General features: G+C 39.0%; 1 protein-coding gene across 1 annotated transcript; it reads right to left on the reverse strand.

Moving 5' to 3' along the window:
- Window positions 1-483: 483 nt before the first annotated feature.
- On the reverse strand, window positions 484-54,517 carry Mis18bp1 (MIS18 binding protein 1). Its single transcript, XM_032909114.1, has 16 exons — window positions 54,334-54,517; window positions 35,968-36,590; window positions 32,656-33,122; window positions 29,674-29,747; window positions 27,427-27,557; window positions 26,724-26,811; window positions 25,602-25,750; window positions 22,831-22,934; window positions 18,123-18,219; window positions 15,249-16,047; window positions 10,213-10,385; window positions 7,784-7,944; window positions 5,658-5,806; window positions 3,522-3,667; window positions 2,423-2,437; window positions 484-1,376 (listed from the first exon to the last, which is right to left on the reverse strand). Exons 2-16 carry the CDS (start codon window positions 36,494-36,496, stop codon window positions 1,294-1,296), a joined length of 3,165 nt encoding a protein of 1,054 aa, XP_032765005.1. The 5' UTR covers window positions 36,497-36,590; window positions 54,334-54,517; the 3' UTR covers window positions 484-1,293.
- Window positions 54,518-72,089: the final 17,572 nt, after the last annotated feature.

Raw genomic sequence — 72,089 nt, forward strand, 5'->3', positions numbered from 1 at the left:
GCCAGCAGAGTACTCACTCTCCTGGAGCTGGAATTACAGGTAATTGTGTTATTACCAAACATAAGTGCTGGGCACCAAATTCATGTCCTTTATAAGAGCAGCAAGTACTCTTAAGTGCTGGGCCATCTCTCCACTCCCTTAATTTTGTTTTTGAGACGGGAACTTAAATTGCCCAGGTTAGCCACAAACTTGGAAGTTCCCCCTGCCTCAATTTCCTGAGTAACTGGTATTAATTACATGACTGGAACACCAAGCCTAGTAACAGGCTTAACTTAAAAGCCTGCTCTACATAGTGTAGCCCAGCTACACAGTAGGACCCTGACTTGGGTAGAAAGACAGAAACAGAGAAATAGGAATGGACGAGTTATGTTTTACTATATGTTCCAGTGTGTTTTTAGGAAACAAGTTAGAAAGCGGTAGCAAAATTATTTTCAAAAAACCCAAAACAACAACAACAACAAAAAAAAATCCAAAAACAAATACTTCACAAGTTTACATTTTTATTTGAGCAGTCTAACTGGATGCAAAGTGAAGATGAATACATACTATAGCCAGAGGACAAATAACAGGCCAAACTTTAAAACAATGGCAGAATGAAAGTTACCTTTTAAAGCTGTCAAAAAGGGAAAACCTGTTTATTCTGGCATTATAATTCCTTATAATGGTGGATCTATCAACTATATATAACAGGGCTACAGAATATAACAGAACCTGTCCTCTGGTTCCTTTAATTTATAAAATAATAAAGAACAATGAATTAGAGATAGAGACACAAACAGACCAATGTATAGTAAATTTAAGAGAAACTATCAGAAGAAAAAGCATGTAAAACATAAAAACATGTAAAACAGTTTGAATTACATAACTTAGACAGAGAAGGAACTCGGGCTTGTGCATGATGCTAAAAGTTTCCATTCTAGTATCTGCCAGTCCACACTCTTAAATCCAGACCCTTACCTCACTTCATTTAAGGGCTTTTAAATTTTTATTTAAAAATGTATTTGAGACATGATTACTAAAATAAACAGTCTTGGATGTTCAAGAGATTGAGCTTTATATACATTAACATTACAAACATACAATTTACAAATGCATACACAGGCAAAATAATCGTATTCATTAGCTGTAAGCATTCTGAGGAATGCGCTTAGGGCGTTTACCTTGCATACAAACATAGGACATCTTTGGGAGACAAATCTGCATTCCCTTACTACAAAGAGAATAGTGAGTCATCAAATGAAAGTATAAGTATATTCTGCTTGATGGGAAAATTCCTGCAAATCGTTTTTACTATCAGTCAGAACTGGAAAAGTAATAATCTTTCTCTTCTTCATCTGATTCTCTATCATCAATGAAATACTTTTTGCTCGGTATCTCTGAAAGAAAATTTAATGAAAAGGATTAATACTCAGAATTGAAAAAACAACTCTAAGATCATCAAATAGAGATCATGTCAAATGGAACTGTTGTGGTTTGCCTTGGGGTTTTCTCTGAATTTGTTAAATAAAGGCAAGAGTTTCAGAGGTTAGGTTGACAGTTGACAGTTGGAGACAGTTGAGTTAGTGGAACCTGAGGGGGGGGGGTGAGGATTGACAGTTGAGGGAGGAGGGGTTAGAGAAGGAAGATCGTCAAATCTGTTTAAAGAAAATTTAATGAAAAGGAAACTTAATTGCTAATTTTCCTTTCCTTTTTTTGTCATTTTAGATATAGTAATACATAGAAATTAGAGAAACAGACTCTAAAACAAAATTTACAGCATCAATAGAAATGTTTGTAGATCATTTTACACAAAAATGCGAGGTTTTCAATGTCATTTAAATGGAACTAACATGGGCATTGTGCTCTCCACAAAATAAAGAAATCCCTTTTATACATTATTTTTAGTTAAACAGTACCAGCTTTTTATGGTTCTCCAAGTTTTAGATGGGTTTTGTTGGAGATTAGAGAGGGCCAACGGTATCTATGTTTTCAACCTATGTAAAAAATGCATGTTCCAAAGAATAACCTGTTGTATCTCATCTGTCATTTTACTAGAGACCTCACAGGGCCCCTTAGGAAATCAGCATCAATGGAGTTTCTCCTATAAATTGCCTTCATCTAAACATGGAAAGGGACAAATTACATCAATTTCAGTCAGGGTGATCACTAAAATCTGAAAACAAATTCTCGAAGGCTTATCCAGAGCAGAATCCATTGTGTTGATTTCCTTGGAAGCCATGTTTTGTGCTTCCACTTTCAGGTATATTAATCATTTTGGATTTCAAGACTAGTGCAACATGGTTTAATTGAGAAAGAATAAATATGAGTAGTTTTAGGGTGGCATAGGATCTATAACAGGATATAGTTGTTTTTAGTATAGATGACATGGTTCAAAATTATGGACATCTTAGTTTGGTTTTAAAATTGCAGAATGGTTATTTACCTCTGTGTGGATGAACTGGAAAAAAGGGGGAAATCAAGATGTAATAACATACAGAACAGGAGTTGGTGGACTGGGTGATCATTTATTGTTGGTTTTATAAATTGCTACTTAGTTCAGTCTGGACAAAAAGTCCTTGGGGTTTTCTGAATTTGTTAAATCCAAATTTGGGCTAGATTAAGAAAGAGGGGATTAGATTCAGTCACTTGCTTAGTGTTGGAGAGTTGAGGCCTGAGGAGGGGGGGGGTGGAGGGATAGGGAGGAGGGGTTAGAGAAGGAAGCCAGGAGGAAGAAGAGAGGGAGTTACTGGGGAACTGAAATTAGAGGTACCAGGGGGAGAAGAAGCTGAGACTTCCCTTTAGGACAGTGTAATGTGGATCTGCCAAATCACTTTTTAATGCTAAATGGCTGTTTTTTTTTAGAAAGAGTCTCACCAAGTGCTGAAAAGAATTGGATATCTGGGGCAATCAACCCTTTTGTAGCATTGCTAAAAGTGCTAAAAAGTGTTTGTTTCTGAGATAGTATTGGGAATTGGACTCAGGGCATACCGGACAAATGTTCTATTACTGAGTCATGCTCCCACCACTCCAGGGTCTATTCATTATTAAGGCTACCTTCAATTAGTTTTCTGTGTTTGGATTTTAAATACTAAATCTGAAACTGTTTTAAAGCTATTAAAGATTAGACAAAATCCTTATTCTTTAAAAGTCAATAATTCTTTAAATCAATAGTCTGGAATCAGTTGTTGACTAGGTATACAATATTTTTATATATTGCTTAAAACATCCCTTTTGGACTGGCATTTTCTAATCAGTTTTCTTTTTTTTTTTTTTTCGGAGCTGGGGCCAAACCCAGGGCCTTGCGCTTCCTAGGCAAGCGCTCTACCACTGAGCTAAATCCCCAACCCTCTAATCAGTTTTCAAATGAGAATTTTCACCCATTCTCATCTTGGGTCAGTTCATTCTGTCTAGGAGCTGTCATTGATAGTCCTACAGTTCTTATGTACTTATATAACTAATAGCTTCATATTAGAATTAAATTAGGTTATAAGTTCCTGAAGGACGGTTATACAACTTATGATCACCACAGTTTATCAAGCGTTATGGCTGTTCTACGTATAGTGTAGGATAAATAATAAACACACTTACTGTTTTTTTCCTAATGTTGCCCCAGACAAGGTTACCATTACTCTTGCCATATTTTTTAGCATTTTTTTGCATGTGGTAAATATATTTGTCACAATCATTCCTGTGTGAATATAAAAACCAAGATGTCAAATCAACATTATCATTATTCTACCCATATGTTAAACAGCAATTAATGAAAGTCTAAAATTTTCTTAACTTTACTCAAATGACTATCCTAGGAAATTATGTTTTGCTAATTGGTCACTATCCTATTGTGGTTGTTTGAAGAAGAATGGCCCCCATATTCTTATAGGTTTGTAAGCTTAGTCATCAGGGGTGGTATTACACGAGATGGGTTAGGAGGTGTGGCCTTGAGGTTTCAAAAGGCCAAACCAAGCCCAAGGTCTTTCTCTTGCTGTTGCCTGCTGATCTAGATGTAGAACTCTCGCTCCTTCTCCAGCACCATGTCTGCCTGCATGCCACCACGCTCCTGCCATGATAATGAACTAATAATCATCCGAAACAGTAAGCGAGCCCTGATTAAATGCTTTCTTTTAGAAGAGTTGTTGTAGTCATAGTGTCTTTTCACAGCATAAGAACAATAACTAAGATACCATCTAGGTTTATCCCTAAAACTGTTCACTTCCTATCTTTACTACTTTTGTTGTTCATTTCCATTAATCAAAACCAAATATCACAGTTGATCTCTTTTAGATTATACCTGGTTTAAAAATTATCAATTTACATTTTCCAATTATACCAAGTTCCAATCTAACATAGCTAGTATTTTCTTTCTATATAATTGTGTCTCTTGTTTGATTATATATTAAGATAAATAACTTAATCACAAACATTGTTGTACAAATGAATAAACCCACCAGCTACTAATATTTTGCTTAGTGAATGACAGGTCTACCCAGATCAGCAGCCTATAGGTTTACTTTCCAAGGGATTGTTCTGTATAACAGAAGTCAAGTTTTTCACTTTATAATAGTTCTCAAATTGTCATTAAAAAGTAACCCTGTACACATGCACATCCCTTTTCAGTTTTGGAGACAGTATCTTACTATGTAGTCCCGGCTGTCTCCAAACTCAATGATCTGTTTGTCTCGATTCCAAAGTGTTGGAATTAAAGGCATGCTTATCAAATTAACTTCTAGTTTCTTTGAACATTGATACAAAAGTAGGATTCCTGGGTCAAAGTTCATGGTTATAATAACAGATGCCAACAAATTGCAGCTGCACAGGTAATACTGATTTATAGTTTTTAACATGTTGCAAAAAAGGTTACTATTTCATTAATTTGCAGTAATGCTAAATATGCTAAAGGGAACATTTTTTTGAATTAAGTTATTTTATATTCCTTTTAAAAAGTTTTTATAGAATTAATTTTAATTCTGTGTGCATGTGGGAGTTGGGGTGGGGGATATGCACATGAGTGCACTGCTCATGGAGTCCAGAAGAGGAAGTCATATCTGTTGGAGCTACAATGAATTCAGAATTGCCTGACTTAGGTGCTAGGATCCTAACTCAAGTTCCTTGTAAGAGCACTAAGTACTCTTTACCACCTAGCCATTTCTCCAGACCCAGCAGAACAGTTTTTTCTCTGATTGTCTTAATACTATAGACAGTTACTGGTGGCAGATAAAACATAATTATTAAAACCCTTTCATTGGTGATTTATGGGTTTTGCATTTCAGTTAGAAAGACTTAACCAGGGGTTGAGGATTTAGCTCAGTGGTAGAGCACTTGCCTAGCAAGCGCAAAGCCCTGGGTTTGGTCCCCAGCTCCAGAAAAAAAAAAAAGACTTAACCAACAGCAATAATATATGTATAGTAATATGTATAGTATATACAAAACAGTATAGTATATATAAAATCATATATAATTTTAGTTGAAATTTTTAATATATATTTTTGAAAAATTTCAACTAAAACCCCACTTCCAATATTATACATTGAGATAACCCATAACTTGCTGAAACTAACCATGCTTAAAATTTATTCTTCATTTTTTAAAATAACTTTCCCTTGATGCTTCATCATTTCACAAATGTTTAAATGTTCTTGAATATTAAATTAACTTGAATATAAAATTAGCACCACATTTACCTGTTTATAGAAGCTAGCATACTAGGACTGACATGCTGACATTTCGGAGTAGTGCTTGTCAATGTCGAAGTAATGGATGCTGGAGATACTGGATTCCTGTCCATAGCTAGCAGGAAATCATCATCTTGACTGTATTGAAAACTTGGCAACTAGAAAACAAATATTTTCACCAAGTTCTCAAATTTTTCTCATCACAAAATAATTTTGTGGGTTAGGTTGTTTTCCTCTATAATTTTTTTCAAGTTTTATAATTAAAACTAATAGAACACAGAACAGTCACCACAAAAACAATTTTCTCTTGTACAAAATAAAGATAATTACACCTATTTCTAAAGGCTGTGGAGAAGAGAGGTAGTCAAGTGTTTTCTAAGCATGTAGAAAGCTTTTAGTCTTTATGATCCATATAGTCCTGATTAGTCAAGTCTCTTACTGCAGTATGAAGGCTGTAATACATAATATGAAAGCCAACAAGTATGGTTATGTCATACTAAAACTTGGTTTATAAAAACAGGTGAAAGGGCCACCAAGACAGCACAGCTGGTAAAGGTCCTTGTGTGAAGCTGGGTGATCTGAGTTTAATCCCTGCAGCCAGGTAAAGGCTAAACTCACTGAGAAGTGGTGGAGATAGAACCTAGGGTCTGCACATGTAATCCCTAAGATACATCCTTGTGTGTCAACTTGACACAGCTGGGGTTATCACAAAGAAAGGAGCCTCCCTTGAGGAAATGCCTCCATGAGACCCAACTGCAAGGCATTTTCTCAGTTAGTAATCAAGGTGGGAGGGCCCCTTGTGGGTGTGCCCTGGCTGGTGGTCTTGGGTTCTATAAGAAAGCAAGCTGAACAAGGCAGGGGAAGCAAGCCCTCCATGTAAGCAGCATCCCTCCATGGCGTCTGCATCAGCTCCTAACCTCCAAGTTCCTACCCTGGGTGGGTTCCTGTCCTGACTTCCTTTGGTGATGAACAGCAATGTGGAACCCTTTCCTTCCCAACCTGCTTCTCAGTCATGATGTTTTGTGCAGGAATAGAAACCCTGACTAAGACACATCCCTAACTTTACATGTTGGTTTTAGATCTGCAATTTTGCTTAATTTCTTCAGTTTGGGGGACTCTTTCTACTACATATAAAGTCTGCACCCATCACATCTAGTATTATGTCAGTTCTTTAGGAGAATTATGTAGACTAATTGTATTTGTTGCAGGATATGTAGTCCTGTGAACCCTGATATTGTATTGTTTACTGGAAAAACCTGTGTCTAGTGGTACGGCTCAGCCCTAGCACACATCTTTAATCCAGTCTTTCTGCTTACCGTAAACAGGATTAAATAATGTCAACCATAGGTCAAGAGGCAAACAACCAATTGACAGGGAGTGAACATAGGGAAAAAACAGAGTGTAACAGGAAGTCAGGAGGACAGAGAGATACACAGGAAGGAGAAGGAAAGGACATTCAATTTGAGGGGTTTTTGAAAAGGCAAGGAGAAGGAGAGCTGACTTTTCCTTTTGGGACATAGGTAGAGGAAGAAAGTCAGCCAGGTGCTTTCTCTGTCTCTTTGAGCTACGGAGTATTTAACATTTGAGATTTTGTTAAAAACGACATTTATCACACAAAAACATTCACTTGTTATATAGGAAACTTTTAAGCTGTCACAGCTGACCCACCCGTCTCCTGTAGAGCACTGTCTAGGTGCTGCAGCAACAGTAAAACTGTGGTCTAGTTGGTTTCCTGAGAATAAGCCCTTGTCTGGTATAGTGACGTCTGTGAGCACAGGGATGGAAATACAGAGGCCTCTGTCCCCTAGAGCTGTATGCATTCATTCCAACTTTGGTCTTGTAAAAGCCTAGGCTTTCAAAATGCACCTGCCTACCAGTCGCTTTGCGTATTTTTTGTGAAAGAAAGGTAAGGTCATGTATTTCCTTGGCCCACTTCTTCATTTTTTAGGTTATAACAGTAATTCTCTTTGAAACACTCAAGAGCTGACTAGAAACTGATAAGAATGTCATTATTATCAGCAGATCTTCATATATTTTGTTTATGTCTGTGTAGACTACAGATCCTGGCCTTTATTATTAGTGATATACACTAACAATATATAAAAGTGCAGATTTCATGCACTCAGCAGTCTTACCTGGATTCTTTGTTTCTGCAAGGGTGTTGCAGTGAAAAAGTCATCATGGTTGTCTTTCGGCAACTGTTCCAGATAATCCCTCATTTGGCGTTTCCTTTTAAGAGTCCCCACTCTGGCAGTTATCTTAACAGTTTTCTTGTCATCAGCATCATCTTCCTCACCTAAGAATCAATAAAACATTTTGATAATGATTTGGTCGTTTATATTACCTGCTTTATAAAACTTTTATAAAAGGCTCTCTTAAGTTTCCTACAGAACAAATAATTTTTTAAATAAATTTTAAAGATTTGAGATGCGTGTGTGTGTGTGTTGCCTACATGGACTTAAGTGTACCACATGCCGACTTAGCGCTGCTGAAGGTCAGAAGAAAGCACTGGGTCTTCCGGAACTGGCATTGTGGACGGTGTGAGCCACCATCTGAGTTGTTGGGAAACAAACCTGGATCCTCTGCAAAAGTAACAAGCACTCTTAACCACTCAAACATCTCCAGTCCCACTCTCACTTTTTCAAAACATATTTCGTCCTAAGGACAACCTAATTCTGTATTTCCTTATACAGACCAAGGGTGGGCCAGCGAGATGGCTCAGCAGACAGAGCACCCTTCTCCAAGCCCGCCAGGCTGAGTTCAATAGCGGAGACCTGCATGGTGGGAGACAACCAACTCCCAAAAGATGTCCTCTGACTTCCATTTTTATGACTTGGTACACACACACCAACAAGCACACAAGATACACACACACGAGTAAATGCTAATAAAATTTTAAATTTAAAAAAAAAAAAAAGACGAAAAGGTAAGAGACAACCTCCTATCTAAAACTTTTATTTTATTGAGACCAAAACCTCTAATAGAGCTCGGACAAAAATGTGGTGACTTTGAACATGGTACCTTGACACAGGCCTGTTGTCCCTTGAGCTCAGTCTGGACAAGAAAGAGACCTTTACCCGTCAAACAAGTAAGTAAATGCCAGAAGATACTCTCAGCCTGGTAGCATACACATTACAAATAATTCTTCCTACATTGGAATGGATGCTGTATTAGCTCATGTGATACTCATAGAGCACATATGTGGTCTACATGATTAGTGTGTTCTAGGATAGCAAAAGAACATAGGAAGGACAACCTACATAGACCTACAACCAAACATTAAGTGAAGCTTGAGGAATCCTGTGGAAGAGGAGGAGGAAGGATTGAAAGGGACAGAGGGGTCAAGTATGCCAAAGGAAAACATACAGGATCAACTAACCTGGACCCATAGGGGTTCATAGAAACCAAACTACCAACCAGAGAGTATGCACAGGAAGGACGTAGGCCCTCTAACATACTGTTGTGCAGATTGGTCTCCTGAAGCAGCAACACGAGCTGTCTCTAACTACACTGTCTGCCTTTGGATCCATTTTCCCTAACTGGGTTGCCGTGTGTAGCCTCAATAAAAGATGTGTCTTACTGCAACTTGATATACCAAGGCTGCTTGATATCCATGGGAGGCCTCCTCTTTTCTGAGAAGAAGGGGAAGAGAGGTGGAAAGGGTAGAAGGGAAGGTGAGAAGGAAGGACTAGAAGGAGAGGAGGGGGAAGAAGCTGTGACTGGGATATAAAGTAAATAAATAACTTAATGAAAAAGAAAAGAACCTCTCCCTCCCCCAATAAAACTTGTTAACGGAACTGGAGAACATAGCCAAGTCATATAGTACTGGTCTAACAAGGCCCTAAGTTCAATTAAAAAAAGAAAGAAAAACCAATAAAGTTACTCTGTGAGATCCACTTGATTATTAATTATTATTATACCAGGGGCATTGGGTATTCTCTATGCTTACTATAAAACGTCCTTGACAAAGAACACCTTTTACCAGCAGTCATGGACAGCAGTAAATCTCAGATTACAAAACAGAAAACTGGTAGATTCCATAGAGGATGACAGGGACTGAAAGCATATGCTCAAGTTAAATTATCCCCCAGACATTCAAGTATTTATCCAATATCAAGCTTCCCAGAACAAAAAAGACAAAAAAACCAAAAAAACTTTCTAAACTATTATTGATGGAATTAGCTACATTACATAAGGCTTAAAATATTATCTTTTATGTTCCTGATTTTAAAATTTGAAAAAAAAAGATACAAATTCATGAATAAATATAACATGTAATTGGTAAACAGTTATGAGTAATAATTAAGCCAGTGGTTGTCAACCTGTGGGTCACAGTCCCTTGGGAGTCAAACAATCATTTCACAAGAGTCACATATCAGCTATCCTGAATAGCAGATTTTACATTACAATTCAAAACACTATCAAAATTACAGTTACGAAGTACCAAGAATAATTATATAGTTGGAGGTCACAACACATGAGGAACTTCATTAAAGGGTCACAGCATTAGGAAGGTTGAGAACTACTTCAGTAAGTACTCTGAGAATACAATAACAAAATTTACCATTTTGGACCTTGAAGTTGGCTTGCTTTTTCTTAGAGACATATTTTCGAGATCCTCTGCCTTGGGGTTCTTCTGTGTATTTCTTCTGGCATTCATCAGCAGTTCGAGAACCTACTGCCATAGCCACATCTGACCAAAAGCCAGGTTTGTGCTTTGGAAGGGATGCAAAAGCACTACAGCAGACCAAAACCAGGGAAGAACAAGAAATTCAAATCAGTGAAAATAATCTGAGAACATACTGAATCAGTGAACAAGAAATTCAAATCAATGAAAATAATCTGAGAACATACTGAATCAGTGATATTTACTAAGCTGGAGGATTTTTTTTTAAAGCCAAAATCATTCTAGGTAACTGTTCAGAAAAGATACCAATCTCTCTATTCCATAATTTTATTATTACAATATAATAAACTATGAAGATATAACAGTATATGTCTAGTAAAATGCCTTTAAACTATTTCTATTAGATATGAAAAATCTTCTAATCTTTCAACATTTTTTCCCAAGTCCAACTAGTCAATGATTTCATCTCTGAGGGAATTCTGGCATATACTAATTTCTATGTATTGTCTATCAAGTCTTACTAGTACTAAATCTACAAGAAGATAAACTCCTAATTCTTTCATAGTTTTACGATTAGGTTTGAATAGGCATGATCAATGCATGACACGTGTATTAAACAGAAATAGCATAGGAAAATCCTTAAATATATACAAATGTTTTAAGACTACTTATAAAAATGAAGCTGGGCATGGTGACATATACCTGTGATACCCGTACTAGAAAAAGTTGAGGAAAGAAATTAAAAAGTTAAAATTTAAGGATAGTAATACTGGGTCTAAAAAACTAATAAAGTATAAATACAAGGTGGTTCCAATTCAACCTATAAATGAAACTCCAAAAGTTCTGTTGCAAATCACTGTTTTAAAGCCTACCATACTATTTCCACCTCCCTGTACTCCCATGAAGACTTGTTATGTTGTGGTTAAGGTGACAATTAAGCCAGATAACTAATTCAGCAATTACCCTAAAATGGCACAGGGTGAATACTCCTTATCTCATATACTTAAGATACAAGTGTTTCAGGATCCAGTCAGAACATGAAATTAATTCATGTTTCATATATCTCTGCATACATACAGACCAAAGGTAATTACGGAGGTTTGTTTCTTTGATAGCTTGGAAACATGCTACTACTATTAAGTCATACCAACCTCTAGAAGATGATTTCATATAGTCTTTTTAGTGATCCATTGTCACAGGAGGTGAAGTATGGATTTTCCACTGGTGTTATTTGTTAGGACAAAGAGTTTTAGATTTTGGAGCTTCTGAGTTTTCAGATTAGGGATAATTAACTAATATGACAATGTTACATCAACTGTATCAGGTTCCCCAATACTGTATAAAACTATTGGCAAATCTATGACTGTCTAAAAGAACTATTTTTCATTAAAAATTCTTTTTTTAAAAGACTTATTTATTTACTATATATATGTACACTGTAGCTGTCTTCAGACACACCAGAAGAGGGCATCAGATCTCAATTACAGATGGTTGTGAGCCACCATGTGGGTGCTGGGAATTAAACTCAGGACCTCTGGAAGAGCAGTCAGTGCTCTTAACCGCTGAGCCATCTCTCCAGCCCTCATTAAAAATTCTTAATGCATTTAATAAAAGTCAGTAATTATCACTATCTTCCAAGTTATTCCAGGTAAATAATGAGGCAAATTTAACATATAATCACAGCCATTAAAATCTTTGCTCTAACTTACGGTGATATTCTGACTGGCATTAGTCCCTTCACTCATGTGCTCTCTCCTCAACCTTCAGGATTTGGTTCATTCCAGCCTCCCAATATGCCCTCTCCCTTTCTAGATGAATACTTACATTGAATCTTTGGCTCACTTTTGATCTTTCACCTCTTAGTTCCCATATCATCTAGAGTAGGTCACAATGTGCTTAGAGTCTCACAAATACATATAAACTTGTTATAGTGATTACTATATATGCTAAACAACTGCTTTCTAGGGTATCAACACAATAAAAAATACAAAGCTATTGAAGATTTCAATTCACTAAGTAAGACTGCATTAATGTAGTTTGTAGAATGTAGTAATTTGCATTTTCAGATGCTCATCAACTGATTATTACATCACTGGCAAGAACTAGAATAGGTTTTTATTCACAGAAAACTAGAAATCACATCTAATGGACTCAGAACAGGTGATAAGAAATAGCTGCGGTGAAGTGATAGGTAAAAATGGTCTTCATCTGGGTTTTAGGTATGTCTAACCCTAAGATGCGCTGTGATAATCCTTGTGGGATCATAACTGGACTAGATTACCAAGGAAGAAGAAAAGGAAGAACTGGGAATTAGAATGGACAAACTTCTGTTTGTCTTGAAGGCCCATTTCCTGATTGCTTTTAGCCTGAAGTCTAGCTTAGGTGAGGCTATAAAAGGGAGAAAGAAAAAGGATATTCACCCTAGGTTTGGTGATATGTAACATTCTAGAAGTTTTCAACTGAAGAAGGAAGGAGGTAGGGAGGAGAAAGAAGGAAGGAAGGGGCTTTGTATGCTGGTATAGGTAATCCAAGCACTTGGGAAACTCAGATCAATAGTTTGAGAAGAGTAGGCCAGCTTTGTCTTGTTCTAGGATACCCAAGTCTACACAAAGAAACCCTGTCTCAAGAAAGCAAGTAAGTAAGTAAGTAAACAAACAAACAAACAAACAAACAAACAAATTTTTGGGAAAAAAATAAATATAATGTTAAAAAGTTGCATTATAAGGAAATGCTGAGAGATACAGCTAGAAAAGGTAAAATTGCTAGCACAGCCCGCTTTTGACCTAAAGCAGAAGAATATAAAATATGAAGTGATATTAAATGGAATGAAAATTTCTGATAGTTCAGATTCTCAGTTACATATTCTTTCTCTCTCCAGACAGAGTTTCTCTGTGTAACAGCCCTGGCTGTCCTGGGTCTCACTTTGTAAAGCAGGCTGGCCTCACACTCAGAGATCCACCTGCCTCTGTTTCCCGACTGCCAGGAGTGAAGGTATGCACTGCTACTGCCTGGGTCTGTGATATCTCAAGCCCGACCTGAACATATCTGAGCTAGATTACCCAGATGGAAAGTACAAATGACAAGCACAAAGATGGGTCTACAATTCAGGCATTAAATAGGTGAGGTCTGAGAGAGAGAGGAATAGCAAGAAAATAGGCTGCACATAGATGGACCTATGGAATGGCTATTTAGCAATTAATAAGATTTTTTTTAACCAATAATGGCAGAGTTTAAATATATTTGATGGAAAGGACTTTATCTTCAGAAATAAAATATTACCACCTAGATCTCCCCACTCGTCTGTAGCAGAGGTACGACTGGAATGGAGGATAGCTCCAAAGCGGTTGCCTGTATGTGGATGTGCTCTACTAGCTGTGCTGCCTTGTCTGGCCTCGGTGGGAAAGAAAGCACCTTATGCATAGGGGGTGAGGGTAGGGGAGACCCATGGTATCCTCACTGGCTCAGAGGAAAAGGGGAGGCGGGGAAGGATTGTGGGAGGTGGTGAACTGGAGGGGAGGGTAGTGAGAGGGATGTACAGTGAATAAGTAAAAAAGAAAAAAGAAAGAAAAGAAAAATTAATTTAAAAAATTACCAAGGGCATCAAAAATAATTATCAATAAAAATATTCTTTCAATTTTTAATGGTCAGATCTTTAAGTAACATTTATATAGTTATATTCACCACAAAATGTAAATACAAATCTAAATATAGCAATTCAGGGCCACAGATAAAACTGAGGACCACTGTACAAAGAAAGTCAGAATTGTGGAGGATAAAAGATCACTAAGGAACACACCTACACTGGCTGGTTTTCTGTGTCAACTTGACACAAGCTGGAGTTATCAGAGAAAGGAGCCTCAGTTGAGGAAATGCCTCCATGAGACCCAGCTGTAAGGCATTTTCTCAACTAGTGATCAAGCGGGGAAGACCCAGCCCATTGTGGGTGGTGCTGTCTTGACTTCCTTTGGTGCTGAACAGCAATGTGGAAGTGTAAGCTGAATAAACCCTTTCTCCCCAACTTGCTTCTTGGTCATGATGTATTGTGCAGGAATAGAAACTCTGACTAAGACAATACCATAGCAAGAAAACAGACAAAAAAAAGAATTTCAGGAAGTAAAAAAGAATTATTTGCCTGAGAAATAATCAAAAAGGGATCATGTAGGGAATTGAAAATATCAGTGAAGGTTGTGCAGTATCATAGAAATGTCTCAGAGAGAACATTCAAAAGGACTCAAAATGTATTCCAAAGCACTTTTAAGGACATATAGTAAATAGAATGCTAAATGTCACATGTTCTTCTCTCAGCCTCTTCTTCATCAGTTACATCTTCCTTTCTTTTGACTATATCACTTCCATCAGCTACCACACCACTCTACCCTAGCATCAACCCTCTGGCAAAACAACCAAATTATTTTCACTGTTTCCATACTCCTTGTATTACACATGGATTTCTAGTCCTCATTTTTGCCAATTTTCTTGACTTGTCTACATATGTTGTCATAGCTCTTTACTTTTCCTATTTAGGCTTCATAAGTCAATTATGATCTGGTTTTCATACTAACACACTATGGAAACTTTTATTAAGTATCTATAGTCAAATTCAATTCTTTTTTTAATAAAATCCTTTTATGTGAATGAGTGTTTTGCCTGCACCTATACCTGTGCAGAGGTGTGAAAGGCATAAAATCCACTGGAATTGGACTTATAGGTTGTAAATCACTATGTGAGTGCTGAGAATCAATCTCCAGTCCTGTGGAAGAGCTTCCAGTGAATGAATGCTCTTAACTGCTGAGCCATCTCTCCAGCCAAACTCAACTCCAGTTCTTAAAGAATGTGATTTATCACCAGTTACAAGCACAGTAATTATTCACATCTTCTGAAAAGCTCGCTAACATCACTAGTATATCTTTAAGTCAGCCCTTTCTGCTATGTTGTAACTATTCTGCACACATCCCAGAGACAAAACTACTTACCGATGAAGTTTCTGTAACTCTTGTTCATTCCATTCTCCATCATCAGTTGAACCAGGCTGATGGTCTAACAGTTGCCCGTTAGTTGTATCAGATGCCTTAACTTCAATTAGGAAGTCCTTGGTAATATCAGATTTGTAATGTGATTCTTTAGCAGAAGATCTACGTTTCTTTGGTGTGATATAAGAACCACTCTCACCTGAAGATTCTGAAATCAGGATGTCTTTTGTGATGTAGTTTGTGTTTTTTCTCTGCTGATCCAGCCTTTGTTTTTTATTTCTTGCTCTGGTTTTACCTTTAACTTCTATTTCATTCTCTTTACTTGACAAATGTGATGAGGACTGACTATACAGTGATACATCTATTTGATTTTCAGTTTTCTGCAGTTTCGAGGGCAACTTGTTCTTTTTCTTAAAGTCATTGGTGAACATTTGTTTACTTTTGGGACAAGGTATTGGAATGCTATGTTTGACAGTGATTATGTCACATTTGCTGCAGTCCTCTTTGGAATTGCCTTTATAATCCACACTGTGTTCAAAGGTCTCTGAGGACCTGCTGGTAGACATTCCATGTACGTCTGACTCACTTTCTTCTTGATGGTTTGCTTTGAGAAAACCCCTTACTCCTTCAATAGAGAGACTGTGTTCCATACATCTTTGCTCTATCAACTTTGTGGTTCTAAGTGGTGTCATTAAAACATAAGCTTCCTTCTGACCAAGAGGCGGGTGTCTTTCTTTGTTGGAGGTAGGCTGTTCCAGTGACTTCAATGGATCAATGGGTACATTTAAAACTTCAGTTCTCTCTTTATTTCATTGGAAATCAGAAAAATCTCATAAGTACAGGAGAAAATGCTCTACGAAATAAGACTTTTTTTTCCCTGACAAGTTACACAAAGCACTGGTCTATTAAGATCACTGTCACTTCAAATGTAAGCATGTACTTATGTATACAATTCTGCCAATGACTTTCCAGTTGGCTGGCATGCATGTAACTTTTCTACCTGGCCTTCAATATAGTTTCAGTCTTTTACTGACCACAAATTAGAACTATACTCTATGGATATTAGACCTTGTATTTCTCAAGGTCTGAATTTTCATTGTTTCCTCTCCCTTAAAATGTTCCTTAATCTGTAAGACCCTCAATTGCTTGCTCTGAATTTATTCTTTAGCCCACTGTATCTCTAAACTCCCCCTTTCTCTCATTAAATTCCCACAATTCTTTTTGAAATGCCATTTTGGTGTCCTATATTTTAGTTGTACTACACCAGGTTTATCTTTTGGTTAGACTGAGAAAATCATTAATGTCAGACCTTAATTTTTATAAACATTTTTTCTGATGTTAGTGCAGACACTCAAGAATTAGTAGATACTAAACAAATGTTTTAAAAATCAAATCTCAAAACGTAAAATAGCTAAAGAGATAAGGAATCCACTAAGCAGCCATGTAAGATACAAAACAAGTTTTGCTAGTTAAGGATGTAATTAGGAAAATGTGAAATTCTATCTGTACACTCTACTTGCATCCTCAATATGGCCAAAGCAGCACATCTTTGCAAATCTCTCCCAATTTCCAAGAATGGTGGGAATTAACTAAAGCTACAGAACTTGGTATCTATTCTATCATGGATAGGTGAAAAAAGCAAATGAGATCAGCAGTCCAATCCAAAAATGGAGAAACCAGAAGCAAAGCGACCCGAAATTCTAACTGTATGAACTCCTATTTATGTTTACTGTAGTGGTTTGAACCAGAATGGGCACCATAGGCTCACACGTTTGAACCCTTGGTCCCCAGTTAATGGAACTGTTTGGGAAGCATTAGAAGATTGACGGTACTGTAGGAAGTATGTCACTAAGGAGCTTTAACCCATGCCGTTAAAGATATAATGGTAGATATACCAGTTAGCTCTCTGTCTCATGCTTTCTGATCATACGTGAATTATCAGCTATTGCTCCAGCACCATCCCTACCTACTGTCATGTTAGCCACAAGTTATAAGAAAGCCCCAAGGTACAAGCTTCTTTCTAAGTTGCCTTTAATCATGGTGTTGTACACATATCATGCCATAAGAGATAAACCAAAAATTGAAAGGTTAACAGTTAATAATGATGGAAAATTTCAAAATTATACTCTACCGATAATTAATTTGATTAGTACAACTATCCTAATGAAAAGAAACCAAAAATAAGTCTCCACAATATTTTTCATGGAAGTCATAAATTTACAAATTATTTTCTTGTAATTCCTTACATAAATCAAATCAAGCACTTAGTTAAACATTTTTTTAAAAAATTTGAACATTCTCATTTTGAACAAAATATTTCTAGTGACAATGTTTCTTGTCATTCACTTTATTTAATAATCTTTAATAGTCATCCAGCTTCCTTTAGGTACTTCAACTTGTTTGAATATGGTAGCACAGAAGTACTGTATTTCTCCCACTTTTATGAATTTTGATGATTGTTCTTATTTTTACCTTTCAGTTTTAGTAAAAAAATACCACTAGGTCCAGGGATTTATCATAACACGAAATTTTAAACTTGTTAGTATATTGACAAAAAGCACTTTAACTTCTGGTACACAAGATACTTATCGAGCCTTAATTATGGCATTAATTTCATAAAAGGAAACATTCATATGACCACATAAAACTTTATGAAACAAAGTTACCTAGGGATCACATTAAAGTCAAACCTGTAAATAATATCACACTTACAGTAACAGGTTATTTCATTAAATAATCATTCTATGTATAAATAACTACTTTAAATCATTAACATATTTTTCCATTGTACATCCAGAAACTTACAAAGTTTATTATATTAAAAAATATTTTAAGTAGTTATTATCGTAGTCATTACTTAACCATTAAAGATATTACCTTGCTTCTCACTTTGAATTTTCTTTTCATTGATCTCTTCGCAATTTTCAAAGGTTTCTGAAGGAAAATTTCTGCAACTTTTCTTTCCAGTTAATTTCTTCAAAACAAACAATATACTTTTAACAACTACAATCTAGACTCTATCTTGGGCCATTACACAGCATTGATCAAGTATAAAAAAATTCTTCGTACTTACTACTCTATGAATTTCATTACTGAAGCATTCAGGAAAATCCTGTTGGAACTAACTGTAACTTTAGAAGTACTACATAGGGCTGCATGATTCTACAAGTCTTTTATTATTTGCAGTTTTACTTTTTAAACAGTATTCAGTTTTTAAACTATGTGTAACTTATGTATCTGAGTATACGCCATGTATCTAAGAATGTACAATGGAGGCCAGAAGAGGGTGTCAGGTCCTCTGGGTATTGCAGACAGGTACAACCATTCTGGAAATCAGTCTGGGGGTTCCTCAGAAAATTGGACATTGAACTACCTGAGGACCCAGCTATACCTCTCTTGGGCATATACCCAAAAGATGCCCCAACATATACCAAAGACACGTGCTCCACTATGTTCATAGCAGCCTTATTTATAATAGCCAGAAGCTGGAAAGAACCCAGATGCCCTTCAACAGAGGAATGGATACAGAAAATATGGTACATCTACACAATGGAATATTACTCAGCTATCAAAAACAATGACTTTATGAAATTCATAGGCAAATGGATTGAACTAGAAAATACCATTCTGAGTGAGATAACCCAATCACAGAAAAACACACAAGGTATGCACTCACTGATAAGTGGATATTAGCCCAAAAGCTGAGACATGAGTATCTCTATTAACTGCAAAGTCCTCAGGACTTAGCATATCATCCTTTTGAATGGCATAGATGAAAATTTGTATTTATAAGTTAACTTATATACTACTTATAAGAAAGTTAACTTTTAAGTTAACTTCTCAGTAACTTATAAGACGGATGTCTTTCACCTGCTTGAGCAAAGAATTTTTCCTAACTAATCTCTGTACCTTGTACATTCTATACATATGTTAATGCAGAACTGTTTATTACTTGTGGGAGCTTATATATTCACAGAGAAAACCAGAAAAGCTGTCCTGAGAAGGTTCACCTTAGAAGATACTAAACCACTGAGGCATATTATTCCAGCATCCTGCCTGATCCTACCTCAGACTGCTTCACTGCTGTTTCCTCCTAAGACTTGCTTCCAAGACAACGTCAAAACAGCTAACTCAATTTGTCCAGCTTTACAGACTCAGGCAGTCAGGACTTCACTTAAGTCTGAACTTTCAGGCTTTCTAAGTCTCCCCATACAGAGACTGGACAACAAATGTTAAAGCTAACTTTCTTAAGACTAACAATTTTCCCAAGAATTTCCCTCCCCAAGAATACTTTGCCCCAAATCAGCAGGAAGCAATCTTAAGAAAGCAATGTCTCATTCACTTAAGGCAGGGTGGTTAAGTTTTGTTCATTTTATTGGGTGATGAATGCTTGTCATTATAAAGGGTTGGTTACAAGTTATTAAATGGTCTTGATCAGGAAGAAAGAGGTATAGGAGGTTAAACTCAGGGATTTCTCTTCTTTTCTGTTCTCTATCCTTATTTTTCTTATATAGGGGGAAAAGGGTTGAAAAGATAATGAGAAATATAAGACTATTATAGGAATAAAAGTTAAAGGGGATAGATTATTAAATCTACTCTTAAATGAAAAATAAAAATTATAGCAAATAATCTTACATTGGTATAAATCTTTTTATATTGATACACATTAAGGTTATAATTTGTTAAATTGTTATATATCGTTGAAACTTGATGCAAAAATTAAATTTATTTTCATACAACAAACTATGTATACATGTTTTCAACTCTTATTTGAGGTATTTGTACCTAGATAATTCTTAATAACGTAAAGTTCTAGTCCTTTTTAAAGTTGCTATTATAAACTGTTTAGAATAATTAAATGTAAGTTAATAGTCAATCAAACTCTTGGTCACATTACACACTAGTCTAGTTTAATCACAAAAAATGTTTCCAAGTTGAAAAAATAACAAATAGCTAGAAACAAAGTTTGTCTATTAAGATATGAATAGATAGATGGTCTTTAAAAAAAAAAAAAAAAACGACAAAACTCAAGAGACTTACAAACTATGCAATGTAAGGATTTATTATTTTAATTTTTTTTTTTAACTATGAGGCATGTCCCCTCCTAACAGCACCCTAAATCTACTTCAAAAAATGTGATGAGCATCAAAAAAAAAAAAAAAAAAAACTTCCTTATGGAGTTCATTTCAAATGGGGCAAGCTGTCACTGGGCAAACTCCCCTTGCTTAAAATAGGCAAAATGCTGCCTCAAATGGACAAACATGGATGCAGGGAAGTCAACTGCCAGGCTTTGAAGTGTATGGTAGGCTGGCTCTTCATAATTCCTACTCCACAGAAGTCTTCTGTCAGATATTCTGGGCCGAAAGGCTAAAGATGGATGTTTCAGCATTTTAGAGACAATTCTGGAGGATTGTCCAGGCAACCAACTCCTCTGTCATGTCTATAATTTTGGAAACTGCTTGCTCTGCACTTCCTACATACTCAGATATTTATTCCTTCTCATGTCTCTGATAGGGTTGAAGACTAGATACACTCTCGCAATTAAACTTAAATTGATTAGGATTTTAAAAGATGCTTTATATTGGTAATGCAAGTTACGATTAAAGAAAAAGGATTTAAGTTCAGAACTCTAAAGTCACCAAGATAAGATACTTTATCCAAAGTTGCCAAATACAGATGGACTGAACTTTATAAATTTAACTCTTACCTAATTGTTTTCATAATAGTTTCATATTTGTTCTTATGGTACATCATTTATTATTATAAAAGACAGAACCTTTTTAGGTAGACAAAAAGGGGGAGATGTTGGAGGTTTATCTGTTGCTATGTATTCAAATGCTTAATTCTGAACACCAAGATCTAGTTGTCCCTGACAAGCATATTCTCACGTACACCAAATAAAGTTATGTAAACTTTATTATCTGACTGGTTAAATAAAAATGGCTGACTGATTAAATAAATGGGGAAAATAGAGGTAGACAGAGTTTAGATTATCAAGCTGGAGGTCGCTGGTAGGGACCATGAGGAAAGAAGAGGAGAAAGACAGGACAACAGTTCTCTACTAGATGTGGTGAACCAGAAGAACATGATTGGGTAATATGTTCACTGAGGACACACTGATAAAGCAGAAATAACCCAGGTGAAACTCAAACAGCAAGTATTTGGAGAGCTCATCTGGGAATTAACCAGTCAAGCATATAGAAAAATAGGTTAGGAGTAATTTGCCCAGTAATTGTCCTAAAGCTGTTTAAATAAATCCTTAGGACTTTGCCTTGATTACTGGTGGGTTGGGAGGCACAGGCTGGCTGGATCATATTAAGAACTTTAGAGTTAATTCATAACTTTTAATGCAACACATTAGAATCACCCAGAAATAGTTTTGAAGGCATGAAGGGGTCATGGAAATCAGGTAAGTTATGGCACTAGGAGAGGTCAGGAAAGGTCATTGCAGAAATCGTAGCCTCAGTTGCAATTGATGGCTCAGCACTGAAGGAGTCATGCAAAGAAGTGAAAAGAGCCTATGAGAGACTAATGAAGCCTAGTTGCCACAGAAGAATCAGCATACTGGTAATGCTGGTACCATAGAATGACTACCAAGCACAGTAGTAGCAGTGGAAAAGAGTTAACCAGAGCTTGGAGTATTATGGAGAGCAGAGCTGGATAAGTGACCCAAGCCCTTGGAGAAGCCCAGAAGTTCATGTGTGATCCCAGACACTGGAACAAGAAGCTATAAAGCTGAAGTTGTCTTGGAGACCCAAGATGTTAGAGATGCCAGAGTCATGGAATACTTGCTGAGGAAAGTTGATAACAGGACGGGGAACTAGCCCAAGAGAAAGAACTGTATTGCAATCAACAAAGCTGAATGGAATTGGATAACAGACATGGAGATCAGAGATTAAGAGTTTGCCCAGCTGATTTGTGGTCTGGCTATGTCCTAGTGTTTCCTCACTATGAGGTTTTGGAATGGTAATATATATCCTGTGATGTTGGAGTAGGTGATATGCCTGATTTTTGATTTTATAGTGGGTTACAGGTAAGGGGTTGCATGAATCTCAGAAGAGACTTAAAGACTTTGAACTTTTAAACATTATTGAGACTATTAAATTTGGATTAAATGTATTTTGCATTATGCTATGGTCAGGTATGATACCCCCCCCCAAACATAGACTCATGCATTTGAACAAGCCTATGGAGGCCAGAAAGTGGGATGTGGTGGTTTGGATATGCTTGGCCCATGGGAAATGGCACTATTAGAAGGTGTGTCCTTCTTGGAGGAAATGTGTCACTATGGGCATGACCCTTGAACACTCTATTCTCAAGTTCTACCCAGTGTGAAAGAGAGTTTTCTCCTGGCTGCCTGCACAAGAGAGTATCCTTCTGACTACCTTCAGAACTAGATGTAGAACTCTTGGCTTCTCCAGCACCAAGTCTGCCTAAACAAAGCCATGCTTTCTACCATGATAATGGACTGAACCTCTGAAACTGTAAGCCAGACACAATTAAATGTTTTCATTTATGAGTTGTCATGGTCATGGTGTTTCTTCACAATAATGAAACCCTAACTAAGACAAATAGTATAACTTACTTGGTTATGTAGGAGCCTTAACTCACGCTTATTTTGACAACTGTTATAACTGATGTTTATTTCTGCAGCTCCTGGCAACCCACTGTTCTCATTTTTCTTCATTTCTGTGGATTCAAAGATGGAACATTAAATAATTATATAAAAGATTAGCTGTTTTTCAACAGAGTATGGTGGTCCATGCCTGTATTTTCAACATCCTAGAGACTAAAGAAGATGGAGTGTTGACAATATAAAAACACTATTTCATGAAGAGAAGGGGGGAGGATAGAAAGAAAGAAAATAAAGGAATAAAAAGAGTTTGAAAGGAGGATCAAGGAGGGAGAGAAAAGTGGAGGGACAAAAGATACACAGCTTTTCCACATTAAAAAGCTAACTATTCATTGCAATTTGATTATAATAAAATATTTTTTGTACCACAGACCATTCTTCCAAAGTACGGTTTAGTTCAAATCACTTTTATTATCCTAAAATAAAAAAGAACAATCGTATTGTTATACCTACATTGAACCTCTTGTTATATCTAAAACCAGAATGGTACAGTATAAATATTTTATGAATTCACATATCCTATACAACCTAACTGCATATCAACTAAATAGAAAGCTAGTGATTATTTCTCTTATTTCATTATGTGTATGAAATTATGTTTCAGTTAATTTATATACTTCATGTATAACTAAATCCACACTATTTCCAGCAAAATCCTGTTTGACATTATTTCGTGGAGAATATTCACTTTTTCTTTCATAGCACTGCTGTGGCGCATGGTACCCTCACTCACACCCATCATACACACACAAACACTAGTTTAAAAATTAGTTTAAAAGATTCATAGAAAGTATAAGGACTTTGAGTTGTTATTATTGCTTTTTGAGATTGGGCTTTACTCTATAAACCAGACTTACTTTAAAGTAGAAAATTTAATTCCTGCTTCACCCTCCTAAATTCTAGGATTACAGGTATGTGCCAGAATATCTGGCCTTAAAGGTATTTTATTACTCTTTTAGGAACTGTAAGACACAACATAAATGGCCCTAACCCTAGAGATTACTGTATAGTATAGGAAGCTAATATTCTAATAATCCTTCATAATATGCTTATTATAGCAGAGATAGTTTTTAAGCTCCAATACTATGATATAAATACTATGATAGTGATTTCATCACTAAATATGAAAGATTACATGTTAGACAATTAAAATACAACTGTGCCATCTTAAAGGATCATGAATTGGCATTTTATAAGATTATGTATATAACCTTACTGTTTAATGTTAGATAGTTAAAGGTTGGTTTTTTTTTTAACTTTTAATTATACATATGTATGTCTCTGTGTGGATTTGTGCACACGTAATGCCTGCAGAGACCAGAGAAGGGTGCTGGGTTCCCTGGAGCTAGAGACACAGGCATCTTTGAGCTGCTTAATAAGGGTACTGGGAGCTGAACAAAAGTAGGCTCTCAGCAAGAGCAGTCCATGCTCTTAGCCACTGAGCCATCTTTCTAGCAGTGGTTCTTGTTATTTCCTCATAGAAAGTATAATAATATACTGATGACAACAAAAATAATCACAATGTAATTAATACCTAAAACTTCATAAAATAATATCTTAAAGTATCATAAAATAAAAGATATAGTGCATCGTCTTAGAAAAAGGATGCAATTATAGTATGTTCCCTTAAACAGTACTTTCTAAAAGGAGATGCCAAACCTTGATCACCCCTAAATTTCTAGCATGAAGCAAGGTTCATAGAAGACACTTTAAATGGTTTGGTTTTTCATATTGCATAGATAGCATATTAAATAGTTTATCAAACTATAATCTTTTAAATTTGTATTCCCTCCTACTTGCCACATGTTTTTTATAACATTTCCAATAATCACAGTTACAAATCAGATCACTTCTCTAAAAAAGCGACCCAGCATTATTTTTCATTTAGGAGTAGAAAAGGCAGTAGGATGGAAGTAATAGCAAGTAATAATAATCCCAGGATTCTAGAAGATTCAAAATGTTCTAGAAATGATAATAAACAGTCAGCCAAACTAAGAAAAATTGATGACTTTTGTAAAAAGGAAAGATTGAGAAAGAACTAAAGCTCTGGTAAGTGAAATTTCTGCAATCATTTACACTTTTAAATTATTGCTATCTTTGAGTTAAAAAAGATACATAAATTTCCAGAAGAAAAGGAGTTTAAATGACATAACACCATTAGAGAAATGTAGTATATTAACATAGTGCCACTGCTTTAGCAAAAATAATGTGTAATTCTCAGAAATTTAAAAAATTTGTACACCTCTTAGCTACAAAGTTAAGGTAAAATTCCAAGAAATGTACACAAAGGATTTCAGTAACTTTTCATCTTCATACATTATTTGTGAAGGTGGGATCGTGTGAGATGTGGATTATAATGGTAAAAAAGCTGACATAACAGTTCTACCAACCTTTATAGCACTTGTCACTCAAGGATATATGCAAGTCCCTCCATAAAAGCAAATATAGATACTTGTCTCTACTACAAGATTGCTGGTAGTCTAAATATAGTCTCTCATTAATCTACATATTGGGAGTTTGGGATTGTGATTAAAGATTTATTTCATGAAATAAAAAGAACAATGAAGCAGCAGTCTGCAATGCAGTCACCTTAGAATGAAAAAAAAGGAATTTTAAGGTCCTAATCAGTCAAAGAGCACCACACCACACATCACACACTACAAACCGTATTAAGTTTATGTAAGACTCTACCACTTCAGCAACAAAGAAAAATTCAAACATACCTAAGCTATCATCATTAAGGTCATAAGTGACGCTGGCCTTTCGGAGGATATCTGTTTGTTTATCTTCTGCATCATTTTTTATTGATTTTTGTTTCTCTTGGAATCTTGCAGTTTTCTGTCTGGTCTTATTCTTGTTCTTTTCTTCGGCCCTAAAACAACAATTGTGTTACTGTTTTCTCAAATATTAGTTCTCAAAAAGAAAAGAGGGAGGGGGAGAGAGAGAGAGAAAGAGAGAGAGAGCGAGAGAGAGAGAGAGAAGAAAAGCTCAACTCACAAACAGGATAATCAAAGAGTTTAAGGCCAGACTGGGCTACATAGTGAGGTTAACCTGTTGCATGAGACCCTTCTCAAAACAAACAAATACTTTAAAATAACAAACAAAAATATGTAATCTGACTTAAGAAAACTATATGACAAAGAGTTTCCAGAAATAAAGTACTTACCTAGCAAATGTGAGGCAAGGATTAAACAGCACTATTGGGAAACTATTTTTTTAAGTAAGGTTTACTGAACACACCCATGTTCATTCAAGTTACACTATCTATAGTTGCTTTTCTGTTGAAAAGATGGAGTTAAACAGTCGAGAAAAGAAGCAACATGTCTAGAAAATACCTTCTGGTACTTTCCGGGAAGAAACAATCACTGATTCCTAGGATAAGTTACCTGTACTCAGATCAAGTTTAAAGCTCTATATCTTCTACTAGCTCCTGAAGAACAAGAATTAATAAGTTTTTCTCTCGGTGTCTGCTAAATATCTGGTAGGTACTCAAAAACTACTGAAAATTAATGGAGAAACTACACCATCCAAAGGGTAGGCGATTAATGAATTCTCCTTAGAAATGTATCTCCAATTTTACTTTCTTTTTAAATTTACTCAACATGACAGAAATTCTAATAAATTTTATTTTATTTCTAAAACTACTAAGATCACAAAAATCTTCAAAACTATCACACAAACACAAAAACCCAGCAAGCTAAAAACCACTTTGGTTACATAACCAAAAACATCGGTTACATAAACATATACATTTGAAAAGGTACATTATATTTTGTATCTAAAATTTTAGGGACCCATAACTTTTACCTTGATAAAGCTGATTTTAAAAAATTGAGACAGTTTACCTTAATTGTTCTAGAAAATCATCAATGTATTCCTTCCACTTTTTCGGGAATCCAAACATAAATTTTCTTATGAGATAACAGGGATATCCTATTTAACAATGAGCAAAATAAATACAAAATTATTTTAATTTAAAAAATAAGAAAATTAAATCATCTAAAAGCCTAGATTTTTAAAGAGGTCTCTCTAATTCATTGTCGGTCAAGAAATGTGTACTTATGGTGTGCTATTTGCTAAGTACTGCTGGAGTACTGAGGACCCATCAGTTAGGAAAATAAAAATCCATCATTACACACTGGATCTCTAGTGTATAAGATAAAAAGCAAACCCAAGAAGTAAAATTCTTTGCTACACTGGTATCACAGAAAAAGTAGTTAAACATATTAATGGGAGGAAAAAGAGAGGACAGCAATTTCAAAAGTGGGTAGTTAGGGAAATTCTACAGGTCATGAGAACCTGAGGGATTGAGTCATGTGATAAAATGGAATCGGAATATTAAAAATAGAGACAGCAGGCTTGTTTGTGAAGAGACAAGCAAAGCTGAACTGCAATGAGGAGTCAGTACTAGGAGTATACTGAGAGGAGTGATAAACGCCATGATGCTGTGGGACATTACAAGGTGTAGGGTCAATTTATGGTCCTGGGATTTAGTTAGGAAAGAGGAGAAGCTATGGAAAGATTTAACTAATAATGATACCCATTTACCTGCTTCTTTCATGGAAGCCTGGTCTAGCATTCCTTTTAATATATATGTGTTGCCTGATAATGTCCTAAGTTCATTGTATTTAATCCGCTCTATGATTACATTACTATGCCAATAAACATCAGTCATATCTCTAGAGGAAAAAAGAATATAAGTTTAGTAAGGTCAAAATATTTATACTGTACCAGGAACTGTATATACATATAAAAGCATACAAACTTATAATGAATTACTGACTTTGAGCCAGGTATGTGTAATCTTAACACCTTGTATATAAAAGCAGGAAGACTGCTTGAGGTTTGAGACCAGCTTGTTCTACATACTAAGTTCCATGCCGACTACAGCTTCATAGGGAGAGGCAGTCTTGATTTTGACTTCACTCCCAACAAGGAAGCACTCTTTTTGTACTCTTAGTTACCACAACAATAACATTATTAATCTAATTACAAAGTACCTGAGGACTATCCAGTACAGAATTCAACTGCTTGGTTAATATGATCCTCATAGTCTACGTCAAGAAACTCTACCATGGTCAATCAATCTATATACCTCATATAAGATAGAGCATTAGCAAATGCCAACAAACATTTGCTGCTGGCAATATCTGATGTTTCGGCCTAATAGTTCCTAAGCCTTCAAAAATTTTTGGTAGCCCTTTTCTTCACATTTTTGTTGGCTTTTTGTATAAATGTTATTTTAATTTATTCAGATGGTGTCTGGCTGGATTTTTTCCCCATATTTACTTTGTGTGCGTCTATCATGAAATCATATGAAACAGATTCTGGGAACCAGTTCTCTACTACCAACATATGGGACGGGGATCAAACTAAGGTTGTACAACCTTGCAGCAGGTTCCGCCCTCTGAGCCATCTTGCTGGCTCTTGGGTCTTACTATGTTACCCAAGATAGCCTTGGACTTTTACACCCTCCCACTACCTGAGATTATAGATTACATGTGCACCCAACTTCCTCCCTCCTGCTTCATGTTCAAAAATGTCAAGTAGATCTATCTAAGTTTAAAAGTTTTTGCATCTATTTTTAAATATAAATACACAGGCAAATGTTTTTACCTTCTATTTTGTATAGAGGGTCTAATTAAGGAAAAACAAAGTAGCAAATCACTAACCCAGAAATCTATTCTTCATACATCATTAAATGAAACCAGTAGGTAAGTGCTGAGCATTTTTCATATAACAGGTAAACATACTCATGCTATAAAGAAGTTCTCTCAATTAACTCAAATGGGGTTAAACTGATACTATACCTTAATACTTAGCTTTGATTTTTTTTTTTTTTTTGCTTTATTGTGGTTTGGGGGGGTATGGGGTTTTTTTGTTGTTGTTGTTTGTTTTTTGGGTTGTTTTTGGTTTTGGTGTTATTGAGATATGGTCTTTCTACGTAGCCCAGGTTATCCTGGAACTATGTAGATCAAGCTGACTTCAAACGCACAGAGATTCACCCACCTCTGCCACTAGGGTAGTAGGCCACCACAGCCCACAGCTTCATTTAATATTTAAATCATACTCTAAAAGGCATGGTCCTTTAATATTGCAAATATTAATTCACTTAATTCTTTACCTATAGCAAAGCTGAGCACTAAGCATGAATTGAAAGTCATCTTCAAGTATAGTACCCAAGGCTAGCCTGGGCTACATGATACACTCTCAAAACAAGAAATGCCTTTCCATAATATTAATCATATTATTATTATCATTGTACTAATTTAAGAAGTCGATCTTCATAGGGTAGAAGTAATTTGTTCAAGTAACACTGGTAGTAAGCAGTACCAGTGGGATCCCTGTAAAGGTAATCTATGCTGCACCTTAAGACATGAAAGGGGTATGGCAGTAAGACAGAGTAGACCAGTAGACTTTATACATTCAACCTTGAAGCTGTTATAATTGACACTGTGTCCGCATAAGTTGTTTACTATGGAGAAGCTGGTTCTCAGAAGTAGAACGGAGTACCAGAGTTAAAGTCTATTGTCTGACAATGCTTTCCCTTCTAAGAACCCAAAGTGTCAATTAACAAGTAACTGCCTTAGGGCTTTAAATAATTCTGATCCTCTCATGGATCAGTAATTTACAGCAAGTAACTTGAGCAAGGGACTGACACCCGCCATGTTTTGCTTTTGCCTTCAGCTTATAACCTCATGAGAACATGTTTTGTAGGAAGACACTATTGTCACTCATCACTTACATACAGCCAACTTAACCATTATTAAAAGAACATTTAAATGTTATACTTACACCAACTTTCCTTCTACACATATAGCAGTATTATTATTGATGACTTTAATCATCCATTCCTGTAGCTTGACTACCTAATCAAGCATAAAAAAAGAACATATTTCTTATACTACTTGCACACAGCATTACAATTGGCATTTAGCATTAGAAAACGTGAATTACAAGAAAAGTCCTAAGTAATCCTAGTGATTTCTAAGTAGCCATCTAAATAAGAATCAGCCCATTTGAAGCACCAATTGTTAAAAGTACAGTATTGAAAGAAAGGGAAAAACACAGAAACTTAACTGAGGTTGTAATACAGAAGAATCACATTTTAAATACTCAGACAAAACAGCTTAGCCAAAAGAAGGAGGTGAATCCTAACATATACATCCAACCACCAAATTGTATAGAAAACACGGCAACTTAGAGGGATGAAAATGCTAAATTCTATTATATACCTTGACTCCAAAAACATTAAGAGTATATTTTTGTTAAGCTCAGTTTGAATGACAATTTCTGTTTCTATAAAGGACACAGCTAGCAATAAAGATTCAATTCTATTCCCATGTAACCAGCTGAATAGCTCAGAAAATGACTTTAGTGTAAGTAAAATGCCATTAAAATGTAAAATTCTCTATGAACACTGTAGTAAAAACATTTATAGTTCATAACAATTTAAGATGAAAATTTAAGATGTTTCTAAGTAGAACTAAAGTCAAAATTAATATAATAATGGGTGACCCTTTACTTTAAATAAAAGTACACATTTTTATAGAAAGACAAATTCCCCAGAATCTTTAAACTGAACCAAGATGCTAAAATGGGAGGACCGTCTTCGGTATTGCATTTCTTTTCTTTTCTTTTTTTTTTTTTTTTCTTTTTTTCGGAGGTGGGGACCGAACCCAGGGCCTTGCGCTTCCTAGGCAAGCGCTCTACCACTGAGCTAAATCCCCAACCCCCAGTATTGCATTTCTTAATTATCCTTTTAAAATATAGATATATGGAGATATAGCTCAATGGTATAGCACAAATCCCTGAAAAAATGATTAGAAGAGTAGGATTAATACTACTTCTTCACATTTGGACTTACAGGTAGGTAATAGGAAATATGAGAAAGTGTTCCATGTACCTTAGATTCACCAATTCAGGTTATCTTTACAACTCTAGCAGGCAAGTACCATCTCCACTTTACAGAAAAAATACATTGAAAAATATATCTAAGTAACTTTCCTATAATATATGACTAGCGGCATAAATGGGTTACAAATCAAACTCAGTCTCTAGAATCTTATGCTCTACTGCTTATTTAAAATATACATTTTAAAACATTTGAGCTACAGGCACACTTTTATAGACACTGGGGATTCAACAAGAAATAAAATGGCTGCCTTTATGGTTAAGCATTGCCTGTGTGTGAGACCATACTGGAGGGAAGTAGAAGTAAGAGGGAAGGAGGTGATCCCCAAACAAACAAACACATAGTTACAATGAATAAATAAAGGCATACAAAGGTGGTTTAAGACAGTAAGTTAAGAAAGGTCTTAGAGCAGTGAGCTGAATAAAATAAAGAACAAGCCACCAGATTTATAAGATTTTTCTAATCAAAGAACAAATTTAAAATCCCTAAATTGGTAGCATAAAAAGCACAATAACTTGAAAGGGGTAAGCAAGAAGGAATAAAAAGTAAGTTTAGAGATTCATAAACCAGAGGCTTAATGTTTTCTTCTGTAACCGGAACTTCCTAGAGCAACAGTGGAGAGTTAGCCTATAATGGTTATAACCAAACAATGGAGATCTGCACAGGATGGAAATGGTAATGAAGGATACACAAATAGGATAACCAAAGGCTATCTTAGTGATGTAAGAATATTGATGAGGAGGGATCATGATTAGTAAAGGGGTAATGATAGTAACACAAGATGCTTCTACACTGAGAATCTGGTACACGTACACGTGCTAGCAAATAATGAGGTATGACAGGGTTAAAGAGTAGAGGTAAAAGCAGGAGAGAGGTCACTAAAGAAAAAGGAACCAAGGAGGTTGTTTGTAGATGGCCCATTTCAGTTAGAGCAGGGTAAAAATATTCATAGGACATAGATGACAGGATATTGATAATAGATCTCAAGTTGAAGAGGGAACAATATAATGAAGAACTGAGGATGAATGAGAGACTAGGTCAGAGGTGTGGAATATACAGAATATGGATTTGAGCCCTGGAAGTCTTATAGTTCTTATGGTAACTGGTATAAACAGGCCTGGTACAGACAAAGAAGTTCTAGGAAATCTTAGAATACTTTTATTCAAACTTAATACATTTAAGTCAATATCTAAATTTTTTATTATTATGTCAAACATTGAATATTTGTAAACGATACAATTTGTATCAAATAACTGGGATTATAAAACTGCAACCACTTCATCATTTCTAGAACTAAGATAGATAGAATTACATACTATCTCAATTGGATACCCACTACTACCTACTTAAAACTTAATGGACAATAATTAGAAATTTACATTGTTGTTTTTCTTTGTTCAGTGCTGGAAGATCAAGCCTGTTTCATACATGTTTGTATTTCTTCTTGAACTGACAGTACATTTCCCTCAAAAATGTATCTTAATGTAGCATAGTTAGATGCTTTAAAGTATTTTACTGCTCATCTTATATAACTTTCATCAAGAAAAATCTCAACTCTGTAGCTGTTATAATTCCTTTCTATTTCAAATGTTAATCATTCTTCAAAAGTCAGAATACAAGAAGGGGCAATATCAGTGTTCATCCCTTCCAAGCATAAGTGAAGTTTACAGCCATCAATAGAGCAAAGTAAGCATTAACAATGGAGTCTCCTTCCTTTCAGGCCTGTCTTTTCACTAGGCTTATAGTGACTACTGTCAATAATAAAACAACAAGTAAAGCCTACGGAGAGTCTACACTTCTGAGAAACAGAGAGAAGAGGCAATTAAAACAGGAATAAATACTTGCCGTAAATGTCTCCCTACCTGATATTTTTTTACTTCACCTACAATAGTTTCAAGCTTTGTAAGCTTTCTTTGAGGCTGGCCAGATATTGTTGAACTGAGTCTTGCATTTGCACATATAATTTCAGATGTATTCCTTATGGGATCTTGAAGAACAGTCCTTCTAGATGTCGTTTTTTCATTTTGTTCTGTAATATCTTCTTTTGCTGTATTTTCTGTTGTCATATCATTATTAGAAGTAGTCAACTGGCTATGATTCTTAATAGGAACACAAATAGTACTAATGGTGCTGACATCAGTACTTTCAAACTTATCATAAGTAGAATCAATGCCTTCCAAAACAAATGTGTTCTTTTTGGACACAATGGTTTTAACAGGACTCTCTTTTGAATGAAGAACTTGTCTGCCAAACTGGGCTCTAGTTAATGCCTTCCTTGAAATGCATGAAGCTAAAACATATTTCTGTTCTTGGTTCAGAACTGGAGGATCTGTCAAAAGTAAACAACAACAACACCACCACACACACACACACACACACACACATACACACACCATTATTGAAAGGTTCTATGGAAATAAAAAGGTTTAAACTGCTTATATTAAAAAGAAACCACATTAAGAATAATCCACCCTCACTAAGCCACTACCCAAAGACTATACATGGACTGACCCTGGGCTCCAACTGCATAGGTAGCAATGAATAGCCTAGTAAGAGCAACAGTAGAAGGGGAAGCCCTTAGTCCTGCCAAGGCTGGACCCTCAGTGAACAGGATTCTTGGGGAGAGGGCAGTAATGGGGAGGGGAACACCCATATAGTAGGGGAGGTGGAGGAGCTAGGGGGATGTTGGCCTGGAAACCGGGAAAGGGAATGACATTTTGAAATGTAAATACTGAAATACCCAATTTAATAAAGATGGGAAAATGTAAAAAAAAAAAAAAAAAAAAAAAAAAAACCAAAAAAACAAGAATAGTCCACCGTCAAGTTCAATTTAAGTATCTCTAGTTTTTTGTTTCTTTTTAAGACAATCTTTCTATATACATAGCTTTGGTTTATACTGGCACTCACTATGTAGACCATCAAACCTACCTCTGCCTCCTGACTGATGAGATTAAAGGCATGCATCACCAAACCTACTTTTATAGCTCAAGGTGCAGAATTAGTTCTTATTGCCCACTGAAAACTATCTAGAACATTTAAGAATACTTTGAAGTAACTGGCAAAATGACAACTGCAAACATATAAAAACAACAACACACAAGAATCCACCATAACTTAAATTGTACCTTTCTGCTTTCTTTTCCCGCTGATGTTGAATCTTTCATTTGCTGGTGTGGTGGTTTAAATATGAATGATTCCCCTCCATCTTCCTCCCATAAGCTCATATATTTGAATGCTTAGTCACCAGGGAGTGCCTCTATTTGAAATGATTAGAAGGCCTTGTTGGAGGAAGTATATCCCTGGGGGTGGGCTTTAAGGTTTCAAAAGCCTATGCCAAGTCCAGTCTCTGTCTTATCTCTCTCTTGTCTCTGTCTCTGTCTCAGTCTCTCCCTCTCTCTCTCTCTCTCTCTCTGCCTGTGGATCAGGATGTAGATCTTAGCTACTGCTTCAGAGCCTGCCTGAGTGCCACCATGCACCCCACCATGGTGATAATGGACTAAGCCTCTGAAACTATAAGCAAGCTCCCAATTACACACTTTCTTTTATAAGAGTTGCCATGATCATGGTGTCATTTCACAGCAAAAGAACAGTTACTGAGACACTGGAAATGCTTGATGATTCTAGAGGAGTTTGTAGGTTGGCACTTTTGAAACAGGGAGGTCTTCAGACCAGTGTAGTATGCTTTCATAATAAGTAACAGTGACATAAAAATTTCCCTTTAGCTGGTCTTTTAATCACATGAGATAAGGCAGACAGATCTCTGAGCTGGAGGCCAGCTTGAAGTTCCAGGACAGCTAGGGCTACATGGAGAAACCCTGTCAGAAGGGTGGGGTTGGGGTGGGCTGAGGGGACAAGGTTAACTGGAGAGATGGCTCAGTGGTTGAGGGCACTGACTGCTTTTCCAGAGGACCCAGGTTCAAATCCCAGCACTCACATGGCAGCTTACAACTGTCTTTCAACTCCAAGGTCTGACACCTCATATAGATATGCATATAGCAAAACACCAATGCACATAAAATGGAAATAAATTAATTTTAAAAATATTTCCCTTTTCTATCTCCTCTTGCCTTCACTTTACATTCTATACTTACATTATGCTGAGGGGAAAAAAACAATGATTTCCAAATTATAATTTGCCTTTTCAAGACAAAAATATACTATTACGCATCTGTAAGCAGTCTTGGGCTGTGATCCTCCTAGTACAAGCAGTATCAAAGATTAGAATATAGTCTTCAAAAGCCATGGGAGCTGTCTGCCTTACTCAGATTTTGGATTAACAACACATTCTACCCTACTGTGTACCAGAGAGTGCCAAGGTCCTAAGTGGCTGACCACAGGTCCCCTCACGTGGTTGGTTCTAGGGGCATGAACAAACAATTAAGGAGTTTGAACCTACCCTTTAAAAAAAAAAAATTGAGACCTAATTGCAAATTAAACAAAAATTTATATCCCTTTGACCCTTTTTCATTAGGGCCTCATTATGTAGTCTAGCTTGGTCTCTAGAATATTCCTGAATACTGGGATTACCCAAATATATCACCATGCCCAGCTTTCGACAGAATGGTTATGCCTTTAAAGAAATGAAAGTTTGTAAACTAGATAAAGATTAGCAGTACTATTTGTATTTTATTCTGATTTATATTCTAAATCTTTACATTTAATGCATTTTAAATACAGAAGTGAGCTTTTTTTGATAAAGAGAATTAACACTGAAAATTTGTACCAGAGGAGTAAAAGATCATTTTTATGTGTGCACATTAGAGAGAGTCATCAGAATCTCAAAGACAGGAACTTTATCTGCTCGTAAATCCTATTACTGATTCCCACACTCCCATGTACACACAGTGTAATATTTATATATATTCTACATGATAATATATATCAAGTAATACATTGTGTTCATACACATACAACATGCATTTATCAAGTAATGCAGCATGATATATATTCCTGTAATCCCAGAATTCAGGGGACTTTAAAATTTGAGGCCAATCTACATGCTGGAATTTGATACCATGTCTGCAGTTTTCTCTCTTCTTCCTACCATAAAAATTATTTTCACTGGAATATAAGAAGACATTTTGGTACTCTGTTCATTATTATAACCAAGATCTTAAAACTGACAAATTAAACAGTTAAAATGACATTTTAAACCCTTACATAATCAAACTAACCTTCCAATGAAGGGTTATTGGATTGGAATGATTTTTCTTTTTCCTCACAGATATAGGTATGTTGCAACCGAGTTTCCTTGTCTCTGTTAAGAGGAAAGACTTTATGTTCACATTTTGGTGATCCCAACATGGAACTGATCCTTGACAATTCTTCTTTGTCACGCTGTACTTTTTCTTTCATTCTTTGAAAGATTTTTTGTGGTGATTCATAAATCGTTTCATTTTTTAATCTATCCATGTTGGGGTTTATAACACTGACATCAAGAGAGCTGTTTAAAGGGGTAGTCCCTGATAGCATGGTGGATTGAAATATATTTTTATTGTTAGAAGTTGTTGTTTCTAATAACTGATTATTTTGATGGACCTTCAATTTTAGAGAGGACTTCTGATATTTCACCAAGTCTTTCACAGGAGTAAGTGTGCCTGAAGGGATGCTGTCAATAAAGACTGCATCTAGAGGTATATTTCTTCTTTGCAATGTCCCAGAAGACAAATGAATTCCTGAATGTTTCAATGGTGTTAAAATCATCTTGATAGGACAGTGGTGACAAAATTCTTCTTATAGAAAGTTCGTTCAATCAACACAAAATTCCAGACAGAACTTCAGAAGGAGTCCAGAGAACCTGTAATGAAATCAACTTTTATCAGTTTGGTCCCTTTAAAAAATTTACCAATTTTCCACACAACATTATACCATTAAGAGGCTTAACAGGTCCTTATCAACACAAGAATATATAGCTCACAAACCATATTAATATCTAATGTTTTTATTAAATTATAATTTTTATCATTTTTCATGAGAAGAACAACTTGGCATTCAAAACTGCCTATTTAAAAAAAAGGCCCATCCAACAAATAACATAGTTAATATCCTTAAGTTCTGGAGCCTTGGCCTGACTGGTGGTCTCAGGACACACAAAGGCAAAATTCCTCTAGGACCGGACACTTCCGGCTTCTTTTTTTTTTTTTTTTTTCTCTGAGAGTAGCTTACCTCTTAATCCTTTTTTTTTTTTTTTTTAATTAACTTGAGTATTTCTTATTTACATTTCGAGTGTTATTCCCTTTCCCGGTTTCCCGGCCAACATCCCCCTAACCCCTCCCCCTCCCCTTCTTTATGGTTGTTCCCCTCCCCACCCTCCCCCCATTGCCGCCCTCCCCCCAAAAATCACGTTCACTGGGGGTTCAGTCTTAGCAGGACCCAGGGCTTCCCCTTACACTGGTGATCTTACTAGGATATTCATTGCTACCTATGAGGTCAGAGTCCAGGGTCAGTCCATGTATAGTCTTTAGGTAGTGGCTTAGTCCCTGGAAGCTCTGGTTGCTTGGCATTGTTGTACATATGGGGTCTCGAGCCCCTTCAAGCTTTCCAGTTCTTTCTCTGATTCCTTCAACGGGGCTCCTGTTCTCAGTTCAGTGGTTTGCTGCTGGCATTCGCCTATGTATTTGCTGTATTCTGGCTGTGTCTCTCAGGAGAGATCTACATCCGGTTCCTGTTGGCCTGCACTTCTTTACTTCATCCATCTTGTCTAATTGGGTGGCTGTATATGTATGGGCCACATGTGGGGCAGGCTCTGAATGGGTGTCCCTTCAGTCTCTGTTTTAATCTTTGCCTCTCTCTTCCCTGCCAAGGGTATTCTTGTTCCCCTTTTAAAGAAGGAGTGAAGCATTCACATTTTGATCATCCGTCTTGAGTTTCATGTGTTCTAGGCATCTAGGGTAATTCAAGCATTTGGGCTAATAGCCACTTATCAATGAGTGCATACCATGTATGTCTTTCTGTGATTGGGTTAGCTCACTCAGGATGATAGTTTCCAGTTCCAACCATTTGCCTACGAATTTCATAAAGTCATTGTTTTTGATAGCTGAGTAATATTCCATTGTGTAGATGTACCACATTTTCTGTATCCATTCCTCTTTACAGCTTCTGGCTATTATAAATAAGGCTGCTATGAACATAGTGGAGCACGTGTCTTTTTTATATGTTGGGGCATCTTTTGGGTATATGCCTAAGAGAGGTATAGCTGGGTCCTCAGGCAGTTCAATGTCCAATTTTCTGAGGAACCTCCAGACTGATTTCCAGAATGGTTGTACCAGTCTGCAATCCCACCAACAATGGGGGAGTGTTCCTCTTTCTCCACATCCTCGCCAGCATTTGCTGTCACCTGAGTTTTTGATCTTAGCCATTCTCACTTCCGGTTTCTAGCTGGATTCCAAACTTCGTGGAGCCCAGCCCGCAGCTCACTGCTCCCGAACCCCGTGGGAGAGAGAGCTCACCGCCCGGACAGGTGGGCACTCCTGAGACTGCAGAGCGGGAGAGACCACCAATACTGCCCACCCCTGCCCACATCCCTGCTCCAAGAGGAAACTGTATACGGCCTCTGGGAAACGGTAGATAGGTGCACTGGAGCTGCAGACCCCTTGTGCCCGAGACACCTCCGGAACCTAAAGGGACTGGATTAACAGCTCTCTGCACCCAAATCCCGTGGGGGGAGAGCTAAACCTTCAGAGAGGCAGACACGCCTGGGAAGCCAGAAGAGACTACACTCGGTCTACATTTCTGACTCACAGGAACACACAGGAACTCCTCAGGCCCACAGGAACAGCTGAAGACCTCTAGACAGGAAAAACCACACACCCGAAAGCAGAACACTCTGTTCCCATAACTGGCTGAAAGAAAACAGGAAAACAGGTCTACAGCACTCCTGACACACAGGCTTATAGGATGGTCTAGCCACTATCAGAAATAGCAGAACAAAGTAACACCAGAGATAATCTGATGGCGAGGGGCAAGTGCAGGAACCCAAGCAACAGAAACCAAGACTACATGGCATCATCGGAGCCCAATTCTCCCACCAAAGCAAACACTGAATATCCAAACACACCAGAAAAGCAAGATCTAGATTTAAAATCATATTTGATCATGATGCAGGAGGACTTCAAGAAAGACGTGAAGAACTCCCTTAGAGAAACGCAGGAAAACATAAATAAACAAGTAGAAGCCTTCAGAGAGGAATCACAAAAATCCCTGAAAGAATTCAAGGAAAACACAATCAAACAATTGAAGGAATTAAAAATGGAAATAGAAGAATCAAGAAAGAACACATGGAAACAACCCTGGATATAGAAAACCAAAGGAAGAGACAAGGAGCTGTAGATACAAGCATCACCAACAGAATACAAGAGATAGAAGAGAGAATCTCAGGAGCAGAAGATTCCATAGAAATCATCGACACAACAGTCAAAGATAATGTAAAACGGAAAAAGCTACTGGTTCAAAACATACAGGAAATCCAGGACTCAATGAGAAGATCAAACCTAAGGATATTAGGTATAGAAGAGAGTGAAGACCCCTAGCTCAAAAGATCAGTAAATATCTTCAACAAAATCATAGAAGAAAACTTCCCTAACCTAAAGAAAGAGATGCCCAAGGGTTGGGGATTTAGCTCAGTGGTAGATCGCTTGCCTAGGAAGCGCAAGGCCCTGGGTTCGGTCCCCAGCTCGGAAAAAAAAGAACAACAACAACAACAAAAAAAAAAAAGAAAAAAGAAAAAGAAAAGAAAGAGATGCCCATAGGCATACAAGAAGCCTACAGAACTCCAAATAGATTGGACCAGAAAAGAAACTCCTCCTGTCACATAATAGTCAAAACACCAAATGCACAAAATAAAGAAAGAATATTAAAAGCAGTAAGGGAAAAAGGTCAAGTAACATATAAAGGCAGACCTATCAGAATCACACCAGACTTCTCACCACAGACTATGAAAGCCAGAAGATCCTGGACAGATGTCATACAGACCCTAAGAGAACACAAATGCCAGCCCAGGTTACTGTATCCTGCAAAACTCTCACTTAACATAGATGGAGAAACCAAGATATTCCATGACAAAACCAAATTTACACAATATCTTTCCACAAATCCAGCGCTACAAAGGATAATAAATGGTAAAGCCCAACATAAGGAGGCAAGCTACACCCTAGAAAAAGCAAGAAACTAAACATCTTGGCAACAAAACAAGAAGAAAAGCACACAAACATAGACTCACATCCAAATATGAATGTAACAGGAAGCAATAAACACTATTCCTTAATGTCTCTCAACATCAATGGTCTCAACTCTCCAATAAAAAGACATAGATTAAGAAACTGGATACACAATGAGGACCCTGAATTCTGCTGGCTACAGAAAACACACCTCAGAGACAAAAACAGACACTACCTCAGAGTAAAAGACTGGAAAACAACTTTCGAAGCAAATGGTCGGAAGAAGCAAGCTAGAGTAGCCATTCTAATATCGAATAAAATCAATTTTCAACCAAAAGTCATAAAAAAGATAAGGAAGGACACTTCATATTCATCAAAGGAAAAATCCACCAAGATGAACTCTCAATCCTAAATATCTATGCTCCAAATACAAGGGCACCTATATACGTAAAAGAAACCTTACTAAAGAAAAAAGCGCACATTGCTCCTCACACAATAATAGTAGGAGATTTCAACACCCCACTTTCATCAATGGACAGGTCATGGAAACAGAAATTAAACAGAGATGTAGACAGACTAAGAGAAGTCATGAGCCAAATGGACTTAACAGATATTTGTAGAACATTCTATCCTAAAGCAAAAGGATATACCTTCTTCTCAGCTCCTCATGGTACTTTCTCCAAAATTGACCATATAATTGGTCAAAAACGGGCCTCAACGGGTACAGAAAGATAGAAATAATCCCATGCGTGCTTTCGGACCACCACGGCCTAAAACTGGTCTTCAATAACAATAAGGGAAGAATGCCCACATATACGTGGAACTTGAACAATGCTCTACTCAATGATAACCTGGTCAAGGAAGAAATAAAGAAAGAAATTAAAGACTCTTTAGAATTTAATGAAAATGAAGGGACAACATACCCAAACTTATGGGACACAATGAAAGCTGTGCTATGAGGAAAACTCATAGCTCTGAGTGCCTGCAGAAGGAAACAGGAGAGAGCATATGTCACCAGCTTGACAGCACACCTAAAAGCTCTAGAACAAAAACAAGCAAATACACCCAGGAGGAGCAGAAGGCAGGAAATAATCAAACTCAGAGCTCAAATCAACCAAGTAGAAACAAAAAGGACCACAGAAAGAATCAACAGAACCAAAAGTTGGTTCTTTGAGAAAATCAACAAGATAGATAAACCCTTAGCCAGACTAACGAGAGGACACAGAGAGTGTGTCCAAGTTAACAAAATCAGAAATGAAAAGGGAGACATAACTAGAGAAACAGAGGAAATTCAAAAAATCATCAGATCCTACTACAGAAACCTATATTCAACAAAACTGGAAAATCTGGAGGAAATGGATAATTTCCTAGACAGATACCAGGTACCGAAGCTAAATCAGGAACAGATAAACCAGTTAAACAACCCCATAACTCCTAAGGAAATAGAAGCAGTCATTAAAAGTCTCCCAACCAAAAAGAGCCCAGGTCCAGACCGGTTCAGTGCAGAATTCTATCAGACCTTCATAGAAGACCTCGTACCAATACTATCCAAACTATTCCACAAAATTGAAACAGATGGAACACTACCGAATTCCTTCTATGAAGCCACAATTACTCTTATACCTAAACCACACAAAGACCCAACAAAGAAAGAGAACTTCAGACCAATTTCCCTTATGAATATCGATGCAAAAATACTCAATAAAATTCTGGCAAACCGAATCCAAGAACACATCAAAACAATCATCCACCATGATCAAGTAGGCTTCATCCCAGGCATGCAGGGATGGTTTAATATACGGAAAACCATCAACGTGATCCATTAAATAAACAAACTGAAAGAACAAAACCACATGATCATTTCATTAGATGCTGAGAAAGCATTTGACAAAATTCAACACCCCTTCATGATAAAAGTCCTGGAAAGAATAGGAATTCAATTCTATACCTAAACATAGTAAAAGCCATATACAGCAAACCAGTCGCTAACATTAAACAAAATGGAGAAAAACTTGAAGCAATCCCACTAAAATCAGGGACTAGACAAGGCTGCCCACTCTCTCCCTACTTATTCAATATAGTTCTTCAAGTTCTAGCCAGAGCAATCAGACAACAAAAGGAGATCAAGGGGATACAGATTGGAAAAGAAGAAGTCAAAATATCACTATTTGCAGATGATATGATAGTATATTTAAGTGATCCCAAAAGTTCCACCAGAGAACTACTAAAGCTGATAAACAACTTCAGCCAAGTGGCTGGGTATAAAATTAACTCAAATAAATCAGTAGCCTTCCTCTACACAAAAGAGAAACAAGCCAAGAAAGAAATTAGGGAAATGACACCCTTCATAATAGTCCCAAATAATATAAAGTACCTCGGAGTGACTTTAACCAAGCAAGTAAAAGATCTCTACAATAAGAACTTCAAGCCTCTGAAGGAAGAAATTGAAGAAGACCTCAGAAGATGGAAAGATCTCCCATGCTCATGGATTGGCAGGATTAATATAGTAAAAATGGCCATTTTACCAAAAGCGATCCACAGATTCAATGCAATCCCCATCAAAATACCAATCCATTTCTTCAAAGAGTTAGAAAGAACAATTTACAAATTCATCTGGAATAACAAAAAACCCAGCTAAAACTATCCTCAACAATAAAAGGACTTCAGGGGGAATCACTATCCCTGAACTCAAGCAGTATTACAGAGCAATAGTGATAAAAACTGCATGGTATTGGAACAGAGATAGACAGACAGACCAGTGGAATAGAATTGAAGACCCAAAAATGTACCCACATACCTATGGTCACTTGATTTTTGCCAAAGGAGCCAAAACCATCTAATGGAAAAAAGATAGCATTTTCAGCAAATGGTGCTGGTTCAACTGGAGGTCAACATGTAGAAGAATGCAAATCGATCCATGCTTATCACCCTGTACAAAGCTTAAGTCCAAGTGGATCAAGGACCTCCACATCAAACCAGAGACACTCAAACTAATAGAAGAAAAAGTGGGGAAGCAACTCGAACACATGGGCACTGGAGAAAATTTCCTGAACAAAACACCAATGGCTTATGCTCTAAGATCAAGAATCGACAAATGGGATCTCATAAAACTGCAAAGCTTCTGTAAAGCAAAGGACACTGTGGTTAGGACAAAACGGCAACCAACAGATTGGGAAAAGATCTTTACCAATCCTACAACAGATAGAGGGCTTATATCCAAGTTAGACCGCAGGGAGTCAAATAACCCTATTAAAAAATGGAGTTCAGAGCTAAACAAAGAATTCACAGCTGAGGAATGTTGAATGGCTGAGAAACACCCAAAGAAATGTTCAACATCTTTAGTCATCAGGGAAATGCAAATCAAAACAACCCTGAGATTTCACCTCACAACAGTGAGAAGGGCTAAGATCAAAAACTCAAGTGACAGAAATGCTGGCGAGGAGGTGGAGAAAGAGGAACACTCCTCCATTGTTGGTGGGATTGCAGACTGGTACAACCATTCTGGAAATCAGTCTGGAGGTTCCTCAGAAAATTGGACATTGAACTGCCTGAGCACCCAGCTATACCTCTCTTAGGCCCCAACATATAAAAAAGACACGTGCTCCACTATGTTCATAGCAGCCTTATTTATAATAGCCAGAAGCTGGAAAGAACCCAGATGCCCTTCAACAGAGGAATGGATACAGAAAATGTGCTACATCTACACAATGGAATATTACTCGGCTATCAAAATCAATGACTTTATGAAATTCGTAGGTAAATGGATGGATCTGGAAAATATCATCCTGAGTGAGGTAACCCAATCACAGAAGAACACACATGGTATGCAGTCATTGATAAGTGGCTATTAGCTCAAATGCTTGAATTACCCTAGATGCACAGGACACATGAAACTCAAGACGGATGATCAAAATGTGAATGCTTCACTCCTTCTTTAGAAGGGGAACAAGAATACCCTTGGCAGGGAATAGGGAGGCAAAGATTAAAACAGAGGCAGAAGGAACACCCATTCAGGACCTGTCCCACATGTGGCCCATACATATACAGCCACCCAATTAGACAAGATGGATGAAGCAAAGAAGTGCAGGCCAACAGGAACCGGATGTAGATCTCTCCTGAGAGACACAGCAAGAATACAGCAAATACATAGGCGAATGCCAGCAGCAAACCACTGAACTGAGAATGAGACCCCCGTTGAAGGAATCAGAGAAAGGACTGAAAGAGGTTGAAGGGCTTGGAGACCCCATATGAACAACAATGCCAACCAACCAGAGCTTCCAGGGACTAAGCCACTACCCAAAGACTATACATGGACTGACCCTGGGCTCCAACCTCATAGGTAGCAATGAATGGCCCAGTAAGAGCACCAGTGGAAGGGGAAGCCCTTGGTCCTGCCAAGACTGAACTCTGAGTGAACGTAATTGTTGGGGGGAGGGCGGTAATGGGGGGAGGATGGGGAGGGGAACACCCATATAGAGGGGGAGGGGAAAGGGTTAGGGGGATGTTGGCCTGGAAACTCGGGAAAGGAATAACACTCAAATGTAAATAAGAAATACTCAAGTTAATTAAAAAAAAAAAAAAAAGAGTTTCACAATGCTCAGCAGGTAAAAGCACTTGCTGTCAATCTTTGAGGACCCAAGTTCAAGCTCTGGGACCACATGATAGAAAGTGAACTCCCTCACATTGTCCTCTGACTTCTACAAGTATTATGGTACATAAGCACACAGATGCTCATAAATAAATAAAGGTAATTTAAAACTATAAAAGGAGTAAAAAAAAATCCTTAAGTTCTGAATTATAAATATCTGTTTTTGAGATTTACTTGACAGCTACAGGAATGTGTTCCCCTCAGTTTTTCTCCATATCTTTTCCAACAGTATATCTTTTCAGGCTTTCTAATGATCTTGACCTATCTGTCCATAATCTATCTCTATGTGTCGTTATACCTTTCTCTCTCTCTTCCTCTCTCTCTCTCTCTCTCCTAATATGTATCTATTATTTATCTATCATCCATCATCTATCTTTTTAAAACTGTGCTAATGTCTCCCTCTTAATCAAAAATCATGTGAATTAGTAACTTGACTAATTTGCATTCTGCAATTACCTTTCAATTTGTTCTCAGTATTTTCATGTCTGCATTTAAAAATTCTGTCATCATTATCCATCTGTCTTTCTCTCTAATTGCTTCCCACTATTCCACAGCCAACCAGGATATAGTTTCCTGTCCATTTTTGGTTGTGACACTGGGCCTTGAGCACGCTATAAAACTATTTTACTGCTGCTGTGAAACTTATTCAAATTTAATTCTTTAAAGTTCCAATCTAGTGTTTGCATGAGGAGAATGACATCTGCATTAGGCTATATTAGCCTACATATTAGGCTACAAAATATTAAAAGTTTAGCAAGCGTTCTTCCTTTTATGTACTTAAAAAGTTTAAGTCAGAAGCAATAATGAGGTTCCTTCCGGTCTGAAGCACTAACCTGAGCAGACCTTGTGTGCTGGCTCCATATCCAGTCCCACAACACCCAGAGGAAGCCCAACTCCTAGGCTCTCTAACACACTCAGGATCACAAGAGAGGCCACATCTGCCCCAATACCTGTTCCAAACCCGGAGTAACTGGGTCACCCAGGATCCAGGGACACATGAACCCCTCCCCCCAACACCCAGCCAGCACAGGCTCCTTCCAGTCTGAACCAATGTCCTGAGCAGACCTTGTGTGCTGGCTCCACACCCAGTCCCACAACACCCAGAGGAAGCCTGACTCCCAGGCACTCTAACAAACCTAGGATCAGAGGTGTTCTGAAACGCCCAGGATCACAGGATCATAGAGGAACCTGGACTCTCAGGTTATCAGACAGACATAAACAGGAGTACTGGACCTCTGACACACTGGAGATCACAATCACAGTCGAGGCCACAATATCTTTCCGAAAACCCAGTGGGATTGAGACCCCCACAGAAACCAGGGAAACCCAAACCCCACCAGTCAGAGGCACGGATTCCTTTTGGCTTGCACCTGTGCCTGGAGCAAACCCAGGCTCACCACCCACTCCTGCAACACCCTGAGAAACCTTGACTCCAAGAAGCTCTGACACATGATCCCAGGAGCTTGGTCACACCAGGATTTCAGGTTCCCAGAGGCAGCTTGACTCCCAGGAGTTCGGACACACCCAGGATCATAGAATCCCAGAAGAACAGGATCACAGAAACAGCTGGACTCTGAGGAGTTCTGATACAACCAGGATCACAGGAAGGACAGAATCCAGTCAGAGACTGAAAGGGCAAATAGCATGAGAGATAACCAGATTGGAAGAGGCAAGCACATGAACATAAGCAACAGAAATAAAGGCTACTTGGCATCATCAGAACCCAGTTCTTCAACTAGCACAAGTCCTGGATAACACATCAAACAGGAAAATCAAGATCCGGACTTAAAATAACATCTCATGAAGATGATAGAGGTCTTTAAGAAAGACAAAAATAACACCCTTAAAGAAATACAGGAGAACACAGGTAAACCGGTAGAAGCCCTTAAAGAGGAAACACAAAAATCCCTTAAAGAACTATGGGAAAACACAACCAAACAGGTGAAGGAATTGAAAAATAAATCCAGGATCTAAAAATGGAAATAGAAACAATAAAGAAATCACAAAGGGAGAGAAGTCTGAAGATATAAAACTGAGGAAAGACATCAGGGGTCATAGATGCAAGCATCACAAACAGAATACAGAAGATAGGAGAAAGAATCTTAGGGGCAGAAGATACCATGGAAAACATTGACACAACAGTCAAAGAAAATGCAAAATGAAAAAAAAAAAATCCTAACCCAAAACATCCAGGAAATCCAGGACACAATGAGAAGGCCAAACCTATGAATAATAGGTATAAAAGGAAGCGAAGATTCCCAACTTAACAAGCCAGTAAATATCTTCAACAAAATTATAGGAGAAAACTTCACTAACCTAAAGAAAAAGATACACATGAACATATAAGAAGCCTACAGAACTCCAAATAGATTGGACCAGAAAAGAAACTCCTTCTGTGATGTAATAATCAAAACCACAAATGTACAAAGCAAGGAAATAATATTAAAAGCAGTAAGGGAACCCAAGCAAGTAATATATAAAGGGACACCTATCACAATTACACCAAATTTCTAACCAGAGTCTATGAAAGTTAGAAGATGTCACATGGACTCTAAATGCCAGGCTGCTATACCCAGCAAAACTCTCAATTAACACGGATGGAGAAACCAAGATATTCTATGACACAACCAAATTTACACAACATCTTCACACAAATCCAGCACTACAAAGGATAATAGATGGAAGACTCCAACACAAGGAGAAAACTACGCCCTAGAAAAAGCAAGAAATTTTATTGCAACAAACCTAAAAGCCAGTAGCCACACAACATAATTCCACCTCTAACAACAAAAATAATTGCAAACAACAATAAATGGTCCCTAATATCTCTCAACATCAATGGACTCAATTACCCAATAAAAAGATATAGACTAACAGACTGGATCTGAAAATAGGATCCAGCATTTTGCTGCAAACAGGAAAAACACCTCAGTGACAAAAACAGACACTTCCTCAGAGTAAAAGACTGGGACAAAATTTTTCAAGCAAATGGTCCTAAAAAACAAGCTGGAATAGCCATTCTAATATCAAATAAAATTGACCAAAAAGTTTTCAAAAAAGATAAGGAAGGACATTTCATATGTATCAAAGGAAAAATTCACCAAGAAGAACTCTCAATTCTGAATATCTATTCTCCAAATGCAAGGGTACCCACATTCATAAAAGAAACCTAACTAAAGCTCAAAGAACTATAATAGAGGGAGACTTTAATACCCTATGGATCAATGTGGAAACAGAAACTAAACAGAGACACAGTGAAAATAACAGAAGTTATGAAACAAATGGATTTAACATATATTTATAGAACATTCCACCCTAAAACAAAAGGATATGCCTTCTTCTCAGCATCTCATGGTACCTTCTCCAAAACTGACCATATAATCGGTCACAAAACAAGCCTCAACAGGTACAGGAAGATAGAAATAATCCCATAATCCCACCCATTAGGCTGGTCTTCAATAACAACAAAAACAACTGAAAGCCCATGTACACGTGGAAGCTGAACAATGCTCTACTCAATGATAACGTGGTCAAGGAAAAAGTAAAAAAAAAAAATTAAAGTCTTTTTAGAATTTAATGAAAAAGAAGGTACAACACACCCAAATTTATGAAATTTAATGAAAGCAGTGCTAAGAGGAAAACAGCTTTGAGTGCTTCCAAAAAGAAATTGGAGAGAGCATACACTAGGAGCTTGACAGCACACCTGAAAGCTCTAGAACAAAAAGAAGAAAATACATCCAAGAGGAGTAGAGAGGTTAGCCAGAATAACCAGAGGGCACAGAGAATGTATTAACAAAATCAGATATGAAAAGGAAGACATAACAACAGAACCTGAGGAAATTAAAAGAATTATCAGATCCTACTACAAAAGCCTATATTCAACAAAACTGGAAAATCTGGATGAAATGGACAATTTTCTAGACAGATACCAGGTACCAAAGTTAAATCAGGATCAGATAAACCATCTAACAGTCCCAAAACTCCTTAAGAAATAGAAGCAGTCATTAAAAGTCCCCCAACCAAAAAAGGCCCAGGACCAGATGGGTTTACTGCAGAATTCTATCAGATATTCAAAGACCTAATACCAATACACTTCAATTTATTCCACTAAATAGAAACAGAAGGAGCACTTCCCAATTCCTTCTTTGAAGCCAAAATTATGCTTATACCTAAACCACCCAAACACCCAACACAGAAAGAGAAATTCAGACCAATTTCCCTCATGAATATCAACGCAAAAATATTCAATAAAATTCTAGCAAATTGAATCCAAGAACACATCAAAACAATCATCCATCATGAACAAGTAGACTTCATCCCAGGGAAGCAGGGATGGCTACATATATTGAAATCCATAAGCATAATGCACTGTATAAACAAACTGAAAGAAAAAACCCACATGATCAGCTCATTAGATGCCAAGAAAGCATTTGACAAAATTCAACACCCCTTCATGATAATAAAAGTCTTGGAAAGATCAGGAATTCAAGGTCCATACCTAAACATAGTATAAGCAATATACACCAAACCAGAAGCCAATATCAAACTAGAGAGAAACTTAGAAGCAATCCAATAAAATTGGGGACTAGACAAGGCTGCCCACTCTCTCCCTACCTATTCAATATAGTACTTGAATTCCTAACCAGAGCAATCAGACAACAAAAAGATGTCAAAGATACAAATTAGAAAGGAAGAAGTCAAAATATCACTATTTGCAGATGATATATAATATACTTAAGTGACCCCAAAAATTTCACCAGAAAACTAAACCTGATAAACAACTTCAGCAAAGTGGCTGGATATAAAATTAACTCAAACAAATCAGTAGCCTTGTTCTACTCAAAGGATAAACAGGCTGAAAAAGAAATTAGGGAAATGACACCCTTTGCAATAGTCACAAATAATATAAAATACCTTGGTGTGATTCTAACCCTACAAGTGAAAGATCTGTATGATAAGAACTTCAAGCCTCTGAAGAAAGAAATTGAAGATCTCAGAAAATGGAAAAACCTCCCATGCTCAAGAATTGGCAGGATTAATATAGTAAAAATGGCCATCTTGCTGAAAGCAATCTATAGATTCAATGCAATCTCCATCAAAATTCCAACTCAATTCTTCATAGACTTAGAAAGAGCAATTTGCAAATTCATTTGGAATAACCCGGGATAGCAAAAACTAATCTTAACAATAAAAGAATTTCTGGGGGAATCACCATTCCTGACGTCAAACTCTATTACAGAGCAATAGTGATAAAAACTGTACGGTACTAGTACAGAGTCAGGCAGGTAAATCAATAGAATTGAAGACCCAGAAGTGAACCCACACACCTATGGTCACTTGATCTTCGACAAAGGAGAGAAAACCATCCAGTGGAAAAGGACAGCATTGTCAACAAAATGGTGCTGGTTCAAGTGGAAGTCGGCAAGAATGCAAATTGATCCATTCTTATCCCCTTGTACAAAGCTCAAGTCCACATAAAACCAGATACACTGAATCTAATAGAACAGAAAGTGGGCAAAAGCCTTGAACACATGGGCACAGGGGAAATTTTCCTGAACAGAACGCCAATGACTCATGCTCTAAGATCAAAGATCAACAAGTTGGACCCCATAAAATTAAAAAGCTTCTGTAGGGCAAAAGATGCTGTCAATAGGACAAAACAGGAACCTACAGATTGGGAAAAGATCTTTACCAACCCTACATGTCATAGAGGGCTCATATTTAAAATATACAAAGAACTCAAGAAGTTAAGACTCCAAGGACCAAATAATCCTATTTAAAAATGGGGTACAGAGCTAAACAAAGAATTCTCAATTGAGGAATACTAAATGGCTGAGAAGCACCTAAAGAAATGTTCAATATCCTTAGTCAGCAGGGAAATACAAATCAAAACAACCCTGAGATTCCACCTTACACCAGTCAGAATGGCTAAGATCAAAATCTCAGGTGACAACAGATGCCAGTGAGGATGTGGAGAAACGGGAACACCCCTCTATTGTTGGTGGGATTACCAGCTGGTACAACCACTCTGGAAATCAGTCTGGTGGTTCCTCAGAAAGTTGGACATAGTACTCCCTGAGGACCTAGCTATACCATTCCTGGGCATATACCCAAAAGATGCTCCAACATATAACAAGGACACATTCCCACTATGTTCATAGAAGCCGTCTTTATAATAGCCAGAAGCTGGAAAGATCACAGATATCCTTCAACAAAGGAATGAATACAGAAAATGTGGTACATTTACACAATGGAGTACTACTCAGCTATTAAAACACGACTTAATGAAATTCTTAGGCAAATGGGACTAGAAAATATCATCCTGAGTGAGGTAATGCAATCATAAAAGAACACACATGATATGCACTCACTGAGAAGTGGTTATTAGCCCAAAAGCTAGGAATACCCATGATACAATTCACAGACCACAGGAAGCTTAAGAAGAAGGAAGACCAAAGTGTGGATGCTTCAGTTCTTCTTAGAAGACACAGTCTTGCTTATTGTCCAGGCTGACATCACCCTTGAAATGTTCCTGCTCTATCCCTCTTGGTGCTGGGATTGTAAGCATGTATTACCACACCTAGCTGGTTTCTTACATGTAAATTTTATTTTCCATAACTAGAAATAAAAATTCCAAGTAAAGAATACATTATATTAATATGTGGAAAATTAATGTTACAATCCTTTTTTTTTTTTTGAGCTGGGGACTCAACCAGGGCCTTGTGTTTGCATAGGCAAGCGCCTACCACTGAGCTAAATCCCCAACCCCTTTTTTTTTTTAAAGTTTATTTATTTATTATATATAAGTACACTGCAGCTGTCCTCAGACACACCAGAAGAGGGCATCAGATCTCATTACAGATGGTTGTGAGCCACCATGTGGTTGCTGGGAATTGAACTCAGGACCTCTGGAAGAGCAGTCGGTGCTCTTAACCACTGAGCCATCTTTCCAGCCCACTAATGTTACAATCCTAAGTGCTCAGAACTTAGTCAGGATTTATAACATCTCTTAGTTCTGAATTTATAACAATTCTAGTAACTTTTATATCATCTTAATGGAAAAGGCCTATCATTGAAAGTAGTAATAAATACTGGACATGGTGGCACATACCTGTAATTCTAGCACTCAGAAACCTGAAACAAAATTGAAAGTTCAAGACCAGCTAAACCTTGTCTCAAAAAAAAAAAAAAAAAATTATTAAAGCAATTAGCTCAAAGGATGGCAATTTTTTTTCAAAAGGCAAATAAGCGACTTGAAAATTCATATATAAAGTCCTACTTTATCCAATAATTTATTATAAGGGAGAATGCAAAAAAAGTATTTTTCAAGATTTCTCTGTGTAGCCCTGGCTGGCCTGCTTGTGCTTCCTGAGTGCCAGATTAAAGGTGTTCAATACCACACTCTGTTGCTAGAAATATTTTTCAACAGCAGCTGACAAATGGATAGCTTGTAAGTCTGGCCCTGTAACAGAAAAACCATATAACTTTTTTCACCAACTTTAGCTCAACAGCTATGTATTGATGTACTTTATTCATTCATTAATTTATTCAATTAACAGTGCAAGAGGTTGAACCTGGGACCTCAAGTATGCATATGACCACTGAGCTATATGACCATATTGAGCCTTAGCACTCAACAGATGTATATTTATCAGGTGGGCAGTGATGGGAGTTAGTAATATCCACTAATAATGCCAATAAAGCTACACCATCTCAAAAATAAAAAATGAATAGACTATACAATGGCAGGGAAAATTGGCAAAGTATGGATGGATTGCCTACCCTCACTCAGTTCCTCAGTCTGGTGAAATACTTCTCAAATAAAAATTGCAAATAAGGGGCTGGAGAGATGCCTCAGCTGTTATGAGCACTGACTGCTCTTCCAGAGGTTCTGAGTTCAATTCCCAGCAATGACATTGTGGCTCACAACCATCTGTAAGGGTATCCAATATCTTCTTCTGGTGTGTCTGCAGACAGCGAAAGTGTGCTCACATACATACAATAAATCTTTTTTAAAAATACAAATAAGCCGAAAACAAGCCCAATTCGTGCCAACAGACAGAAATTTTTAAGAACAAATAAAAGCTGGCCTGAGGCACAAGGCCTATAAGTTCCAGGCCTCCAAGAGGGCTACAGAGCAAAGTCAACCACAGATCCTGCTTCAAAAGAAAAGGTAGACAGGAGGTTACAGCCAGTGGCAGATGCTTGCTGCCTGCCTAGACTGGAAGGTGGAAGGCCCTAGGTTCAAACATTCATAATGCAAATAACAATAATAATGATATTAATTAGAAGGAGAAGAAAAAGAAGAAGGAGAAGGAGAAGGAGGAGAAGAAGAAGAAGAAGAAGAAGAAGAAGAAGAAGAAGAAGAAGAAGAAGAAGAAGAAGAAGAAGAAGAAGAAGAAGAAGAAGAAAGAAGAAGAAAAAGAACCAGCAGAAGCAGAAGCAGAAGCAGCAGCAGCAGCAGAAGCATCCACTCCCACACGTCAATAGTTGCATAGCTTAATAGTCATTTGTTGTAACTTGAAATAATGATAGTTAAAGAACTAGGTTTCAGAAGCAAGCCACCAGAAGCTCAGATAGGAGCCTAGCCCAGACAGGGCCTGTGTGCTAATGAACTAACCCCAAGATGGCGTTACTATGGTAGTGAACCAACCTCAAGCTGCGGGCCCTAAGAGTGCAAAGCTAAAACCCCCCAAAATAATAAAATCTGAAACTTTGGGAATGGTGTCTACAGCCATTGGCAAGAGAACTTGCGAACTTGGCCTCAGTGACCAAGGAACTTCAGGTACTGTTGCTGGGCCCACACAGGACCACCAAATCAATGTCCTGCTCTCAAGTGTCTCCTGGGACCTCGAGCAATGCAACATCCCAGCCTGCCACAGCTGAAGGATTTCACAGCAAATGCAGGTCCAGCCCTCAGGCTTCCAAAGCATCATTACCAGAAAATTCCCCAGTGGAACCCTGCAGCAGCACTTCTACCCAAACACTGTTACCCTCTTGGTGAGAGGTATGCTTAATTTTTATATTAGCATGATATCATAAGGAATGTTTGTGTGAATAAACCGGGCATATTCAAAAGACAAATCTTGCAGCACATCCTAATTGCAGAACGTCTTACCACCTATGAGCTCCTGCCACATTTTAAAAAACCAAATCACATGCTTATGAGTATAAGCACGTAAGAAACCCGTAAAACAACAACAAAAAGCCTACATACTGGCAACATTACATATACATGTGTGTATACATACATACTTGCAACTGTTATTGGTGAAAAATGGACCACTGAATTTGAAGGAGGGTAGGGAGGTGTGTAAGGGAAGGTTTGGAGGGAGGAAGGGGGGTGATTAAAATATAAACTCCAAAATACACAACAAATGCACCGGACTGTAAAGTGTTATCCTTTAGGGATAGGATGAAGAGACTTTCTGTTTTTTTCAAACGACGTTCCTAACATGTAAAGGTGCCTGCAACAAGCGAACGTAATCCTAAGAACGCATAAGCGGATGCCTCTATGACTGCTGGGTCTGGAGATGAAGAGTTGGAGACTGGCACACTACTGCTCCCGGAGACTTCTGATTTTCGAACAGATCTCGAGCGCTAGGGCAGCAAAGTCAACGCGCGGCTGAGCGAACACTGCGAAGTCAGGCGTGCGCTAGGACAGTGATCGCGAACGCGGAAGAGCCAGGCAGGGGCCGGGACGACAGTCCGCGAGGCTGAGGGAGCAGAGGACCTACCTCAGTGAGGGCAGCACCGCGAGGCCGTGGCTACCGCTCGGCTCCAAGCCCAGGGGCCTGGAGCCCTAGGGCTCGCAGCACCTCAGACGCACGGAGGCCGGGGCAAGGGTGACACGTAAAACCGCAAAGGCACAGGCTGGAGGTACACTCGACTTCCGCACTCACTACCTCAACACCGACAACAGCGCTGGATTTCAAATCCCGAGAACCCGCCCTCGGAGGCCTGGGATTGGTACGCTCAGAAATTGCGTCACGAAACGTCTTCCGGGACTCCAGGAAACAGAGGACCACACCCTCTCGCCGCTTTGACAAGGCTGTGTGAGCCCAAAGAGTCTGACCAAGGGCGGCCCCACGGTTGCACGTGGAGTTTGTTTCTCTCCACAGGGCCGGCTCCTATTAGCGCCTCGCCACTACTCCCGTGATGCTCGGCGGAGGAAAAACCCACAACGGTTGACGCCCAGTGTGATGAGCGCGCGCGATTTACTAAGTTTGACCCTTGCGGGCCACACTTGTTATTCTAGGCTGCGCTCGCAGAGCGGAATTTTCCTTCTTAGTGTAGTCTATTTCTTAGGAGAAAAAGTGCTCTAGGGAGTTTGAAAGAATTTTTCTTTCAGTTTGCCATTTAGTTGTTCTTCGGGCCAGAAAAAAAAATGTTCTTGAGAAGTAGACTGAACATGAAGTTATATCCACATGTTAGCGTTTAATTTCAATTATCCCAACTGGTAATGTAATTTTCTTATTTTCAAGAATCTAAGGACCGTAGTAAAATAAAAACACTTTTCTCAGTGGATAGCGGTTGCAGTGCATTTTGTGGCACTGGTTCCTAAAAGTGTGTTTTGCCAGTTGGTACATGCCTGTTATCCTAAGGCCGAGTGGTTTTGAAAAGAGAATGGAGAATCAGAGGGCAGCCTGTGTAAGTGTTGAGGCTCTGAAGGGAAATGTTACTCCTACAGAAGTGTTATATCTCTTCTCCAGCTACCTGGAAAGGTATCCCCAAAGCTGGTATAGCAGTTTTGCTCCAGCAGTTTGAGAAACAACCAACTTTACACAGCCGGAAGGTTGCCTCTTGTTAGAAGAAGTAGGGATCTAAACTTGAGGCAGGGGTATATAGGAATTCTCGGCGGGGTGGGGTAGTGGGGGGACGACAGAGGGAGCTTTCCAAGATGGCCTGGGATTGGAGACTCAGAGATTGGTGGGATTCTGCTTCTTGACCTTGGGCTTGGAGTCAGGGTGTTCTTTCCCTTGGTCCTGGTCTTGAGATCAAGTCAGGGAAGGATATTTTTCCTTTGCCCTTCTTACCCTACACGTAGTGAATCACAGTCCCAAATCGGGGGCTGGGAGGGATCATGAATTTAACATTAAGAATAGGAGTGTGCTAAGAGGATAATGTAGCTCTGCTCACAGTTACTGCAAAGGTTTAAGTAGCAGATTAAAAATTCAAGGCCATCTTGGGCCGCAGAATGAGTTTGAGGCCAGCATGGGTGACTTAACTAGATCCGATCTCAAAAACTACAGTGCTAGGATGTGGCTTCATGGCAGAGTACTTAATGGCCATGCACAAGGCTCTAGGTCCTTGTCCTGGAGAAAAGAAATTTAAGTGACTTTTTCTGAATTCTGAATCATAAGTCAACCAACTATTCCAAGTTAAAAACGGGTGAGGATAGGAGAGGAAAGCATCGGTGAAGGAGAAAATGCTCTTACAGGGCCATGAGGAAATGACTGGGCGTGGATCTGAACTAAATTTGTGAGTAAATTCCAGGCTAAGTAGTACAATCTCATGATAAGTACTATAAGACGTTCCAGCTCGGTGTCAGGTCCAACCCCCACCCCATAAAAATAGCAGTGGCTGGTGATGTTTTCCTAAACAGGATATTAGCCATCATATGAAATCTTGCTTTTCTGTTGTTTTGCTCTTCCTTCTGTCTTCCCGACCTACAAAGAACTAGCCTTTGCAATTTCATCCCCATTAAATCTTAAGTCCATGGAGCAGTCTAGTCTAGTGGTTTCTCTGTGCCATTGCTTATATTCAGGTCCTCCAAGAAACTGATGCTAAGGCAGAGTTTATGAGCGGGTAAATGCTATGAAAGAGTAAAGGGGTGGAAGAATTGAGACTAGCGAACCTTCAGATCTCCATGCAGATCTGACCTTTGTAAAAAGAAATGTTAAAGGAAGCTCAGTTAGGCAGGGGCAGATCGGGCATGTTGTCTCGACAGTTTGAAGGATGAAATGGTTGAACATTTGGGTGACAGAAGAGGCACAGCTCTCTACCATCGCCCTCAGCAACGAAGAGATCGTTCCTCTAGAGTTTCAGGGACCTTAACTCGGGTCAAATCAGAATTTGTGGCTGGACTAGTTAGTTTATAAAGAAAACTCTATTTTATTAAAGCTATTTTTAATATAGGCTTAAGTGTGAGGAGAAATAGAGATACTCAGAAGAAATGAAGGTAATAGCTAAGTGTGTATATGAGCTCCTCAAGGGAGAGGGGCACACTCATTGTTTTTATACTAGTCACATACAGGATTTGGGTTATTTAAAGTTATTGTCTTAGGACTGAGTACATCTGCAGGGACACCTGACAGGGTAAAAGTTGGTAAGACAGCCATCTAGTCCACAAAGAGATATTAAGGTAGACCAACCAGTTTGGTTGGAGCCTCAGTGACTGTCTGGGAAAGGAATTGATGCAAAATTTTTAACGTCTTTATTTTCTGTTTTTCCAGGAAGGGTTTCCCTATGTATCCCTGGCTGCCCTGGTACTCAGAGATTCTCTTGTCTCCTGAGTGCTGGGCTTAAAGTCATGCACCACCATGCCTGGTTCTATTTTTAAAAAATTTATTTGTATGAGTTTCCGTACACATGTATTTGTGCCGTGTGCCCATGGAAGTCAGAAGGAAGTATTGACTCCTGGGAGCTGGAGTTACAGACAGTTGTATGCCCCCATATCAGTGCTAGGAGTTGAATTTAGGTCCTCTGCATGAGAAGCTAGTGCTTAACCACTTAGCCATCTCTCCCACCAGCTTTTTTCTAACCTTTTGATGTTATGAATACTAGGCAAGCACTCTGCCCCTGAGCTGCATTCCCTAGAGCAGTGGATCCCAATCTTCCTAATGCTGTAATCCCTTATTACAGTTTCCTCATGCTGTGGTGACCACCAACCATAAATCATTTTCATTGCTACTCATAACTATAATTTTGCTGCTGTTATGAATCATAATGTAAATATCTTGTTTTTTGATGGTCTTAGTTGGCCCCTGTAAAAAGTTCGCTCAACCCCCATGTGGTTGCAGTGACTTACAGGTTGAAAACGACTGCCTAAAGAATGGGAGAAAGAAATAAGGCCTCAAGAAAGGTCACGGACATTCATGCCTTAGGCCTGGGCCGTTGCCATTTTAATATAGGATATGCACATGCAAAAGGATGTCTGTAACTGGCTGTCAGTAGAATTGGCAAATATTGTTTCTCAGCTGCTAGAGGCTTTAAACCAATTCTAGGATAAGGGACTCTTTTGTCCTCTCATGTCCCCACAGTTTCCCTTTCTTTCCTTGCCACAATAGGAAGTGCTGTGAAGCCAGCCTAACTTATGGCTTTGGAGAGCCTGTCTCAAAAGATAAAATTATAAAATTATGATAATGCAGACACAATCACATGAGAGTCAGGCCAATCTGAACATTTCCATAACCTGTAAGAGGAGTCCTGCAGTGACCTTGACACAGAAATAAGACTAAGATATGGAGGACAGACTCACAGGCCAAAGAAAAGTGTACAATCAAAAAGCACGGGATGAGGACCAGGGAAGGGTCATGAGGAAGTACACTGATAGTCACAGCTTAGCCTTCAAAGTCTGAGAATGAACAGGATTGAACTGGTTTCTGGAATGATCCAGATTTTCTATTCACCTGTACCTGGTGGACTTTCTCTTTAGAAGAGAAAGAAGAATGGATAAGGGATAGGCATAGTCCTATAATGTTGACAGGAGATTCAAGAAAACTGAAGACTAGAACAATGGTGGTTTCTTGATGCTGATATGACTAGAGAAAGTGATTAGTTGAGGGATTCAGTTCCCAGTTCAACTCCACATAAATAATCTAAGAGCTTCAGAGAAACCATAAGAAAAATAAATCTCTTAGAATCTCATTACAGTCACAGGGCTGCATATTTGCATATGCTTGGTAACCCCCAAAGGGCAGACACCCTTGTCACTCTCCTTTGGTTCTGACATTCCTCCTCATACTATTCCCACCGTGGGGATGCTTGGTGCATTGCATGTGACTCCGGGTTGTTATCAAACTGTACTCATATATGCTCTCCTCCTTATTCTACTCTGTCCAACCTCAAAGAGTCTGCACTATGGGCTCTGCTCTGCCTAAAAGTTAAGAGCTGCTGTGTTCGGGAAGTGAATCCATAGAGAATAAACAAAGGCATGCTCCGCTTGCATCATCTTGTTCAGGGGTTTCATATTGCCTTCCTTCTGTAGTACAAGAAGTAAAAATATTTAGTGTCTGTTCCTTCTCTTATAAGGGACACTGGTGTTGTCGAATAGGGCTCCACCCTTATGAATCCATTTTTTAAATTACCATATTAAAGGCTCCTTTATAAATACAGTCATGCTTGGATACTGTAGAAAAATGTTTTTAATAAAGACCTCTTGTTATAGTAGAAATCTCGGCTCGCACCCGGACAAACCATACCAGGTTTTAATGAGAGGATGAGACAGGGAGAGGGACGAGAGAGAGAAGAGGAGAGGAGAGGAGTAGAGGCCAGTCATGAGCATGTGGAGGGAAGTGGGGAAAGGCATGGTGAGAGAAGGAACAAAGGGGAAGAGGAAAAGAGCAAGAGAGTGAGGAGGGGGCAAGCAGCCCCTTTTATAGTGTCAGGCATACCTGGTTTTTGCCAGGTAACTGTAGGGCAGAGCATACCTGGCTGTTACCAGGTCACTGGGGGTGGAGCTTAGACAGAATGCTAACATTTCCCCATTTTTGGTTTAATTAAAAAAAAAAAAAGTTAGAAGCGATGGTGGAGCAGCAGGAATAGGGTTGTTGTGATCTCTGACTACTTCCTGCTTGCTTTGGGGCGATGTGTCTCTAGGGAACCTAGAAAAGTGAGTATGGAATGTTTGTGTAGTCTCAGGAAAGTTGGCTGTTTCCTTGTTGTCTAGGGTCTGTGGAACCATCTGAGGATAGGTCAGAAGGAACAGGTCCAATAGAAGGGTCTGTGTCTGTGAGAGGAGATTAGAACATCTGGAGGTTGCTTCTCTGGAGCTGCCCTGGGTGTAGTAAGCACATGGACTTGACAAGATGCCGGAACACACATATGTATTTACTATAGGCAGAGAATACAATTAAGCGCATTTGGAAGAAACTTTTTTCTTTTTAAAAAATTTTTTTTATTAGGTCTATTTCTTTACTTACATTTCAAATGGTATTCCCTTTCCGGGTTTCCTGTCCATAAGCCATACGGGTGTTCCCCCCCATCCACCTCCCTTACTGCCCCCCCCCACGTTCCCCTTCACTGGGGGTGCAATGAAAATTTTTTTTCGTAGATGTACATTTGAAACGCAGGGGAATCTCACCCTTTGGAATTGGTAGTAAGTGGATACTTTAAGCAGATGTACTTATCTGGGTGGAGTCTATTTGGTCCATGAGAGGTAGGTCTGAGTGGGTTTCCTGTAGCTTATAGGTTTACAAAAAGCTGCCCACATAGCATGATGGTTCCCCGGGGCTCCCTGTTGGTGATGGCAATGGTCGGGTCCAGGGAACTTGGGCCCCTTCACCCTTCCATAGCCAAGCCTAGGAGATCCACTGGAGGGTTATCTGGATGTGATGTCTCTCTGTCCTACACAACATGTGGACAATCAACAGCCCAATGTCCCTCTTGATGGCACCTAGAACATGAGCCCTTGGCTTTCAGAAGTTAGGGCAAGCCACCACCCAATGACCTTGTTGAACACATTTGTAGCAGGAGCCTGGTGGTCCCTTAGTCTTAGAAGACCAGGAGTCCAGGGCAGTAGCTGGGGCTGGTCGGACAGCCTTTGCCAGCATATGGTACTTTAGTCTGTGAGCCTTCTCATCCCTTCCGTGGTGCACTTTAAAGGCAAGCACCAAAACTCCTGCCTGGGGAGTTAGGGGTCCCATCTCTAGCTTTTTAAGTTTGTCTTTTATATCGAGGTAGTTCTGGGACAAGAAATAGGTCATCAGAAGTTGCTTACCTTCTGGGTTTTCAGGGTCCAGATTAATGTATTGCAATAAAGCCTTTGTAAGGTGTTCTAAAAATTGGGATGGGTTTTCCTGTTTTTCCTGGATGACCTCTTGTAGTTTTTCAAAATTCACTGGTTTTAAGGCTGTCCTGCAAAGACCGGCCAGGAGCCGGGTTGAGAATCTATCTCTGGCTAAGATATCACCTGTGGAATTATAATTCCATTGGGGATCTTGATCAGGTACCGCCTCATAGCCAACTGGACATGTTCCATCTATTTGATGGATCTGTTCTGCATGTATTCTCGCCTGCTCCCAAACTCGCCGGCGTTCCTAAGGAAATAAATTGTTACTAAGGACCATATGTACATCATGGAAAGTCAAGCTCTGAGGTAAAGAGAGCATGCAAAGGTCGAGTGGGCCACAGCTCACCAGCAAGTGCTTGAAGAGGGCGCTCTCCTTGGCACACAGCTGCACACGGGACATCAAGGTAATGGGAGGCCTGCTGGACTGACCATCCAGTACCACAGGTTACCTCAGTGGGATGCCATGGAAAGCAAAACACAGAGAGGGGTTACAGCGAAGGTACACAAACACTGGAACATAAAGGACTTCTTTCCATTTACCATTCTGTTGGCAGTGAGGATGAAAACCCCGTAAAATTGAGGACTCTGGCCTTTCTGTGGCCATTTTGAACCATTGTCTAATGAGTACTGAGTCCAGCCATTATTGCAAAGGTGTATCAGTTTTGATGTCCTCAGGTGAGGCATTAGTTTTAGAGTTTAGGAAATTTCCAGCAGACATCCCGGTGGGGAGTCAGGTGGTACATTCAGAGACATCGAATTACCCAGTAGGGGAAATTATTGAGTCATCCATACTAGCATCCCAGAGGATAATTCAATAACAGCACTCTGCCAGGCCAGGTGTCTGAGTCGTCACTTAGACTCCTAGAGGCCATACACGGCGGGGCCTGGACCTGCTAGAAAGCGTTCCTCCCAGGCCTGGGAATTTCTAATTGGCCGTGAGAGCCTGGAGGGGGAGGGGAGCTTGGAACTACTTTCAAGGGAATCTCCGCCCAATGATTGACGTCTTATCTTGTATGTCAGCTAGGAGGTCCCTTTATCCCATAAAGCCTGGCCAGGCCCTATCTGAGAAATTGGGGGTCCTCCTTGCCAACTGGTCCAACCTACCAACCTACTGGTGTTTGTGCAGGAATTTTAACGGTGTTCTGGTAGCAGGAACAGTGAAACCGTGTGATTGGTCAGGGCCTGTCTGAGTGACCCACATGGCAGGAGTTGGCACCACATGGTGAACAACAGAGGGCAGTGGCTCACACAGAAGTCTGTGTGTGTCAGCTGCAGCTGTAACTCATGTGGTGGACGTCCTGAGGCCCACAGCAGCCAGCAGGTGGTGGTGCTTCTAATGGCGCAGAGGAGGCCTAGAAGACGCATCGGAGGCAGTGACTGACTGGGACAAGAGGTCAGCGACCTCCCAGGGGTCTGGGAGCCAGCTGTTGCAGGCTGGCATACAGCAGCACTGCTGGCGGCAGTGGTGGGCTGTGGGGGCACGTGGTGGGAGGGGCCTTTGTCTGCTCTGCTGTCAGCTGCTTCTGTGGCCTGCACACAGCGGCAGGGCGCCAGGCCAGGCATGGTCACGGGGAAGTCCACTCTACCCATATGGGCCACCAATCATGGGGTAGAGATCTCAACTCTCGTCCGGACAAACCACACCAGGCAAACAGGGTTCCACATGAAAAGGTTTAATGAGAGGACCAGACAAGGGAGAGAAATGAGAGAGAAGAGTAGGAGAGGAGAGGAGTAGAGGCCGGCCATGAGCATGTGAAGGGAAGGGGGAAGGGGAATGTGAGAGAAGGGACAAAGGGGAAGAGAGGAAGAGTGAGAGCAAGAGAGTGAGGAGAAGGCAAGCAGCCCCTTTTATAGTGTCAGGCAAACGTGGCGTTGCCAGGTAACTGTGAGGTGGAGCATACCTAGCTGTTGCCAGGTAACTGTAGGGGTGGAGCTTAGACACAATGCTAACACACTTAGCCTGCAGCATTTTGTTATAATATTCCCAGTAATACAGGGCTTCAACATATGAGCCATACGTGGTGTTGGCATTTAGTCTACACTCTGTCCCACATTAACCTGGCAACAGCCAAGCGTGCCTGGCTCACTATAAAAGGGGCTCCTTGCCCCCTCCTCTCTCACTCGCTCTCTAACTCTTGCTCTGTCCTGTTGCTCCTGCTTCCTCCTCTCTCACCATTCTCCCCTCTTCATGTGCTCATGGCTGGCATCTACTCCTCCCCTTCCCTCTCTCCCTCCTCCCCTTCCCTCTCCCTCTCCCCCGCTTCTCTCTTTCTGTCTTTCTCGGTCTCTACTCCCTCAACTCCCCTCCCTCTGCCCTGAAAAAACTATATTCTATACTATACCATCCTGTGGCTTGTCCCTCAGGGGGAAGGATTGCCTCAGCATGGGCCCGCAGAAGTGCCCCCTTCCCCCACATCCACCAAACAAATTCCTTCTTTCTTTAATTTTATAAAACACAAGTGGGAGATGGACACAATTCAGTCCATAATTCTCTCTCTCTCTCTCTCTCTCTCTCTCTCTCTCTCTTTCTCCTCTCTCTGAGAGTAACAAGATAGTGTGGGCATACTGAGACATAGGGGTAGACAAATCAGGAGGATTATAAAAAAGATGAAGAGATGGGGGGGTATTCCTTTGGGGGATAGAAAATTTGTTTCACAAGTTCCTGAGGAATTCTTGCTTTTATCTAACTGCCAGAAGTCTTTCTGTAGTCTAGGTTGAGCTCATTTATAGTCTTAGACTGCCCAAGACCTACCAGATTGATTGTAAGGTACTGAAGATTCTCTCATCTTGTCCTGCCATCGTGCCTTTAGAGTGTTAGGATAGCAGATGGTAATCATATGAAACACTGCGTTTGAGTTCCAGGGGTTGAACTTAGATTGCCAGCCCTGTTCTGCAAACACGTTTTCCCATTTAGTCATTTCTCCTGCCTGACCTTGAACTGAGGATCTCCTGTCTCTGCCTCCCACATGTTGGGACCCCCATGTCTGGCTGCTTGCATTCTTAATGATTGCCATTTTGACAAGAGTAAGACAGAATCTCAGGGCAGTAGTTTTGGTATGCATTTGTGTATTGTTATTTTTCTGGTTGCTATGATAAATACCCTGACAACAGCCACTTAAGAGAAAAAGGATTATTTAGCTTACAGTTCAAGAAGACCCTCAAGGCAAAGAAGAAATAGCATTGTTAAGGGTTCATTGATTAGCAATGTGCCTGAATAGCTCTGCAACAGTTAGCATTAGGGGCACCTTGACAAAATTCAGGTACCTGAGGAATTGCCTAGATTGGAATGGCCTATGGGTATCTGTGAAGGAGTATCTGCAGTATGTTAATTGCTAGGAAGGCCTATCTTAATTATGAGTGGGCTGGTGATCTTCCACTATAAAATGGAGCTAGTAAGTTGAGCTTAGATACTAATTGCTCTTCTCCATATCGAAAAAGACTCATCTCAGATGGTGAACCTCTGTATTCTATAAGCAGCAAACCTCAGGATACTCACCAACTCAGATTGTGGGTACCATTAAAGTCCGCCAACTTCAAATGGTTTTAAAGTAGGAAAGAGCTCAGAAATAAGTTTGATGTGAAAGGTAGGTGTAAGGTAGCCTTACCACTTGGCTTGTTCAATGGGTAGAGTATATGATACCAAAGGTTTTATGAGACAAAATGTGTGGACTTTGTGGAAAGTTATGGTGAGAAACTTACAATGTTATCTCCCAAGGTTCTGTAATAAGACAGTGACATTTTTCAGTAGAAAATTGCATGGGCTTTTGTTGTTGTTCCAAAGCTGGATGAAAACAGAATGCCTTGCTATGAAGCACCAAGTGACTGTGGATTTAGAAATCTCATTCTGAGATGATCCTATGAAGTCTGATTAGGTAAGGCAGTTCAGTAATAATACATTGTGTACACTACTAGGTGCACTGTTACATTTGAAATAAATATTAGTATGACCAGACAGCACAAAGCAGCTTCATGACCTTGTGGCACTTGAAACTTTCATTGGGGTCTTTTTCTCTTATGCCTGTGGGTCTGTGGAATACTCTACCTGCACAATAAAAGCACTTAAGCTTAGTTACAGCGCAGCTCAGTATACAGATGAATGTCAAAAGTGGCCTCAGTCAAATTGCCTTTTTCCTTTGCACAAATACATTTATACCTTGCTTCACTGGCATATTCTTGACTGACCACAGTTTCTGACCCACTATATTTTAAACACACTAACCTTTCAAACCATTTTATGGATTCTACTTACTTGCCTCTTTTAAGAAATACTGCTCATAACTTTGCCAAGTTCCCTTCTTTTGTGAACAGGAATCTTTTTCAACATGTAGATTAGTTACCATCCTGACCCAAGAACTAACATCACTGCCATGATCTTTAACTAGGCCATAATTTGGGGATTTTTGAGACATAGGACATTTAGATTACCTCTTAGGGTATTGAGTTCAAATTAAGCAAGGCTTATTAACATTAATAATCTGCTAAGAAAGAAAATTGTTTAGGATTTTTAAAAATGGTTTTAAATGAGACAGAGCCTCACTATGTAGCTCATGCTGGCGTCAAACTTAGTAAATACCCCAGGCTGGTCTGAACCTGTAATCCTTTTGCTTTAGCTTCCAGAGTGCTAGAATTAAAATCATGTACCATCACATCTGGCTATCAGTGTGTGTGTGTGTGTGTGTGTGTGTGTGTGTGTGTGTGTGTGTGTGTGTGTTAGGGTTCTCTAAAGCAACAGAACTTATAGAATGAATATGTATTATTTATGTTTCTATAGTATATTAATATCATGTCATAGATTCTAATGCCAGTGAAGAAAAGGAAAGTGAGAGCGAGGAGACAAGGGAAGCAAGCTTCAGTGCTTGTATAGGTTGATGTCGTTTGTATAGGTTGATGGCAGAAGGTGTGGCTTAGATTAAAAGTGGATATTCCCATCTCAGAAGGTCAGGGTTAAAGGTGTATTTCCCATTGGGCATGACCTTATCAAACACATTATAAGTTTAGGTGGTGAAGTCCCTTGAGAACCCTTCTTTAGTATGTTGAACCTAAACATAACCGCTGATGCTCTCTTTATAATAAGACTGAGGAAAGAAAACACAAATATCTGTGCAAACACATTCTGCACAAAATATGACAGAAACATGTCAGTTGTAATCCTCATTTCTACAACTGGTCATGTGGCCTTAGCTGGTGTTTATAACTACCTCCCTCTACTACCCGTTCTGCATTTCCTTTACCCTCAGCGAGCACCTTAATAGGTCTTGGCATTTTCCTGCAGTAGTGACTCATACCTTGGTTAGGTGGTTGTAGTTTTCCATTGACTTTAATCACAGGACATGGTAGCACCAAAAAAATGCCCTTTGGTAATCTGGCTCAATCACCCGTCCTACAACTGTTATTTCCTTCATAGCCTACTGTTGGCTTAAGGGCATCAGAAGCCCAAAGTGGCCAGGAGAATATCGTAGCTTCCAGTTCAGTGTAATATTTATTGTGGCAGGAATGCTGCCCACTTTGGAACCAAAACTTCCAGTCCAACAGAAATTGAGGTTTTTGGGAAATGGAAGTAAATTTTTTTTCTAGTGGGCTAATAGGGGTGAAAGTAAGCGGAAGCACTCTCTTTTCTACCCTGTGATTCTTGGACCTATGGATCCTAACTATGGAAGAAACTGTACCATATATTGGAGGATGATTCAAAGCATACACTGTCTTCTGGAGAATGCTGCCCCAACCCTCCATGCTGCCGTCACCTAATTGGCACTATAACTATAGATAAAAGGCCATCCCATCTTTCTCTTAGGGTAGCAACTTGAGGGTGGTGAGGAACATGGTAAGACAGGTGGATTCCATGGCTGTGGCCCCACTGTCACATTTCTCTGGCTGTGAACTAAGTTCTTTGGTCAGAAGTAATATACAATGGAGGACCATGATGGTCAGTAAGACATTATGTAACCCCACAGATGGCTTTGGCAGAAGCATTATGAGCAGAAAAGACAAATCCATGCTTATAATAAGTATTTACTGTCATAAGGACAAAGCGTTGTTCTTTCTATAGAGGAAGCAGTACAATGTCGTCGACCTGCCACCAGGTCTCTGGCTTGTCTCTTACAAATGCTGCTATATTTGGGACTCAGTGTTGTCTGATGTTGGCAGATATGGCACTAAGTAGAGGCTGAGGCATTGGTGAATTAAACTCCATGCTGCAGAACCCGTGAATAAATGGCCACTTCGGTCATGGGCCCAATGGCCATAACAGAAGTGGCTGGGTAAAGAGACTGACTGTCCACAGAATGGGTCATCCTATGTACTTGATTATTGAATTCCTCCTCTGATAAAATTACCTTTTCGTGAGAATTTACATGGGACACAAGTATCTTTCCATCCTTCTTCCCCTTGGAAAAATCTGTTCACGTACTTCTTCTCCAGAGATCTCTTACTAGTTTTTCAATCATGTTCTTTCCAAATCCGTGGCCATCCAGCAAGTCCATTGGCTACAGCCCATGAGTCAGTGAACAACTCAACACCTTGTCATTTCTTCAAAACAAAATGCATGACCATGTGTACTGCCAGAAGATCTGCCTACTATGAAGACTTCCCTTTGCTGGTGTCATTCAGGGCTGTCCCAGAAAGGGGTTTTATTAGGATGGGTTCTAGGCTGTGGTCCAACTAGTCCAACAATGGGTGTCTACCAACAGAAGGCCCAGGAATTCAGCAGTTGTTCATCTACAAGGCTGGATGTTTCAGCTAGTGTTCAATATACACTCAAATCAAGAAAACATAGGCTTTAAAGACAGTGAAGGAACGAACTTGACAGCAAGAGCAAGCAGGGAGAGAACATGTTTCTTTCTTCCATGTCCTTTATACAGGCTGCTCACAGAAAATGTGGTCCAAATTAAAGCTGAATCTTCCCACCTCAAAAATCCAAATTAAAAGTAGGTCTTCCCCGTTCAAAGGATTTAGTTTAAAAAAAAAAAAAAAGAAACAAAACCCAGAGGTGTAGTCAGATGCTTGAGTTTTAGTTAATTCCAGTCAACTTGATAACCAGGAAAAACTATCATTTTTGTGTGTGCTGGTTTGCATACTGGGCACTAACGATGGAGATCTGCGGGGCTTTGCAGTCCTGGCCAGAGCAGCCGAAGAGTTGTAGGTCTTCAAAAGAGCCAGAGCAAGGCAGACTGCCAACCTCTTCCCCATGCTACTGCCCTGGAGTCTGGAGCCAAGATCGGGGCCACCAAACAGGAAGTGTGTGTAAATATACTGTGTTCATGTGTGTGTGTGTGTGTGTGTGTGTGTGTGTGTGTGTGTGTGTGTGTGTGTGAGAGAGAGAGAGAGAGAGAGAGAGAGAGAGAGAGAGAACTGGAGTTTCAAAGGGTCGTGAGCCTAAACCCAGATCCTCTGCAACAGCAGTCAGTGCTCTTAACCACTGAGCCATCTCTCCAACTCCTCCACTTCATATTTTAAATGGTTCCTTCACCCAACCTTAAACTCAACCATTTCCCCTTCCTAGGCAGCAAGGCCCCAGGAGCCACCTGCATCCCTACAGTGGGGTTGGACACATGCGCTACTTGGATGCTCAGGGACTCAACTTTTGGTGTCTGAACAGCAAGCACTTTATCACACTGAGCCATTTCCTCAGAGCCAGGACGGTTTGGATTATAAAATGAAATCTTTCTTTGAAAGATAAATTAGGACAGAACTTTATGAAAATACTGTAGATATATAAGTGCAAAGAAAAAGAAGGTAACTTGTAGAAACAAAAAAATGAGCCTTAAAATCAGAAAGCAACCTAGACCAAGATATTATTTATATTCTTGGAGCTCCAACAACTCTTAAACAAGTAGATGTCTTTTCAGTTGTTTATTGTTTTTCTGGGACGGAGTTTTAATCCTGGTTTGTGAATACAGTATGTGGTATGCATACTCTCTTCTAAAGCAGCTGCCCTTTAATCAGAGGAAAATTCAAGGTTGTTATTGTTGTTGTTGTTTTCCTTTTTTTTTTTCTTTACAAGGACAACATTTAATTGTGGCAGGCTTACAGGTTCAGAGGTTCAATCCATTATCATCAAGTTCAGAGCATGGCATCATCAAGGCAGGGATGGTACAGAAGCTGAGAGATTTACATCTTTACATCTCCTGAAATTTCTATAACATTATCACCAGTAAGTAACACAGGTTTAAGCTCCATTTCACTTCCTGGTACATATTTAAAGGAGGGAAGCATCCTTTACATCTTGGAAGGCTGCTAGGAGAATACTGACTTCCAGGCATCTAGGATGAGGGTATTAAAGCCCACACCTACAGTGACACACCTACTCTAACATGGCCACACCTTCTAATACTGCCACTCCCTGGGCTGAGCATATACACACCATCACATTCCACTCCCTGTCCCCCATAGGTTTGGTCAAACATATGAGTCTGTGGGAGCCATACCTAAACATAGCATAATATAAAAGTGCATTTAGTCCAACTTCAAAAGTCCCCAAAGTCTAACAGTTTCAAAAATATTAAAAGTCCAAAGTTCAAGGTCTCTTCTGAGATTCAGCCAATCATTTAACTGTAACTCCCAAGGAAAGACAGGAAAACAGCTTGGCAAACTCCACACTCTACATCTCCATGTCTGATTTCAAGGTGATAGTACTGGCTGGTTTTGTGTGTCAACTTGACACAGGCTGGAATTATTACAGAGAAAGTACCCTCAGTTGAGGAAATGCCTCCATGAGATTTAGCTATAAGGCATTTTCTCAGCTAGTGATCAATAGGGAGGGCCCATTGTGGGTATGAAGAAATAAGTTTCATAGATACAAGAAACAAAGCTGTAAGAACGAGGTTCTGGGAAAACAGGAGCAAGGTCTTGGTGGTCAGAATGACCAGGCTTAATGGAAACCAGCCAAATCAAAAACAACTGTTCTCCCTACCCCTCCCTATGGTAAATTCTGAGAACAACCACAAGATGTCATCCTGACCTTGCCCAACCACCCAGTTCCTCCCCCACCTTCTGAGGTACTTTCCAACTTAGCCCTTTCCCAGTGATTTTCCAAGGCCAGGTGAGGAAAGTGACTAACTAAGTCAAGAACAGCCCCTTGAGCAGGCTAGCCAATACCTGACAAGATCCTTTGTCCTGTGTACCAACAATGAGAATGGACCAGCTAGCCCTGTTTCTGAAGTCTGTCCTCTGTAAAGAATAAAAGTTGTGTGGTTTTTGGGTAAGTTGTTGCCTCTCCCTGTGAGGATGAGCAACCCCACGTACATGGATCTTTAAAACTCTTGCCATTGCAGCACAACTTTCTCAAGTTGTATTCTGTGGGTTGTGTTCCTGAGGTAAGGCCATTCGGGGCCTACAACAGGTGGTGCCATCCCTGGGCTGGTGGTCCTGGGTTCTATAAGAAAGCAAGCTAAGCAAGGCAGGGGAAGTAAGCCAGTAAGTAACATCTCTCCGTAGCCTCTGCATCAGCTCCTACTTTCTGACATGCTTGAGTTGCAGTCCGTTCTTTGGTGATGAACAGCAATGTGGAAAGTGTAAGCTCAATAAACCCTATCATCCCTAACTTGCTTTTGATCATGATGTTTTGTGCAGTAATAGGAACCCTGAATAACACAGTGGTCTTCAGATCTCCAACTCCTTTTCATCTTTGTTGACTGCAAAAATCTTCTTTCTCTGGGTTGGTTCCATTCCCTGTTAGCAGCTTTACTCATCAGATACACCATGGTATCTCAAAAGTCTTGGGGTCTCCAAGTCAACTTCACTATTACAGCATCTTGTTTCCATATCAGGGATCCACACATGATCATCTGGGTTCCTCCAAAGGACTGGCATTACTTCTCCAGCTCTGCCCTCTGTAGCACTCTAAGCTCAGGTTGATCCACTCCACTACTGTTGTTGTTCTTGGTAATTATCCCATGGTACTGGGATCTCTAATATGCTAGGGTCTTCTGCTATAACTAGGCTTCACCAATAGCCTCTCATAGGTTCTCTTTATGATGCCAAACATCAACTCCTTTGCATTAATGACACCTCCAGTCATGGGCCATCAACAGCAACTGAGGCTGTATTTTCATTAATGACCTTCACTGCCCTCTCACAGTGCCTAGCCTAGCCTCAGCTGCTCTTCATGACCCCTTCATGCTTTCAAAACCAGCTTGTTCGAAACCTGGGTGTTCGTTTTTAATCTGAGTGCCAGTTTGTATTCATTCAAGAACTCAATGGAGGCACTGAAATTTAACAGGTTTCCACTAGATGGCAAGCATTGTCTTTCACTTTCTCTGTGGCACCTGAACTCAAGAGCTGCTGCCGTTTACAAGCTACATCCTTGCGTGCAACAGCTGCGCTTGTTTAAAAGAATGATAAAGGCACCAATTCACAAATTTAGAACCAAGTCAATTGAAACCGAAAATATACTGTGATATTTAAAAGTTTTATTTTGAGAACATTCATTCATTTCTCTGACACAGAGTATCTTATATGCATGCCTTAACTGTCTTACTTACTCTTCCCGTTAATAAGGTTCAATGAATTTATTACTCTCGTTTTAGAGATTATGAAACTAATGTCTGCAGAGAACAAATAATTTATTGACGACATACACAGGTTCAAACCCACATGGTTTGTCCTAGAACCTATTTAACTAGACACTGAATGGTAGTGTCTACCATGACGGAATTACAGTAAATCAACGTAAAGTGCTTAACATAGTGTTTATACATAGCAATATTTCAAAGTATCAGTTATTAATTTCTTCTTGTTGTAGACGTTAGTTAGTAGTGTTAAATCTTCTGCCATTCCCTTTATGGAAGACTGTGGAAATTTAAAAAAAAAAAAAAACCATGATTTTGAGTTCACCCTGTTAAAATGCATAATATCTGAACAATATTGCCAATTTTAAGCATACACAAGACCTAGACAAAAGACATAAAATTTGAAAATGGACTACAGATGGAGACACAGGTACAGCAAGGCTGAATAGGCAACATATACTTGACGTGGAAAAAAAATCTGTAAAAGTCTGTATTTTCCATAATGGAAATTCCCTGTGAGTGCCCCTTGTTGTGGAAGAATGTTCATAGAGATGTTCATGGTCAATGAAGCAAATGAGAAGAGACAACCTCAGCTGAAGAACCGCTCAGATCAGATTGGCCTGTGCCATGTCTATGAGGTATTCTCCTAATTGCTAAGGGATGTAGGACAGCCCAACCTTCTGTGGGTGGTACTGTCCCCCAGCAGGTGGGCCTGTGCTGTGTAAGAAAGGTAGCTGAGCAAGCCGAAGGGTAATGTGACAGCCAATAACATAGCTTGGTCTCTGCCTTGAGCCCCTTCCCTGGCTCCCCTGGGGAGAGAGTGTAACTTGTAGGTAAAACGCCTCTCCTCACCACAGTTACTTTTGGTCATAGTCTTCATCACAGCAACAGAAAAGCAAATTAGGACAACTCCAGCAAAACACTACTAGCTACCATCTTACTCTATCCCTCCCTCCCCACACTCCATACACAAAGG

This window comes from Rattus rattus, chromosome 7 (assembly GCF_011064425.1).
Source record: "Rattus rattus isolate New Zealand chromosome 7, Rrattus_CSIRO_v1, whole genome shotgun sequence".
Taxonomy (NCBI): Eukaryota; Metazoa; Chordata; class Mammalia; order Rodentia; family Muridae; genus Rattus; species Rattus rattus.

What these genes read in the sequence shown, in the direction of transcription:
- Mis18bp1 (XM_032909114.1), bottom strand. Translation starts at nt 36,496, where the DNA reads ATGATTTTAACACCATTGAAACATTCAGGAATTCATTTGTCTTCTGGG. An exon ending in TGTGTAGAAGGAAAGTTGGT is followed by an intron (nt 27,558 to 29,673) that starts GTAAGTATAACA and finishes TTTTTCCTCTAG; the next exon opens with AGATATGACTGATGTTTATT. An exon ending in TGCAGAAACAAAGAATCCAG is followed by an intron (nt 5,807 to 7,783) that starts GTAAGACTGCTG and finishes TTTGTTTTCTAG; the next exon opens with TTGCCAAGTTTTCAATACAG.